At 32.6% G+C, this 72,089-nt stretch overlaps 2 protein-coding genes across 2 annotated transcripts; both read left to right on the forward strand.

Moving 5' to 3' along the window:
* Window positions 1-3,421: 3,421 nt before the first annotated feature.
* LOC118194507 (flavin-containing monooxygenase 5-like) lies at window positions 3,422-22,188 on the forward strand. The gene is made up of 3 exons (XM_085820729.1): window positions 3,422-3,515; window positions 13,275-13,920; window positions 21,058-22,188. The coding sequence occupies exons 2-3, from the start codon at window positions 13,285-13,287 to the stop codon at window positions 21,970-21,972; spliced, it is 1,551 nt and encodes a 516-aa protein (XP_085676855.1). The 5' UTR covers window positions 3,422-3,515; window positions 13,275-13,284; the 3' UTR covers window positions 21,973-22,188.
* Window positions 22,189-37,248: 15,060 nt separating this feature from the next.
* On the forward strand, window positions 37,249-51,124 carry LOC118194512 (flavin-containing monooxygenase 5-like). The gene is made up of 3 exons (XM_035365654.2): window positions 37,249-37,394; window positions 45,720-46,362; window positions 49,768-51,124. The coding sequence occupies exons 2-3, from the start codon at window positions 45,727-45,729 to the stop codon at window positions 50,665-50,667; spliced, it is 1,536 nt and encodes a 511-aa protein (XP_035221545.1). The 5' UTR covers window positions 37,249-37,394; window positions 45,720-45,726; the 3' UTR covers window positions 50,668-51,124.
* Window positions 51,125-72,089: the final 20,965 nt, after the last annotated feature.

The following is a 72,089-nucleotide window of genomic DNA, read 5'->3' on the forward strand; positions in this document are numbered from 1 at the left end:
TTTTAATATATGAATTACTTTTTTTTTCCATTTTAATAGTCTACTTGTGTACAAGAAACGGGGCTTACATAATAAGCAGAGTAGGACTTGATGGAGACCTTAACTATGTGCTTATGATACATTAAACTTCTGTAATTTAATAGACATCTTACCAAAAGTTTTATATAGCTAAAAAACTGTACATCGATTCTCTGTTTTATCATAAACTCCAATGTACAATATACCTCCAAAATACCAGTCCTCCAGCGATCCGGTAGTTAACAACCAGGCCTGCTTTGAGCACTCTAATTTTTTCAAAGTAAACTTGCCAGTCACCCAAGACAACCGGTGAAGATCATCAAAGGAAACCGGCTGGCTGTTCAGAACAGGCAGTAACCACCGGTAGGCGGACCACCCGTCTGGAACTGAGATCCAACTACGAGCTTTTTAACCGCAACAACTTTAACATACGCTATTGGAGCTGGCACCAGACTTGCCCTCCAATTGATCCTCCTTAAAAGATTTAGAGTGTATTCATTCCAATTACGGGGTCTCAAAAGAGTCCCGTATTGTTATTTTTCGTCACTACCTCTCCGTTCTGGGAGTGGGTAATTTGCGCGCCTGCTGCCTTCCTTGGATGTGGTAGCCGTTTCTCAGGCTCCCTCTCCGGAATCGAACCCTGATTCCCCGTCACCCGTTACGACCATGGTAGGCGCGTAACCTACCGTCGACAGTTGATAAGGCAGACACTTGAAAGATACGTCGCCGGGTCGAGCCCGTGCGATCAGCCAAAAGTTATACAGAGTCACCACATGATACGGACACGAGGTCCGATTGGTTTTGGTCTAATAAAAGCGCTCGTCGTGGCAAAGCATTCGAGGAATATCTGCCTAAGGCGAGTGATGCCTTCGTGGAAGGCGTTCTAAAGAACACTGGCTAGTATTAATGTTACACATGGGGGGAAAACGACGAAAATACTTACGCAACCATCCCATTTTCAGTTTCAGATTCGAGCTCCAGGCCGAACTAAAAATTATAAGCTCTTATGTGGATCTGTAATTTATGAACAAAATATTTTTTGTTTCACAGAAATGAGTACCTACTTCGAAAGCAGTAGCAAAGAGATACCAATCAATTCTGTCATTATGATAAAGGGATTAAATATAGAAATTGTCATTTCTGGAAGATGGAATACTTACAAGAAATGGACGAATCAGCTTGTTAAAAGAATCTCAACTTTAAGTAAATTATTAAAAGTATCTTATTTAAAGGAAACGTATCTCCCTCATCTGAAACATTTAAATCTTGCAATAATAAACTTATAATAATAATAATTAATATTAATATAATAATAGATTTATTGCTTCCTTTTGGAGCATTATTTGGAAAAATACAATATCGTTCGACTGCTTATATTTTTTCGGGAAAATGTGATTTGTTTTCAGAGAAAGAGATATTAAAAGACATCGAAAATATTCACAGTAAAACAGAAAAGATTCTCTTGATAAAATGCTCTTACGGGTTGACTGTACACAGTACACAAATAATATCGCAAGGAAATATGGGATAAAACCCAGTTTTCTTAAACTGTTTTTTTTAAAGATATTAATTGTTTGAGCTATACTGGTGGTTGTGTGTTTCGTATCGATATCGACTTCACGGACCCACAAAAAAGCCAAGCTGGAGCCGTAGTAATGACGCGTAACGAAAGAATACAATTTCCTTTACCGCGAGATGCTATTAACCAAAAAAAAAAATAATGATTGAGTTGCGTGTGTAAAATTTTATGTTGTTTTCATTCTAGTTTAAATCCTTTGGAGATGTTTTTGAATCCAAAAAAGCATATCTACTTTTTCCATGGACCACAAGAATAGAAAATTATTACATAATCCTGATCAAATGATAAAAAAATCATGTTTTTATAATGTGCAAATGTTTAAAATTTTGTTTGCTGTAATGTAAGAGAATTCAATGAGCCTGATATGAAAGTCTCAGTAACGTTGTAAGGATTGTAAATTGCAAAGCATTTCTTCAAATCTGATTTATTTTGCAGTTGATCTTTCAAACCCTTAATCTGTACTCATAACTTATGCAATATATAATGTTTACACATATATTTAATATATGATGTATAATATATATGTTTACATGCGTGAATTTACTATTTATAATGTCATTTATTATATGCGTTTCGTTATTACTAGAACAGCATAAATTTTATGTAACTTGAATGCTTAGTGGTATTCTTAGATACTAAAGTTATTATCGCTATCTATTTTTTTAATGCTATCAAGATTAACAATTCCATAATATCAATGCTATGCATTCTAATTAATTTCAAAATTTTACAAGAAGTAATGGACAGACAATTGTAAAAAATTATAACAATGTTTGATAAATTATCAAAACTCCCTTAATTAAGCTAGGGATATAACCCTAGCTTATATCTTAGCTAGATTATAATCCCTTAATTAAGCTAGGGATTAGAAATAAAACTTATTTAATATGTGTTTTCTCTCTGTCTAATAAATAAAGTCTAGAAATGTCGCTGTCCTTAATTTGCTCGTTATACGAAGATTCGTTTGTCACACACATTGATACAACATTTGATAGGCAAGTAAGGTCATATCGGAAAATAAAAGCTCTATTCGCGTAAAGTAAACGATTTTCTGAGAGGGAGTGGCTCGTATTCATATTATCATATGAAAATCTAAGAAAACCAACCCCTAGCCTAGGATCAAAACTGGATAGAAACCTCAGAATTCAGCAATCTTAATTATACGGCCGCTGAATGCCAATACATAATAGAATACTTTTTATTATGAATGAAATTTTTAAACACATTTCCACTGATTTTTAGCATTTTTCGTTTTTTAATTCACCAGATTTCGCCATTTGCATCATAATGTAATGATTACTTTATTGTAACTTGCATTTGTATGTATATATTCAGCAAAAAAAATCTTTCGAAGTTTGAACATTTTTCTTTGCATTCTCTTGCATTGTTTTCGTCTAAAGATTATACATGAATACAGGTATAAAATAATAATTAAAAATGTGTATTAAAATATGCTAATATATTACACAATATATATAAACTATTTTCTAAATTATGTTAAATATGACTACTTTTAACATTCAGATTTCGTATTTTAAATAATACAGAAAACCTTTTAGTCACTACGAATTAACAAAACTTCACTGTATGGTTTTCATTAAATAATAATCTATCCACAAAACAATTTTTTAAGGTTTAAGATATTATTGTCATTTTTTTATAATTAGATTATGTTAAAATTGTTTGCGAATGGCTCTTGTGGAGAAACAGATAATTTTTCGCAAAACCTTTGCCCACAAAGAAGATTTTGTGAAGACACACATATTCTATATCTTGTTCATATTACGAAATATGTTTCAATTTTCTTATCAAACACTTTGCAAACCTAATCAGACTTATAAATTGTTCTTATCTAAAATACAGTTAAATACAACGCTGATATGAAGAAAATGTTTGAAGAATTCTCATGAGGAAGAACGTAAGTACAACTTTATTTCTCGCAAATGTGTTCATAATTTTGCATTAGGTTCCGGTGTATTTTACTGTTGCCATCTCTTAAAATAAGCATCGGTAGTTTCTCTCGCTTTAAACTGCATGAACGTGAACTTTTATTAGTTTAAGATTTTATTTTATTTTAAAAAACTTAATGGCGAAAGTATCTGATTCAGAATTATCAGAAACTACACACTAAGGGCTAGAATCAAACTTTCATAAAAAGAAAGTTCAATACAATTTGTGCGTTATCTTTAATAAGATTTTAAAATGTATTCTTATTATAGCCATAATTTTTAGTTAAATCTCCAATCAAAAGAAGATTAAAAAAGTATAAAATTAGTAATTTTTATGAGCAGATTTAAAATTTCAAATTAATCTATAAGAGCTTTCGAATGCACAAAATATTTAAGTGTTAAAATATTACTTTGATTAAATGTAACAATTATTTCAAAGAATTGACGCTGACGCTTTCATTTCTTGACGCTTAAGAATAAATAAGAATAATTGTAATAACAAAGCCAAATTATCAATTTTGTATTTGATAATTTGGCTTTGTTATTACAATTATATAAGTACATTTACCTATTACCAACAATTTATTCATTAGGATTATATTTTTTCTAAAGTACACTTTCATGAATTAGTTGTGCAATTAATAAAAACTGGTTTTTACTCGTACTATAGCAATATATTACTGAAAATCACTTTTTTATGTAAAACAATTGAAATTAAATGTTCTAATCTGTATATACTAAATTTTAATTCTAAAGCATATCTCAAAACAATGCAATTAAAATACTTCAGGAAAAATATTTGAGGAAAGTAGTAAAAAATTTACTTGTCAACCAGCTTTGTGATTTATAAAGGGGCAGTATTCTAAAAAGCGAAAGCATTTGATGCTAAAAAATATATAAGTCGTCGGAATAATTTATCTTCATTGAAAAGAATAGATGTATTTTAAATCTTTAAATCAAACTAACTTTCTCTGACTCTTCCAGTTTAATTGGAAAATTAATTTCATTTAAATTTAATTAAAATTAAATATTATTAAATAAAGTATTAATAAATGGAGAAACAATTAACATAAATTAATTTCTAGTGTAGAGAATATTTCAAGTTTTTTCGAAAATAATATTAAAAAATGTAATACCCTTTTCTTGTTGATGAGTATTGCCAAAGGACAAGGCACAAGAAAACAAATTTTAACGACCGAACAGCAATCGAATTTCTTGGTTCAGAATACAGGATGCCAGAGACCAAAGATATTACACACAATTACCGTTCATTATTTATAAAAGTCACAAACAGGTAATTTATAGTACAACAAGAGCAAACTATTACTGAAATCTCTGGAATTTCAGCAACAACCATCATATTATAAATAGCAAGATGCAAATAAAATAATATAAAAATAATTAAAAATGTAAATTAAAAGTAATTAAATTACATTAGATTACTTGATTGTTGCAAAGGACGCGATGGCTATCTGCCTACGAGAAGAAGTACCTTTAAGTGGAAGACGTTTTAAGATAAACAGGCTCATATTTATATGATACAGGTGAAAAACTACGAAAAATACGAAACTACGAAAACTCTCACACAGCCGGCTCATTTCTGAGATACTGAACTGTATTTGACATCTGCTCGGCCGTTGGTGGGTCCTCTGTCTTACAATATCTGCATTTAGTGAAATTATACATTTTCACATAATGTACCAACAACAGAGATTCATTATAAGGGATGAGAGTTTCCTTTTTTAGAATGACAGCTTATCGTAGAAAGTCGTTCGTGTTTCATAATATGAAAGAATTGTGAAATATGTGTTTCGGATCCAACCACCGCAGCATTCTGATATGGTAGTGACAGCTCAAGAATAAGAACTGTCCTGTGGAAGTACAAGAGCAACACTTTTGTAACGAAACGGTGGAGAATACCTCTCTCCACTTCGAACGAGACGGGGTCTTTGCATTTTGCTCATAGCTCACAAAAATAAACCAATCGCATTGGACTTCAAATTAATATTCCATAGCCAAACATTCAGGAGTTTTTGCTACCTCGATTGCAACTGAAAATATACCATTTGCAAATTTTCCAACATTTAAAGCCGGATAATAATATAAAGTAGTATGAATTTAGTAATAGCATAGGAAGCAATGCAAGACGGCAATTTTGCTAACCGTTAAATTTCAGGGACGAACGAAGTTTCATTTGCAGATAATGATAATCCTCACAATGTCCAATGATTTCTTTTGCCTTGTAGGTACATTAAAGACGCTGCTTTTGTGGCACTACTACAAACAGCATTAAAAGATCTCTGAGACCGCATGCTAGCTGGTTTGGTAATCATTAACGGGGAAATGGTGTAACGCATGTCGGAATAAAAAGTATCACTTCTTGGATATGTGCCATGTAAGAGGACATCTGCCCAACATTTATAGCAAAATGACTTAAAAATATGTATTTCATTTCCTGTACTATTATTGGAAAGAAATATAGCCTACTAAAATCTATTTGTAATAATCATCTAATTGTTTACAAATGAAATGTGAAGTAATTCGCTTTTTCGTTATAAGAAGTGTACCTCATACTGTCAGCTGCAGTGCCTTTTTTCCAATTAACTCAGCGAACAAATATTAAGTGTTCAGTAATGGTTTGCGTTATGGGATATGGACGTACAGTCAATTCTCAGTTAACCAGGAAGGCATATTAACTGGGTAGCTAATTACCCAGCGGTTAAACTAGGGTCAAGTTTGCTTATTTTGGAACTATAGGAAAATTCTGTCATACTTCGTCAGAATAAAGGAAAAGTTGTTCAGAAAATTCAAAGAGGAGAAGAAAATACTTGCAGTAAACGGCAGTGGTAGCAGATGATGTCATAAGAACTGCTTTTAACCCAGAACAGCATGTAATTTGATCGTATACAACCTGCAGTATATAATTTGTTGAATCATGCATTAAACATAAATTGCTGAATCACAAAAATAAATTAAATATATTCTTATTAAACTTCTGTTTCTCGTCGATTCATATCGAAATACAAGATACATCTATAAACAATGGCATAGATGTTTTTGTTTGAAAGTGCCTTATTGTTTAGAATACTGACTTAATTTGCATAACTAAGTGAACTTTCTCCCAAATTAAACTGCTTAAAATAAAGTTAAAATTTTAACAACAGATTATTTTAATTATGATACCGGTTATTCATCTTTTTTGTGCTTTGTTTAGTTGTTGTCGGATTAACTGTGACTTTGGATCAAACTTCGAAGTTGTTTTCAGCATTAGCCCGATTAATCGTCTGTCTCTCTGGTCTCTGTAGTCTTTCTCAGTCTATATATACGTATATATGACAGTACTATATATATATGATAACACTTGACAAAGATTAGATTTTGCAGCATTTTTGCTTTTGCAATAATTTGTATTCCAACTACGAGTTTCAAAATATGGTACGAGTATTTCCAAAGATACACAAGTGACTCTCAGGGATATCCAAACACTCCCTTAAAGGGGAAATTCGCAGAATAAAGTAAGATTAAAACAGGAAGTTTTCTTGATACTTGAAAATAATTATGTCTTTGGTTTACGTGCTAATCATACTTATACAGTCAAGTATATATATTATATGTTTATTTGTACATATTTAAAATTTAGAGTAGCATTAAATGTAAGCTGCTGCAGATCTGTTAAAGCCTAACAAAAAAATAATAAAGCTGCTGAAATTTTTTGGGGTTTCTCTGACGGCATTAGCTAAAAACAGAAAGGTCAAATAATTTATAAAGAACACTTTTAGTCAAAACGTGGGAATAAATGAAAGAAATACTACTATTACTAATAGCGCCATATTATTACATGTTAGTTTGCTTAAGTAAAAAGATAACTTCGATAATACTAGTAGTTTTGATAATTTAATTTAAGTTTGTTTCATAAAATTTAGTTTAATTTAATTTGTATAGCCTTAGGTGTTGCAATATTAAGCAGCAGTGTTATTCTGCACCAAAAAGCAACTTTAATTGTATTATGCAGTTTCATATGGATTTTCCATGAGTTAATACCATCCCAAAAATAGTTTTATAATTGAGGTCTAGGACATGTTCCCTTAATATTTTTTAATAATTAATGGAGTGTAACAGTTTACTTTTTTCTGAATTTCATTACATTTCTTCTAGTGCTCTTTTAATTTAAAAAAATTAACAACACTTTTATCTCCTCCAAATATGGTATACAATCAAAATTCAAAAAGAGATAGAACTGCTAAAGGCTTAGAAAGCTATCAAATGTTTTAAGATAGTTAGAGGTTTCTGAAAAAGTGCAACCAAATTTTCTTTGAGATATTGTAAAATGATAGATTAATACGCAAGGATTATTAATAAAAGAAGTAAATATTAACTTACATGAACAGTTAATACAAATTCGTTCATACAGAAATAAAATCTTACAACACACTCTGCAAGCTATAATTTTCATCTCCTCCTAATTTGTTGATTATGCCACTGAATAAAAAAGGTTTTTAATCTGTTTCAGATGATTAAGTTCTTGATGCTAAGATAGATCGGTAGTTTTCATTCACGTTGGCAACGACAAAACAAGTTGTTTCAAGAATGGTGATTTACTATATCCATACTGCGTACAATCTACAAATGTTCTTTATTTTATTTCTGCAAAGAAAATTTTTTTATTTTAGGAAATTTGGAATTTTAGTCTTCTGAATTGAAGACAGTTTATTACAGTTTCATTAATTTATGGCAATGTAATGGTATAGTGGATGTAGTTTCAATATTATTTTTATCTCTTTTACCATTATATTCTTTTTCCGAATTATTACAGCTTCACTACTGACTATAAAGTAATTCAAATTATTCAAAACTAATAAACGCTCCGTATTTAATCGTGGAACATATTATTACACTCATTCGTTTACTGGTACGTTGTACGCTCTAAATTCTCAAAATTTCGAGCATTTCTTTTATGCGTGAATTTCTGCTCTTCTTTATTTATTGTTAAAGCTTATACCGCAATAAATCTTAATTTATAATTTGATTCCGGATAAGAGAGATAAAATTCTTAAAAATGTGCACCAATAAATATTTCTACAGATAAATAAAATTTTAAAATGGTTATTTCAATCTGCCATGTTGTGTTGTCAATATCTTAAACGAACACATGATTTTCTGCCAATAATTATACAAGTAATTTATTTTTTTTAATTTTGTAATTTTATCCCCAATCTATCTGATTAGAGTTTATATTAAACTACGTGAAGGATTTGTATTGAAGTCTAACATTTGAGACTATAAGATTTTAATAATACATATTATTCAAATCCTATGTTTAATATATATATATATATATATATATATATATGTATATGTATTATTCAAATCCTACATGTAGCTCAATTCTTTCATTCTTTGCAGCATACGTAACAATATTATTTCGAATAATTAAAAGAACTCCAGTTAGGCGTTTTTAAGCCTTTGCAAAAGAAAAAGCAATTTTTTCATACCTCTCCAAAACACATGTTCCTTGTAAAAGTTCCCTTAAGTAGGTTCGTTTCAATTTAATTTGAGCCGTAGATAAGCGGAAAAAATAAGATAATATTATCAAGGCTCTTAAGGAGCGATAAGTCTAATGTTCGCCATTGGAATACAATTTTCGGAGAAGCCCATCGAGCAGAAGCGGGGGAAATCGGCCTAAAAAAAACAAAAAACACAAAACACTTACTCTTTTCAGTGTAAAACAAACAGACAAAAATTTTGCGAAATTTTTAAACAGGAGCATGACAGGAGAGGGTAGTGATAAGCGAATTTATCAGTATTTGCTTTACCCTCAATGGACTGCGAAACATTATATAACTAGCTTGAGTTTTCAATGCACTTAAAAAATGATGTTTTGTAAATTATAAATACAAATACTTAAAAAATGTTTTGAGCATGAGTTTTTAAAATATAACTATACAAAATATAACTCAATTATAATTTTAAAAAATTAAGATTATATTTTGTGTCACTATGTATTATGCGCGCTTTGAAACAAAATACAAAGCACTCAAAAATGCATTTTTACTACAAAATACTTAAGAACTCGGGATTTCCAGAGAAACTAGAAATGTAAGACGGTAGAGAAATTAGTCAAGAGGACACTAAGACTTTAATTATTAATGCACCATGTAGTCTAACGTACATGGTGCATTAATGATTCATGTACTCATTAATCATTAATGAGTACATGACTCATTAATTAATTATCATTAATGAGTCATGTACGATAACGTACTGTATACAAATACTCCGATTCACAGTGGGAAAGGAAACGTAAATAGGACTGATTTTCGAGAAATGCCTGACTGTTATCTGCGGAAGTTATTGAAAACAGAAATTTGAGTTACTAGATGAGTGGCAATATCTTTTCTCATTCGGTCAATAAATACTATTATTACAGACCGCGATGTCAATTGGATTATTTTTTCATAAAGATAACTATATACTGCAACTACAGATAGCTTATGTTTCGTTTTATTATATTTTATTAAAATTATATTAAATAATTAAAATATTCTTATATAAAAACGAGTATTAGTTCTATATATTATATATATTCTTTTCCTTTAAATTTTTGGCGATATATCTGACAGACATATTATAGGGAAATTCGTATGCTCTCTCTCTCTCTCTGTATATATATATATAAGATATAAGAAAATTAGGTAGCTGATTTAAAAAGAATTGGCGACCTCAAAATTAAAATTCTAGATTTGGTGATCTCCCCTCAAATTCATCTGCTCTCCTAAATTCGAGAATCTTCTATATTATGTAACAACATCAAATTAACCAATCACAGATTAGCTCTACTTATACCTGAGACAGTATAAATACAGATGGTCTGTTAATTGCGTTATTATTCTCTTCTCTAACTTCTGCTCTGTCAACACTTCGCTTTACCCTTGCTTAAATGTCGTTTCTTTAAAAGCCAATGTACATAGAAATTTATCATATTTAATTAGAACTTAATTAGAACTGAATAAGTGTCTGCGAACTTAATTGGATATGTGTAAAAATAAAGATTGGTGATTAGTTATCTCCAAGTCGTTATCTCCATCTGTATGATTTAACCACATGCTAAGTCGGTTATCGAAAGGTATTAAGAGTTCCAGGATTCGACTTCACATTCAAAATCATTATTTATTTATTTAAAAAAATAGTAAAAGAAGTTTTTAAAAAATACCTTCGTTACTGTGTATTCTATTTAAATTATTAAAATCTGTGAAAGAAATAAATACGTGTAAAACTTACCAGCGAATTTAATGTTATCTCTTCTCCAAGGAAGAGTAAGAAAACAAGAATTAAAATTCCAAATGTCTAAATGTAACAGGGCTGGGTTATTTAGATTATCAGAAAGTATTGAGAGGACTACCTATAGGAAGCTAGGGTTATATTAGGCTATACTATCTGAATATGGCGAATCAAAAGAGGGCCATAAAGTAGAAATGACTTCTAGAGGATTTTGTAAGAAACATTAGCTTGCATTCAACTTACACAAGAAGGTAACAACTAAAACCAACCATGTAGCTAACTCATTCATCTGAGTTTGAGCCCAGATCAAACTGTTTGTATTCAGCGAGCTTACTTTCTCTGCCAGTCGTAAGGCTAGGAAGAGAGGGAAGAACGCCTTAAAGGAAACTTTTTAAAGTAAAACAGCTTCATGGTTTCTTTAGCCATGGAAAAAATGCCTGAAAAATCCTACGTAGTCTGCCCATTTGCCAATTTTTTAATCCGAAACGAACTACACTGTTCAGGACCACGCTCAAGCGTTGTTAATCCCGAATATTTAAATTTCTTTAAAATATTAATTTGTATATTGAGAGGAAAAAGAAAAAAATAATTTCTTCTGATTGATATATTTCCTAATGTATTGTTATTTTGCTTGTAGTTCATATTTTGAAGTTAGAATGCAAAAGTAAAACGCTTGCTTCATGCTGAAAATTTGGACATTTCGTTTAAATTACGTAAACTGCGGGAAAAAAATGAGACAGTTACATATCTCCTATTCTACTGGACGGATTGACGAAACTCAAATTGCGTTTTTCATGACTCGAAAGCGCACTTAAAATAAGTATTAGATTTATATATAGCACTGTTCTAATATAGGTATTTTGACACAAAATTGGACTTTTTCTGCATTAATATAAAAATGTTTTCCATATTTCGATTGTACGACCCAGATTACACCTAGATATTACATTTTGTAGAATTTGGTGCGAAATTTATGGACACATTCAAAAATTTATCTTCGCGTATTTTTTAAGAATAATTTACTTGGCGCAATTCTTAATTTATAGCAAACTAATTTTTCTTTTCTTTTCTCCTTTTCCTTTTACTTTTAATTTTCCTTACTTGCATTGCATACGAGCAAAAAAAAAAAAAAAAAATATACTTAATATTTTTAAATAACTTTAACAAAGTGCGTAAATCCCATTTCATTTTATTATCGCTCAAAAAGCGCCAATATGTAATTTCATGTATATCTTAAGAAAATTGAATAAAAAAACACTAATTTTTTAAAGGTGTGCCTAGCAATACATCTTCTTTAAGAGAATGTTAAAAATTTTATAGGTTATAATACAAATATGTTTACGAAAAATTTATAAAAATTATTTAAAAACGTAAATTTTAAAAATAAATCATAAAAAATGTGGGAATTATATTTGGATTATGCCTCAATTTCGAATTCTGGAAGAAGGAATCTAGTGAGTTTAAGAAAAAAATATTAACAAATATGTATCTAATTCAATTAACATTGAGGAGCTAAAATTTTGAGAGTTAATTTTTTAAAAACTACTCGTGTGATTTTTTCAAAACCTGGCAGTTCGGCATATACGGAAAAAAGCTGGCATGTCATAATAGAAAAAAGGATCCGATTTTGTGTCAAAATACCTATGTTAAAATAAAGCTATATATGAATGTAATATATAAGCTAAGTCGCGCTTTCGAGACATGAAAAACGAAATTTGAATTTCGTCAATTGGCCCAGTAGAACGGGAGATATAGAACTGCCCCATCGTTTTTGCACAGTGTACATCCAATAAAGGGCACTGGAAGCAATTTATGCATTTAATGCATCTGATAACTTTATGAAACATTACGGCAGGTGCAATAAAAATATATCTTTCACTGGCTTCGTTTCATAGTAAAAATATTTTTAAGTCTCATCGAATGTATGCTGTATTAATTATCCAGCACTAGAAAATATTTCTCAGTTTGATCAAAACGTAATATTAATTATGAATTTAGTCTTCTCGTAAGAGCTAGCAGAAAGCGTTGTGTATGATATCACATTGCTATAAATCAAATTATAAACTCTCTTTGACATCTAAACAATTATATTGTACTTTTCGAACAGAAACAAATGTGTAGATTCATTCACCTAGAAGGACTCTTCTTTTGTCTAGCTATACTCATGTCACTTTTACAATGATCAGTGTCATTTTTACCCTTTGCTTAAAGAAAAATTGCTACTTGTGGCATGTTTTCTATGATTCTTTTTTTTTCTCGAAAACAGACAGTTCACTAATATTAGAAAACTTTCAGTTTAAGACAATTTGCACTCATATGCAATAAATACTGCTGGCTACAGAAGAAATAATAGCAGATTTATCAAATTAAAATAAAGACAAAGTAATTCCACAATAATATGTTATATAAGTTTTATAAATTATTAACTGGGTATTTTTTTTTAATTTCAGATTTATAAACATGGAATCTAACACAAAACGGATTGCTGTCATTGGGAGCGGAGTTTCAGGAATTTTGTCAATGGCCATGCTTAAGGAAGAAGGCATGGAACCAGTTTGTTTTGAGCAAACAGATAAACCAGGTGGAACATGGAATTACAGAGAAGAAGCCATAAGTGGTATTGGATCTACAATGCCAACAACTATTATCAATCACAGCAAGGAAATGGGCGCAATTAGCAACTTCCCACCCAGTAAAGAATATAATAACTACATGAGACACCACGAAGTGTATCGGTATTTTATTGAGTATTTGACCAAGCATGATTGCTTCAAGCATATACAGTTTAACATGATGGTCACAAGCGTTAAACGTTCTGAGGATTATGATGAAACTGGAAGATGGGTAGTAACTGCAAGAAATATGATCACAGATGAAGAAGTGACTGATGTTTTCGACGGTGTTATGGTTTGTGTCGGACACATCAATCAACCTATAGTTTCCCAATTACCAGGACAGGATATTTTTAAAGGGAAAATCATGCACACACATAGTTTGAAGGATGTAAATGAATTCAAAGGTCAAAATGTTGTAGTTGTTGGAATGGGTTGTTCTGCTCTAGATGCTGCTGTGGCAATAAGTGATGTTGCTAAGCAAGTAAGAATCTTAAAAACATTTGCACATTTTTTTATATTTTATTCTTGGTTTGGTTTGGTTTATTTAATTATGGCAAAGCACACTAGGGCTATCTGCCTAAGGGGAGGGATGCCTTCGTGGAGGACTTTCTTAGGGAAACTGGCTCGTATACACGTTACACATGGGGAAAACCACGAAAACACCCATGCAGCCAGCCCGTTCGCGGGATTCGAACCTCGGACCGAACTACCAGTGTTCAGCGACTTTACCGCTCGGCCGCTGGTGAGCTTATATTTTATTCTTATAAGTAGAATAATAATTTTATTGCATCCGAATTTATTTCCCTGTACTTTCATACATTTACAGTAATTTCACAAATATCAAATAAATCTACACTCATCATTTCCTCGTTATGTTTTAATATCTTGGGACATATGTTAGTTTTACCCAAATAAATAATATAATAACTGCAAAATGCCAATACATCATTTGATGAATTTCGAAGTGTAATAACAAGGCAATAGACAATAAGGAGGAAAATATCTACACTTAAGCTACGTATATATTAAAATATCATTCAAGTTAAGAGGAAATCTGGATTTTGCGTAACAGTACTGATTATATTCCTTTAATTTAATTGATTTATGAGTATAATAATAATTTAAGTAATATGCGTAATATAATGCTTATTTTTTATATTCTAGTCTGCTTTTTGTCTGGTATGAAATTTAAGTTTTGCTGAAGATCTTCAAATATAGGTTGCAAACTTTTCATGAAATTTTACGATTTACTATCGAGTATTAACTAATTTATTCATTGTTTTGATATAAAGTTACTGTTCTGTTAATGAATCTTTTGAATATTCCTAACCTCTTCTGAAAGCTTTAAACATAAATGAAATACAAAATTTCAGAAGGATACTACCTAGAAGGTACTATTTTTACTAGACATCTTATTCTGAACAATAAGTAATTTGTCTTACATTAAAATCATTTCGAGTTTCATAAAAATAATTAAATGCAGCCATACAATGTTTAGGTATTATATGTTTAATAAGACATATGAAAACTTCTCCACTTTAATAAAAATAGTTGATATTTTTTTAAAAGAATATAGTTTCCACTCACATTTCTTTTTTGCTTTCAGTATTAAGAGTAATTTCCTTGGTGCACAAAGAACTGTAATAACCACAGTATACATTCTAAATTCTGTTCTTTATTCAGGATAACATATTTTCCAAATATACGAATTCTTTTTTGGCTGTATCTCTAATTCTAGAGAAAAACTGTAAACTAAAGTAGAGAACATTCGAATTAAAATTAAATAAATGTTTTATTTACTACTTTAAAGAAACTTATAAAACTTTAAATTTTAATTCACAAATACTGAACTTCTATTTTGAAGATTCGGATTTCAAATGAATATGATATAATTATTTTATTTACAAATGAATATTATATAATTATTTGTTTTTATATTTTCTTAGGTTCATTAAACTGACTCTTTAAGCATAATTAAATTTCATGCGGATTTATCTAGAACAGATGACAATAGTGTCTTTTTAGTATTTTACTTTCTTAGAATATTCTGGAATTAAATTAGTAAAATTCGATTGAAATGCTTGAGATTAAAATCACATGCACCGAATCTTTTAGACAATAACAACTTAGCAACCATTTATAATTTTCTTTCATTTAGCAGTTACTAATATTACGTTAACTCCATAATCTTAAATTAAACGCCAGTTTTCTTAAATTAATTCACGCTAAGATATTCTACAACATACTAGGCGAAATACGCGTGTGATTTGAATGTGCTACACCACACGGTAGTAGTGAATTATCAAACCGTAACATTTGTATAAAGATGTAATAATTCGAGTATTTGCGATTACTTACGTAATGAGATTTGTACATTATAACGCTTTTTAAACTTTCTATAAGTAACTGACATTGTATTTTTATTCAGCAATAGAGATTTCACTCCTGGCTTCGCATTATAAATTAGTGGAATAATATATTATTTTGATGACTTGAATTATGAAGGACAATATTTCCAATTCGGTGTAAATTAACCCCTTAACTGCCGCGGGCGTATATATACGCCTTGCTCAGCCGATGCGTTAACTGCCCCAGGCGTATATATACGTCCTTCCAAACTGCTATCATTTGCTTTGCGCTGCTACACCTAAAATTATTCGCAAAGTTAACGCATCGGCTGCGCATCTGGGGCAGTTAACGCATCGGCTGAGCAAGGCGTATATATACGCCCGCGGCAGTTAAGGGGTTAACTCACAAGATGTTCGGTATATATAATGGTTAATTTGCATAAATGCTTCAAGGGATATATTCAACTTAAAAGTCTGTTTTTACTTGCTTGTACGAAGTAAAGGAAGTATTGTAATCGCGAAACATTTCTATATTTCAACGAAAATATCCATTTTGACGTCTCTCTAATCCATCTGAATGTTATTTTCGCGTGACACCCGTACGTACGGACAGAACAAATGTCTCTTTTTCTCAAGACGGATTAAAAAACGGGTTTAAAATGATTCAGAAGGCAGTTTTTTTCGTGAAGTGTATACGTATGTACACTGCGCATAAAAAAAAAATGAGACAGTTCTATAGCTCCCGTTCTACTGGGGCGATTGACGAAATTCAAATTGCGTTCTTCATGTCTCGAAAGCGCGACTTACGATATATATTAGATTTATGCCTATGTTAGAATAGTGCGCACTATTCTAACATAGGCATTTTGACACAAAATCGGACTTTTTTCAAATAACATACAAATGATTTTACATATTTCGATTCTGCGACTCAATTTTTGCCAGGCTGCCAAGTTTTGTAAAATTCGCGCGAGTAGTTTTTAAAATATTAGCTCTCAAAATTTTAGCTCCTCAATGTTAATTGAATTTGATATATATTTATTAAACTTTTTTTATTCTTCCTTTCACATTTCGAAATTTAGGTTCATTCCAAAAAATATTCACCCATTTTTCATGATTTATTTTTTAAATTTGTATTTTAAAATAATTTTTATAAATTTTTCAAAAAAAATTTTTCGAAAAAGATTTTAATTATAACCTATAGAATTTTTACCATCATCTTAAGGTAAGTGTAGTTCTAAGCATACCTACAAAAAATTAGAGTTTTTTATTCAAAATGTTCTAAGATGTACACGAATTTACGTATTTTCGCGTTTTTAAATTTGTCATCTTTTTTTTTCAGCGATAATAACGCCAAATCTTGTTTATGGATTTTTGTTACAGTGAATGGCCACAGCTATTTTTAACCTTTAATTTCAAATAAATTTTTACGGAGAATTAATTATGTGAATTTTTTCCCTCAATGGAAATAATAAAGTGTAATAAATATTTATTAATACTATATGAAAAGCTATTTTTTTTAAATTATTGATGATCATATTTTAATTTTTAACTTTTTTTAATCTAAAGGGGCTTTGTCCCTGAAGGACTATTGTTTTCATTTTGCGATTTTGCGTTGAATCCCTCTAAATCTCGATTTCACTTTTCAAACTGTTGCCACCAAATGTTAGAGTCCTGCATTATGTTTGAAGAAGTTAAATAATGAAATATCTTCATAAATGTATGTACATTTCTCGCATTGTGATAATACAACGGTACATAGAGGTACATCTTTTCTGAACGGAAGACTGAAAGACGTTTTAACTGTGGTTACTGTATTTTCTCTTTTAATATATGTAGTTTTCAAATGCATCGTAGTCACAAAGTATTCTTCCGAAAGAAATGCAATTCAAATAAAAAAATCAAATTCTGGAAAATTAATATTAATAAATATATTTAAAATGCTCAGTTCAAATGAATAAATAGAAAATTTTAAAACTATTATCTGAAGAGACAATGCAACACAAACAATTAAAATAAAAGTTTAAAGATTTAAAAATTAACTAAAATAATAACTATGACTGAAAAATATAGTGTAAAGAAAACTATTTGAAGAAAAAAAATAAATAAACGATGCAACTTGTATTTAAACTACTCAGTTCCAATGAGTAAATAGAAATTTTTAAAGCAGTTATTCGAAAGAAACCACGCAACTTAAACAATTAAAATGAAATTCGAAAAATTAAGAATTACTCCAAATAATATCAACAATTATAATTAAAAATATAATATAAAAATCATTATTTGAATGAAGTAACGATTGTTACATTTTTCCGGTCACGCACGATGTAAAAAGGGAAATGGAAATAGGTTGCCACATATTAAACAGTTCGCCAAGTGAACTATTCTTGGCGCAACTGAAAAAAAAGCATCAACATAAATTGTTGAATTCTCCGTAAATTTCTCACCAGATTTTACAAAATTTAATATTTAGGTATAATTTGAGTAGAATCGAATTATGTAAAAAAATCGTATGTTATTTCAGAAAAAATTGTATTTTGTATCAAAATACTTATGTTAGAATAGTACTATATATAAATCTAATATATATCCTAATTCGCGCTTTCGAGACATGAAGAACGCAATTATTTTCGTCAATCTGCCCAGTAGAACGGGAGATATAGAACTGTCCTATTTTTTTTTCGCAGTGTACATATGTATCTCGCATAACTTAAAAACTTCCTCTCGTTTTGGTTACAATCGGGAGTGCCAAAAAGCATACATATATATATATACTCTGTTATTTGGCTTGTGAGCTCAGTTTTTTTTTTTTGTTGTTCATAAATGTTGGTAAATTGTGCCTTTTTGCTTTAAAAATGATTGAATTATGTTATTCTTATTTTCCGATTAGGTTTTAATGCCTTTAGTTAATCTGCATGCAATAGTTGTAGAATTATCAACGAATGAAAAGTTATTTAAGAGCCACTAAGATTAACGGAGGAGTCATTTGTTTACATTTGAAAATTATCGGAATAGTGAATTAAGTCAGTTTCAGCAGCTTCCGTGTCTTTTTGCCTAATAGGACCGAAATTAAACTTTCCGTTTTTTTGCACCGAAAAATATGTCTTCTTGCTCCATTAGCCGAATCGCTGGTTTTGAGATAGAAACTCTAATTTTAAATTGTAAAAATTACTTTTTTAACTGTTTTTAACTGTAATTTTTATGTTTTCCTATATTTTTCAAATTTAATGAAGATATTTTGACTTTTTATGTATTTTTGCCTTGCTACGAAGTGAGAATTGAATTAATTGAATGAGAAAAATATCTCTAATGAAATTCGAGGAAATAAGTTTAAATGGATTGCAGCAAAAAATGTTTATAATTCAACAGATCGCACTAGGAAGTCATGTAGTGTCCACATCCGATTTTTTTAAATTCCATAATAAATTGCATAAAATTGCATTAATATATTCCGCTTTGAAACTCAAAATTTAATTAATTTGCTTTCAAACTTCTAAAAATATATTCATTGATAAAGGTTGAAATGCTTATCTTTATGCTTTCTTGTTTGAAATATACTCCGTTTGCGTAAATATCTTATTTACCAGCTTTTGCTTTCTCTACCGTTAATTTTAGATCTATACTTGCCCCTACAAAAATGTTTTAAATGACCCAAACATTCATGCGATTGCATTTTTAAATTTAAGAAAAATCAGATTTTTACGCATTATGAAATCTAATTTTTTATACGTTCTCCCGTTCTCTAAGTTTATACCTACATAAGAGAGTATGTATATTCAGTGCGCTTTAATTTTTCAGGTTTTAATGTTTTGAATTATTACCGCTTGAGAAACCGATTTGGAGTATTAAAATATGGATAATTAAATTATAAATAGTTATAATATTAATTGTATTTGATTTTTCACTTTAAAAAACTTAATAAAAAATGTTTTAACAAATCATTTATTAAAACATTTACGAAATTTTTATAAAAAATTATCTTGACAAATTGCATTTTTACTTTGTTATAAAATTTAAGGTACTTTTAGTACGTTTTATAGTTTTTTTCCAAGATAGTATTATATATTACTTCTACTTCATAACTTTTCCGTATTGATACATACACACGCACATATCTGCAGCAGTTTTACACAGATTATAGGAAAAAAAAAAAAAATGCAAAAGATATGACTCTCGTACGATACAAACTGACCTAGCTATTTCAATTAAATTTAGGGATCATATTTATGAACCGTAAAAAAATCGAAGAGCGAAATATTTCATTTGCAATTAAAAATTAAATCTCTTTTTCAGAAAGGCTTCTAATGTTGATTGAATATTATTATATCGATATAATTAAGTAATAGAATTTCGTCGGAGTATTAATAACGCCTTTGAAAACTTATAAGCTAATTAAGGGAAAATCCTCTTGGCATATCAGTTGTAATAAAATTATAAAGAATATTACTTAATATATATTACAATAGTAAATTAAAAAAAAATTATGTAAATTAAAATATTACATGAGTAAACCCCGAAACGAAGCCAAAGAAAAGAAAAAAAGCCCTTTGACATTTATAATAAAAAGGAATTATCTTAATTTATGTACCAACTGATCCATCAAAGCAAGTTGAAAATGACATTAAATATATCAAATCTTGAAATTAAAGAGATCAGATCAGTCAAATATTCTCACACGAGAGTCATATTTTATCTTTTATTTTTCATAATGAGTATGAAAGTCTTCTAAATGTAGATAATAATAGGATAAGGAATCTATGAAAAATTAGATTTTGCAGTTTTTTATAAATTCAATTTTTTTAAATTTAAAACTTTTAAAGCATGAACATTTACATCATTAAATTATATTTTATTTGGAAGTATACGTCTTCAACCTACGGTTTCGAAAATAAAAGACAAGTGCAGACGTGTTTGTGAACATGACGTACATTTCGAATTTTTTCTTTGGAATATCAGAAATGATATTCTAAAGAACGGTAATGATAACAATATAAAAATCCGATACTGCAATATTCTTGAAGAAAAAGATGCATACAAAGAATCATCATTTTAAATTAGTGTAGCTTTGAGCATAACATAATCATTTTATACAACAAGATTTTTTTTCGACTTCTTCAAATTGTATATTCTTTATATATTTGGCAAAGACTCCTTAACAAAAAAGTGTCAAATATAATATTTTCTTTAAAAAAAAGGTTAATTACTTTTCTTAATTCTTTCCCTTTATTTCATTAGAATATCTTATGAATATTTCTTCTTTATTTCCAAAGGTCTATTTGAGCACGAGGACTGGAGCTTACGTAATTCATAGGCTGGGGCCTGGAGGTTATCCAATAGACTACAAACTTTTTCGACGTTACCTTGTTACTTGGTTGGATAAAATGCCTATACAAATATGCAACTGGTACTTCGAAAAATTCTATATTGAACCGAGATTTAATCATAAGCTCTACAATGTACCTCCAAAGTACCATGTTTTAAGCAAAGATCCAGTAGTGAGTGATCACATTTGTTCTAAACTGCTATCTGGATCTGTAGTCCAAAAGAAAAGAATTGAACGGCTTACAGAGAATGGCGTCATTTTTGAAGGAAGCAATGAAGAAACGGAAATCGACTCTATAATTATGGCCACAGGCTACACATGGAATTTCCCATTCCTAGAGGATGGAATAGTCAAACAAGAAAAAAATGGAAGAATTAACTTATATAAGGTAATGTATCCTCCCCAATTAAAACATCCCACTCTGGCAATAATTGGATTCCTGTTGCCTTATGGAGCTTTGTTTCCACTCGCTGAAATACAATGCCGATGGGCAGCTCATATCTTTGCCGGAAAAGGACATTTACCATCTTCAAGAAAGATGTTAAAAGATATTAAAAAACAGTTTGAAGCGAATGAGAAAAGATTTTGCTCTAGTGACAAAATGACTTTAAGAGTTGATTATTTGCAGTATTTGGATGACATAGCATCGCAGTTTGGTGTAAATCCTAATTTTGCTAAATTATTTTTTACTGACATCAAATTGTTTTGGAAGCTTATTTGGGGACCAAGCGTTCCATACCAATACCGACTACGAGGGCCACATAAATGGAATGGAGCTCGAGATGCCATACTAACTTGCAAAAAACGATTAAAGGCTCCTTTAATTCCAGATAAATATGAAAAGAAAAATTCTCAGCAGTAGTAGAATTTAAGGAAACAGGTTTTACATTCCTCCTTTAATAATATGATGATGTTTAAAACAGAACCTTTGTAAGACTCCATGTTTCTTTTATGAGATTTTTATGAATATGGCTAATCTGCTGAAAAATATTGTGCCAACAATTGAGTAAATTTCCTTTAAAATATGTTGTTTTTAAAAAAGTTTAGTATTATCTATTAAATTGTTCAATTGCTTTTATATAGTCTGTTTCATTATCTGTTTAAGTTTCATTTTTAATATAGTATTTGTAAATATCTTCATCTTTCTGTAAGTTCACTGTAAAAGCGCTAAAATCTGCTTACCATTATTAAATCTGTGATTTTTCAAAATCTCTCTTTCCATAACCCAAATTAAATCAATTCTAACCACTTTCTATTCTTTTAAATACTTTAATTATTAACCCATTAACCGCCAAAACTACAAGGAATGTTTCTTTTCTCATTAAAATTATAACAAATATTAAATTAAGCATTTATAACATAAATTTACATTGAAAATGAAAAAAAAATGCTCTTACTTGTGGAAAAAGTGAGTGTTACGTTCGCGCAACGTCAGCGGAATAAGACTACGGATGTTTAGTGAGTAGGATTGTATGTACGAGGTTTTTGATTGTACTCGTGTGATGTTTCTTTTGAGTGGAGCGCAGGATTACTTTTTAGCTATATAACGTTTTATAAATCTACAAATCACTTTACTTGTAATTAATTTAATATTAAAATATACATTGTATTTCTTTTACAAATGCAGATTATTTCATTTTAAAGATTCAAGCATGAAAAGCTTGATTACGATCATGATGTAAAGCTACATTACATACTTTGCATCTATAAATAGTCTGGCTATGGTACGATTTACAACAAAGTCTTTTGTTATCAACGGACTTTACGATAAAATGTCTACCATCTCCATGCAATGGTTTTTGAATGCTGAATTTACTAGTTGTTGATATATTTCTGGCTAATTCTACACTCTCAATAGGAGTTTGCAAAGGAAATAATGCATTCTCGCGTCTGAAATCTAAAAGTCTGAAATCTCAACTCATATAATTTATCAGTATTGTCAATTTGACTATTGTCAAATGCAAATTCTGCTTCATATTCCTGTACTGCAAACGTGATATCAATTCTCGTACAACAGGAACAGAAATGTCCTTATCAAAAGACCAATACATTTTTTCTTGAGGTAAAGAATAAAGAATGATATCCTGTAAGCAATAATATTCCAATAAATCTTCTCATATAGGCTTCAGACGCAATAAATTCTGGGCTTTTTTTTTTATTTCTTCTTTCTTTCTCTTTTTTTTTTTTTCTTCTTCTTCTGAGCTTATATATTTGTCTATTCAACGAGAAGAGAGTAAATATCTAAACCAAAAAGAAAATCAAAAATCTGTGCACTAGTTTTACCTTGTGTTTTGTCTTTTATAATTTCTCTTCTATCTCTTTCTTCATGTTTTTCCTAAGACATAACTAACAGTTCCTTTTTTATCCACTTCAAGATTTCAGTCTTCTGCTTTGACTATAACTGCTTTTAGAAGGCTGAAACTTACTTCTTACGTGAATTTCAACTTCCCCACCAGTATCATTTGGTAAAACATCATTATCATTATTTAAAAAATTGCTATTCCTTTCTTCTTTGTCACTAGCCTCTGCAATTTCTGGGGGAACAACAATAATATCAGTTTTTATCTAATCATTATTAACATTATCATCATCCGTTTCTTCATCGAAAAATCTTTGAAGGGCTACTTCTAATGTAAGATACCTCGTTCTAGGCATTTTTAAACAACCAGAACATGAATCAGAACATCGAAAGGAATGAGTGAAAAAGGAGATTGACTACCCGTTTCCTGCTGACGTTGCGTCAACGCAACACCTGCTTTCCCTCCCTTCCCAACACAAATATAGACACGTGACTGATGTAATGTTCTGATAAACGGTGACCTTGACTAATAATAGATCACTTATAAAGACGGCAATTATTTCGTTTATTATTTTCAGAAAAATACAAGGTCGAAAATTTTGCTTAAATTTTGCGTAAAGTATGAGATTAATTATTATAAACAAAATGATTGTTGAAGGCAAATATTGTTTTACGGAAATAATCTCCATAATATTCCCTACACAAAACCATCTGCTAGTATAAAATATCTTAGGTAGTTATATTTATATACGCATTTATTTTGACCGTTGCGTCAAAATAATATTTATATACCATGAAAATATGCAGCGTTAGAATAGCTGGGAAGATCCGTGAAGAAAATGGCTGCCTGTCCAAGTAGTATCACATAAAATCCACCTCCGGAGTTTTGCCGGAAAACTACAGGATCTGCTGGAAACCTGGACGAAACTTAATAGCATCAAGGAAGAAGGCACAGTAAAATCGGACGGCTACGTTGCTACTGCAGGATGATTAAGGAGAACTGTAAAAGCGGCATCTATGCGACTTCGGCAGGTAGAAGAAGGACGGGCCTCTCGCTCCTTAGAGAAGTGGCATACTGGCATCTTTTATCACAGGTCAGCTGACAGCTTTTTAATGAAGTGGTCTGCTGGCATCTTTTAATGAAGTGGTCTGATAAATTTCAAAAACTCAGTGTCTGTAATCCATAATTACAGTGTAAATAATTAAGCTTCGTACGTTTCTCCCGTGACAGATCGCTTCTTACATGAAAACTTATTTTCAGTTAGATTGTAAACAATTTGCTTTAAAATACAGCGTACCTCGATACAGGTCCGCTTTGAAACCCGTACAACTTGATATACGTTCTTTTTTAATGAAAGAATTTTCGTTTGGTATACGAAAGATGTTTGAAATACAATTCAGGTTCGATGCGTCCTGACTGAGCGAATTACACTTTACACTTGTTTATCTCTTTCGAGACAATGCTACGACTGCCAGTGAGTGTCAGTACGTCTAATTCTGTTATTCAGTAATAAACCCACATTGAAACCCTGAATACAAGTACTTTTGTGTTGGTTTTTTCTGGTAAATCTTTTGTAAAACTATTAACGATGAGCTCCAAGAAAGTTAAAGAGAAAATTCAAGCAATAAAGAAAATTATTAGGCTCACCAAGTGAAAAAAATGGAATAATGCAAAGTACGAACACGGCACGCGTATCCAGAACATAGGTATTGCATACCGTATCGCGAGTACGATGATGTCGACAAATGAAAAAAAAAAAAAAAAAAAAAAAAAAAAAAAAAACATTATTAAATCGGCTGAAGTTACAATGGGGTTGAAATAGATTTGCCAAATAAAGGCCAGAGCCGTTAGAACATGTTAAAAAAATTGCTTTTGATTTAGACAGCAGGAACACTTTTATGTCCACTGCACAGTCACAAAAAAAGGGGGACAGTTTCTTTACCTCCCGTTCTACTGGGCCGATTAACAAAATTCAAATTCCGTTTTTCATGTCTCGAAAGCGCAACTTAGGATATATATTAGATTTATATATAGCATAAATCTAACCTAGGTATTTTGACATGAAATCGGACGTTTTCTGAAATAACATACCAATTTTGTTTTTTGCATATTTCAATTTTACCATCAAATAATGCTTAGATATTAAATTTTGTAATTTTTGGTGAGACATTTACGGAGAAATTTAAAAATTGGTCTTGGCGCATTTTTTCAGTTTGCGCCAAGAATAATTTACTTGGCGAACTTCTTAATTTATAGCAACCTATTTTCCTTTTCGTTTTTTCATTGTACACGAGCAGAAAAGATGGTCATCGTTCATAACTTTCAAATAGTTTTAACAAAGTGCGCAAACCGCATTTGACGTTATTATTGCTTATAACGAATATGCTAAATTTCAAAACGCGCTAAAATGTAAATTCACGTATATCTTAGGAAATACTGAATAAAAAACTCTATTTGTTTGCAGTTATGCTTAGAAATACATTTACTTTATGATGACGGAAAAAAGATTTATAGTTTTCAAAAAATTATTAGCATTATTTACAGATACAAATTTTAAAAGTAAATCATAAACAAATGGGCGAATTTTATTTGGAATGAACCTAAATTTCGGAATTTGAAAGGAAGAATCAAATAAGTTTAATAAAAGCAGAATTATTAATAAATCTATACCAAATTCAATTATCATTAAGGAGGTAAAATTTTGAGAGCTAATTGTTTAAACAATAGTTGGACGCTTTATTATAAAACTTGGGAGTTTGGCATAATTTAAATCGTAGAATCGAAATATGGGAAAAAGTGGCAAGTTACTTCAGAAAAGTCAGATTCAGTGTCAAAATACCTGTATTAGATCATTGCTATATATAAATCTAATATTTATCCTAGTCGCGCTTTCGAGAATGAAAAACGCAATTTGAAATTTGTCAATCGGCCCAGTAGAACGGGAGGTATAAAACTCTCCCCCCCACACTTTTTTTTTTTTTAGTGCAGTGTACATCACCATGTGCAATGCTTCGTTTATGTACAGTATATGTTTCACCTGCTGTATTTGTAACGCAGCATTAAATAGTGTTATAATAATAATAGCATTTTTGATAGGAAAAGATTAATTATTTTCCCTCCATTTCTTGCTGGGGAACATCATTTGTTATACAGCAGAGAATCCTGAACGGATTAAGGTCGTATCACTGTATATATAAATAGATATTTTAGATCTACATATCTACCTTTATATATATATATATTGATGCAAATAATTATATATATAAATGCAAATATATCTATATATCTATATACATATCTATATCTATCTATCTATCTATCTATCTATCTATCTATATATATATATATATATATATTAATGCAAATCTCTGTTTGTATATATACATATTAAGGCAAATTTTACCAGAATTGCACAGCAATTGTTTAGAAAAACAGTTTGGGCATGCTGGAAGGAGGGAGAAAATGCCCTATAATTCATACTGAAAAACCTGCTAGAGCGCAGTTTCACCACGAATCATAATTATCAGTTAAACTTATAAATTTCTTTCATGTTTAAATATTAAACTAAATCTGCATATCACCGCAGTGCAAATCACTCTCAAATACATTTCAGTTCTAATGGAAAATCACGCATTAAATGAAGGCATAGTACGTGCGCAGAGGTAAACAAATCTATTCTAAACAAAACGAACTGATATTTTTGTTTTGGCATTGTTTAAGAATCAGTTGCCAAAATGTAGACCCACTGCCAAAAAATTTCTTCTTGAAGGTTCAGGAGTGATTACTATTTTGTGAATAGCGTTCCTTATGTTTTTAGATTTATATGAGGAAATATTTCGTAAATAGTTTATGAAATGGCCTACGTCTACGAACTACGAATTGTTCTAGGAAGTAATTTAAATACTTCTTATAATTATTTATTCAGCAACAAAATCTAGCATAATGAGCAGTACTTACAACAGTTAAAACATTAGCAAACAAATAAAAATAATCAAAACATATAATTTAACACCAAATCAAACATTTAATTTATTGACTTTGGAAGCTATTCATTACGTTTTATTAATTATATATTCTACTTGCATATGAAATGCATAATTTAAATAATATTGTACCTTAATAACAGAATAGACTATAAAAAATTATTCTCCAGAAAGACACATTTATTTCTTTTTTCTACCATTCAGAAATAAAAAAATAAAATAATAACAAATAAATGAACAATACTATTCTATATAGATATTAGGTTATTTTTATGCATGAGACTTGGAAACTGAGCAGTACCCTCTCCGGGACTCGAACCTGGACCTCTCGATATGCCGAGTGTGCTAACCATTACACCACAAAGGCATGCTGGAAATAGGGAGAAAATGCCTTATAATTCATACTGCAAAACCTGCTAGAACGCAGTTTCACCACGAATCATAATTATCAGTTAAACATATAAATTTATTTTATGTTTAAATATTAAACTAAATCTGCATATCACCGCAGTGCAAATCACTCTCAAATACATTTCAGTTCTAATGGAAAATCACGTACTAAATAAAGGCATAGTACATTGCTCCCTCATAATATGAAACAGCCTTCTCACATAAGCAATTTTCCTTGACATGTTACTGATTTATTTTATTTATTTGTTGGTCACCTTATTCACAATATTGCGCAAAATGCATGCCGTTCTGCTCTAACACATGTGTGAAAGAACAAAAAAATAAATTAAGTACTTTAATAATTTCATCTTTGTACAGTGGAACCTCAAGATACGAGCACCTCTATATAAGAGAAATTTGAGATACGAGGAAAGTATAAGCGAAATATTTGTTTCTAATTACGAGCATTGAATCGAGTAACAAGCAATGAGCCAGGCTTTTGTATGCGTGGCGGCATTTTCGGTTCCGGCTCGAGTCGGTGTATCCCTTCGCCAGATCACTCAGTGTTCTTTGATCTACGTGTTTGTGCGCTTGTGAGTTAATTGTGTATTACATTTAACGTGAGAATAGTTGTTTCATGACGCCTTTGAAGAAGATTGTTAAATCAGATAGTGCTGCAAAGGAAAATAAAGAAGCCATGGACGTTGAAATTAAGAAAGAAACCATAGATAAATATAAGCGTGGTGTAAAAGTGACGGAATTGACGAAGACTTATGGCCTTTCGACATCGACGAGCTACGCTATTCTGAAGAAGCAGGCAGAAATTAAGAAACTTAATGTGGCAAAAGGAGTTACCGTTACTTCCATGCACTGTCCAAAACTCCTAGAACATGTTGCAAAGCTGTTGTTGGTATGGATTAACGACAGGCAGTTAAGAGGTAAATGTCGGAAGCTATCATAAAGGTAAACTACGGTTATATTACTTACCAGTGTTATTTCCTGGAAAAATTTATTTTTGTGTTGATATTTTTGGGGTGCGGAACGGATTAATTGGATTTCCATTATTTTCAATGGTGAAGTTTGCTTTAGATACGAGAAATTCGGTATATGAGCTCAATGCTGTAACGAATTAAACTCGTATCTCGAGGTTCCACTGTATTATGAAAATTATTTTAACAATAAAAAAATTTCGAAATTTCTATTAAAAGCATTGTACATAAAATCAGTTAAAAAGTAAAACCTCCATCAACAAAAAGCACGGCAATTTTCCACGGCAGTGACAGGTACATCCTTCTCCGCATTACGCGAGACTGGCTACTGTTCAAAGAAATCAATGGTTAAGAAAATCCAAAAATGTTATCTCCAAAGCTGAAGCATCTTCTGGTTTGACGCGATCCGCTTCAATTATTTCTTTACCCTTTGCCAGTTCTGCTCGTGCGCCGTACGGATGCCTCCTTTGGACCTTACGGGCAATATTCTTTCTCCGTTGCTTTTACAATTTTCTTCGTGTCTTTTCTATTTTTAATACAAAATTAGCCGTATATATAGCACTTGATATCCGCTAAGTAGTAGTGTGTAAACTCTACTCTTTTCTATTCCGAAATGATACATAAGAGCGTGTTATTTACATGACTCGGCGAATTTTTATCTTTCGGTGCTTAACTTATTTTACTGTTGATTTTAAAAGATCATTTCACATATACAAGAAGATATACAAACTACAGATATACAAGTGGTTCAAAATGTTTTTGACTATAAAATAATGGCTGACTCACAATGCATGCAGCTAATTTCTTGCGATTCATACTATGATTCGGAATCAGAATCTAAAATGTCTGCATGTGACTCTGGAAGCAGTGAAAGTTCTTTAGACGTCTTCGATAATAGTACAGAAGAATGGCAATAAAGATACAAATTTACAGTTTTGATTGGATATTATCGTTTGACTGACTGAAAGCTACTCCTGTGTGTTTTTACCAGCTCCACTAAGGCTAATAGAAAGACATGTTTGGAGGTGATTTTACCTTCGGGAAGCTGTTCTAAAAATAGTGTGATGTGTCTTCATTGAAGTTAAGTGACAAGAAAGGAATTAGAGAAAAGACTCTATGTTTATCTGGATTGTGCCTTTGGACTTGTTTTAAGATATATCACATTAAATTAGATCTTTGGGAAGGAATAAATTAAGTAAATGTAATTGTATTATCTGTAATTGAACATAATTACAAAGCAATCGCATTTTTCATGCCTACAACCTTTAAATATAGCTTCTGAATCTGAATGTGAATTAACATTTAGCTATATTACTGGAAAACCCTTATATATTATATATTATTTGGAAACATTTTATAACATATATTCACTGAAAATAGAGAGAATGAACCTTATCATCTGCGAATAGTTTTCAGTGTTTAATGCCCTTATTAATCAAAATGTCTGCCTTATCAGACTTTCTCTTATTTTGAATAATTAGTGCTTTGTGCGTTATACGCAAGTGACATCAGTTGCTCCTACGTTTGTGAAAGTGCATAGTTGTTTCTATAGCGTTTCTAACCTTCAGATATTCTGAAGTTTAGAACATATTTCTAGTTTGTTTGCTTTTAGCATGATATTATAATAATCTGCATATTTTTACTACAGTTTACCTTTTGATAAAAGTTTTTAAAATTTGCTTTAAACTAACTCCTAATAAAAAATTTCCAAAGTTATTTTACTCAAAAGAATGATCACAACTAAACTCGCCGTGATAGAACTTCATATTATCAATCACAAATCAAATTTAACTAAACGATTTGTTGCGACATCTCGTACACTTTACAAGACATGAAAATAAACCAACACGAAGCATCCTTATTTTCAGGTAAGAAAGTAAAACCAAATATTTAAGTTACTGAACACATAGCTGAACTTATTTATCTCGAAACCGGTTGACTCTCACGAACTTAAACAAACTAACAAATCAATCAAAAAGTACAAAATTTTTGCGATTGCAGGTTAACTAAATGTTAGATACAAATATTTTTAAACTCTCCGTATAACTGAATTGCCTTTTTCTTTCTGATAAAGGGCGACGAAAAATAAAAAGATAAAAAAAGAATTAACATAAAATAACTGGTTATTTAAACAACATCTCACGAAATTTCAGAATAATGCAGGTTTTTTTTTTTTTTTTTTTTTTTTTTTTTTTTTTTTTTTTTACTGAAATATAACGTAATTAACTGTTTCGTTATATTGAGTAATACAATAATATGCGTTCACTTTTTTTATTTCTACTCCATTTAATATTTTACATTACCATTAAACTTAGGTTGTAAATATCTTAAATGCAATTAAAACTATCATTAAAACTAATTAAAATATAATCTCAAAATTTATTTTTATTATATCTGTACTCAAGTTATGTAACTATGTAATTCAAAACTATGTAGCTTATATTAAAACCCTGCATTAATATTTGCATATTGCTAAATTTACATCATTTATAATTAGTGAGAAGTTCTCAGGACTTTTCTGCCTAAGTCAAAGCAGTATAATCCGGAAATTTTGTGATAATATAATTCGTCAGGTAATGGAACTTTTAATTGAACTAAAATTCGAAATTTTTTTAGGAGGAGCAGAAACTGAATTAAATCATGTTTCTAAACATCAAATTGTGTTTAATTGTAAACTGTATTTTTAAATATGTAAAATCAGTAAAATTAATTAAAGCATTTCGTAAGCTGTAACATAATGGGTACTTATCTTCTACAGCGGCCTTGGCGAGAATGTTGATTTAGCACGTCTCTGCATTATTTAGAAACAAACGTTTATGGTTGCCGATCTGCGTATAAAGCGTTTCTTCTAATATCGCTTTTAAAATATAACGATTTTTCGTTCGTGCTCGTAGATTATGTTTCTTCGGCTAATGACTATTTTTGCTTAGAGGATTTTATTTCATATTTTTATGTTGCTTACTGCTTTCAGCCATCTTAAAAAGAAAGCTACAGCTTTTTACAAAGAAAATGGTGTTTGCAAAAATTGTAAAAATGAACAGAGTATGTATTTATATGTTGGAAAGGAAACAATTTGATGATACAGTGCCCACAGCTAGAAACAAAAGAAGTATCTTCGTACTGGAATTTGTTTTAGTTGATCCCAAATATTCTTTCGTGCGGCACTGCGAGGACAACTAAAAAGAAAAACAAAAACACAGAGGTACGTCACCGCCATCACCTGGAATCCTTATTTTAGCAGGGTTCATGTTCAGGCACTAATTCGGCCGTGATACTGCGTATGAGGCAGAATTAGCAGCAATTGCTGAACAGTGGCTACCAGGAAGAGTTTGTAAAATATGAATTTTTCAAAGTGCCCGATATTTTTTAATGAATTACTAACAAAATTGTATACTATAGAAAATAAATTACCATAAAATTTATGATTCCTTTCGAAAATATTAAGCATAATGAGGATTTTGCAATAAAAACCACTATATTGATAGAGTGCAATTACACTGCGGGCCTTTAAAATTGCAAAACCAGGAAGGAGTGATCCTGACGAACGTTAAAAATCACAGTCGCCCAGTTGGTATGGTGGTCAGAGAAGCTGAATGCGATGCCGAAAAGCGTGGGTTCGAATCCCGGAGAAGGCATGGTTGTAACTGTCCGTCCCTTCATAGGAAAGGCGATGGTGGCCCACCTATTAGGTGCCTTCATAATAAAGAGACCACCACATCCGGCGTTGTATAGATTAATAAACTGGGTTACATTTGTAATTGTTCACAATATGCCATTGAAAAAAAAACGTTAAAATCACATAAAAAAAGAAGAAGTTGGTATATGGAAATAATTAATGTTTCAGTGCATTTAGACGACGCAAGAGGGAGAAAAGATATCCGAAGCACTTCATAAAAGAAAGTTGTGTAGTGGATTTCTCATTCGGAAAGTGCTTTGTAAGGTTAGAGTTTGCTTAGAATATCGTGTGATGCCTCGAATAAGAAGAGAAAATGCTTACCAGCAAGTTTCGAAATTCGATAGAGGCAGGATCGTTGCCTATCGAGAATGCAGATTATCATTCCGTGATATCGCCGATCGCACTGGTCGACATATAACCACTATCATGCGAATATGAAATCAATGGATTCCTGAGGGTCATACTGAACGGCAGGCAGGATATCAACGCTCTCCTATGACTAACGCCCGAGAGTACAATCTTATTATGAGGTCAGCCCTCCAAACGACCACATCACGACCATTAGTCAGGAAATGATCATGTTTGCAGCACGCCCAGTATCAACTCGTAAGGTGCGTCGACGTTTGCAGCACTATCAGCAGAGTGACGATTACTTCGGCTTTCCTTGACAATGCAGCATAGAGAGAGACAGTGACTCTCGTGCACCAAACGAGAAAGCTCGGTACAGGAGTGGCACTATGTCGCCTTTTCAAACGAGTCCCGGTTCTACGTGCAGTATTCTGATGCCCTTTTACGCGTCTGGAGTGTCCGAGGAGACCGCACGACGCCTACTTACATTCGATATTAGCTTAGGAGCCCAGCACCTGGTGTAATGGTTTGAGCACCCATTGAGTTCACGACTTGCACATCTCTAGTTCGGACCAACGGTAATTTGAACGCAGAAGGGTACATTTCTGACATCTTACATTCAGTGGTTATGCCCTATCTTCGAGGCCTCCAAACGCCATTCCAATAATATAATGCAAGATTACAAGGTTGCATGTCGTGTTCTGACCTTCCTCGAAACACAGGGTATTCGATTGCTGCCCTGGCCTACACGATCTCTGGATCTGTCATCCATTGTAAACAATCTGGTCATAGGTTGCTGAGAGACTGGCCCGCTAACCCTCTCCAGCTGATACAGTTCATGAAGTGTGGCATAGATTTGAAGCAGCATTGAATGAGTTGCCTGTTTCTGTCATCTAAGCCCAGTTTGAGTCTATGCCTAATGGGATAAGGGCCGTTTTAGCTGCCAGGAGTGGCAGCTGTTTTACTAATTCTGCACCCCTGTAAACCTAGAAAATGCTTACAAATTTAGTCATTTTGTCTTCATGCCGCACTGTTTACGTACAATAAAAATCTTATTTGTATTTCCTTCCTTCATGGTGTCCAGCAGAGGGGTGGCCAGCAGCGGGCATTTGTTTCCTGTAAATGTGCAAATTGGTAACCGTTTGTTTCTCGACAATGATGAAATGCGCCATATCAACATTCTCGCCTGACTTGGTCAGAAGACCAGTACCACATAACACACCATATGAGCACAAAAAATATTCATCAAATCAGTTAAAAGTTTCAGCAATTTAGAACCTCTTGATTTGCAAAACTGTGGATCTAGGACCTAATCAAGAACGTTATAAATTTTAATATATTAAACGTTGCACCTTTAAACATTTGTCATTATAAGACGATTATTTTCCTGAATATATATTGCTAGTAAAAAGAAAGTAAATTTCAGAGTCATTTAAAAATTATTTATATGTCCTGTGACAAAAACTACCTTCCATCTTAATATTTACGAAAAAATACTTTTTATTCTATTACGGAAGCTTTTTGAGGATTCACGTTAATTTTATACTGCGTTCCCCCACTGAGGCCTTGAACAATGCTTAAAATTTAAAAATACGCAAGTGAAATAGTTAATGATTTGTTATTTTTAAATTTGAATGTCCTTGAAACATAGCATTTCGTGAAACAAGAAGACCACAGCAAACCTTGACCTTGAGACATAAGTATTGTTTTTATCTTACTCCAATAGTGAACAATAACTTGTTTTCTTTGTTCGAGATGTTTCGTAATTTGTTCATGAACAGAGTACTGAAAGAAATGATTAATCAAAAGAGGTTTATAAAAAAATCCTTTAGCCTAACAGTCAAGTAAAAGCATATTTTTATTTCATTTCAGCTTTCGAAAAATACATTGTAGCACAGTCTAGAAATTGTGTTTCACCTGCTTCAAAATCTTTACATTAAGAAAGAAAATATAGCAATAGCTAAAACTAGCATACATTATCAAGACCTGATTCCGGATTACTCCATTTACTCACAAGGTATGACCCTAAAGTCTAACAGTTTAGAGGACTACTAATATTTTTCATAATCCTACAATACTAATGTAATATTTCACAATGATATGCTATTATAGTCATATTTTTTATTTAATGTAAAATTTGCTACTGTTCTGTTATCGGGACCGAATTCAAATATCGGCAAAAGTTGGCAACGAAACAAAAAGGCAACTAGGTAAAAAATTCGAAGAATAAAAATAATCCCCAAAATATTTACGATACGGTTAAGTTAAAAAAAATTAAAAGGGAAAAATAACTTAACAGGCTGTCGGCGGAGCCACTGTGTAACGCCGATTGTACTGTACCAAGTGGGACAGTCTCCGACGTAATCTTTCTCTGATGAAGCGTGAACATACAAATACCTTGGTCTCTACTGCTGGTTTCACAGCCATTTATCAACTTTGCATAAATGCTAACAACGTCAGATCGTGAAAAGCTTACCAGTCGTGCAATTTGAGAGATACTCGTTCCGAGTCTTCGGCCATTATATCTTCCCTCTATCAAATTGGCTTAGATCAGCAGACTTTCCCATCACTCGCTAAAGTCAGTACAAGGTTCTTCAAGCAGCAGTTAAATACCATTCTTGTATAATCACGTGCCTTCTATGTCATCTAGAGGAGCTCACTGAAAAACGTGGGAATGCTCATAATGTTTTTTCTTGTCAGTGTATATTTTAAAAATAATCTAAAATTTGAACACTATTTTGGAGCTTTCCAGCTTTGAACATAGATCTGACCTTCGAGCTCTTCAGTAACTGGGACTCTTAATCTCAAAATCCTACTGCTCCAATAATATAGTGATTCAGATCATGAATAAAAGACTAATTTCGTTGATTCATCGATGGATCAACGAAATGTCAAGGTACACCATGTCTGTAAAAGTCAATACGTGGTATATTTTCGTAACAATCGTTCTTAAATTTATACATCCAATTACAATTTTTACTTCCTTGTAACAAGTAAATTAAGTATTATATCACAAAACATTTCGGATATCAAATTCAACGAAAATATCCGTTTGCCCGCTCTCCAAGCCGTTTGAACGATGGGTTTTACTTGATAGCTGTACGTACGGACAAAAAAAAGGATTCATTTTTCCAAAGCGGATTGTAAAATGGAATGGATGCAGAAGAGATTCTTTTCCTTGCCGTTTATACTTATATACGTACATACGTATAAACGATAATACGCACTAATATGTATCTTGAATATTTCAAAAACAAGTAGACTCAGAACGTTAAAATTTGGTTTATGGGGCTGCTATAACGTGTAAATGATCATCTCTCGTTTCATTTACTCAGCTCGGTGAACTCAGGTTTTTTATTCTTATATGTTGGTATACTGCTTTGGTATACTGCGTTGGTATTTTTTGCTTTAAAAGAGATATAATTAGTTTGTTCTTGTGTTACGAATAACGTTTGTTTGCCTTTAGTTAATCTGTATGTGATAACTGTATAGTTATCAACAATGTAAAAATGGTTAAAGTGCTACTAAGCCTAGTGGGTGCGAATCCCGGAGAAGGCGTAGTTGTAATTGGTCATCCTTTCATAGAAGGCAAACGTGGCCTGCTTATTAGGTGCCACCATAACAAAGTGACCACCACTTCTGGCCTTAGTTGTCGCCAAGCCGAAGTCAGCTGAGGGCCCACCATTAGAGAAAAAAAGTGTTCATAAAAATTAATGAGGTTTTTGAGTAGTATTATTGAATAGAGTTAAGTATTGCAGTGTTTCAGGATACAGATTACGCACTCTACACTTTAACACATTCTACATTCATAACATCTGTTATTCTATTCTGTTCCACGTGGAATACAGAAAATATGGCAAACCAAAAATTTTCGCATGCAATATTAATAAAATATATCGTGTTAATGCTTCATGATTCTACTATTTTGTTGCACTTGAAAATGAAAAGGCGACCCTAAATTACATTAGGAGATGAAACTTAGCATAGTTTATAGTATATTGTAGTTCATGTTTATTTGCAGTTTATAAAATTAATAAGACAAAACAATTGAATACAATGATGCGTATATTATATAGAAATGATTTTAAATGCCGATTTATACTCATCTTCCGTAATTAGTCTTTAAAACTTTCTGAGCACACTAAATCATAAATTGATTAGTAACCACAAAACAGTAGTTCATTAATTATTTAATAGTTTTTCAAACTTTTTAACATCAGGGTAAGGATCTGAATCGATGATGCTGATAAAATGATAAAATTCTTCAGAAAACTGTAAGATTATTTTCAATTCACTACTTAAAGCTGTCTTATATTAATTAGATCCTATTCTTTCTCCAATTATTACTGACGCGCTTTTTTTGAAGTTGCGAAATTTTGAACTGCACTATGGACTGTTTAGATATGAAGTTTTAAAAATACTCGTATATTTTGCAAATATCTAATCAGATGCGTTATCACGTATTCTTCGGCGGAAAAGCCAGAATATCTTCAATTTATTTATCAGTAACCTACCCCATCAGATAAATTTAAATACTTAGCTGGCGGATCAAACTAGCAGTTAAGACGTTTGTCGAGGAGTTCAAGTCTACAAAGCAGGTAAGATGATTTGACGTAGTTTATAGTATGAATTTCGTAGTTTTTATTTCGAAATGAACGCTTAAACATTTTGTATAAACTGCTTTCGCTTGGTTTTAATGTTTAAAAAGTGCTTATTTACACTTTTTAAACACATTTTTACACTTTAAAATTTTAAATGCTTACTTTCATATTTAGAAAAAAAAAAAAAAAAAAAGAAAACATTGCTTCAGTAGATTTCCTTCGTTGGCGAAGACTTTCTTCAATAATTTGATATTATGTTTACAAATCTTTGCTAAAACCTTAGTTATTGAATTACTGAAAAGGAAAATTTTGGTTACGTCTTCTATTTTATTTCATTAAACCTCTTCTAGAAACAGACACTTGTTTTTAGTTTGATAAAATACTACATCATTATTTGCTTTAACCACTCATTTTGACAAAATGGTAAATACCTGCTGCATGAAACCAAACGACTGTAGTAATACATATTTTAAATTTCACGTGAGAATGAAAAAATAATATAAAGGAATCCATTTAACGAAAAAGGTCATTTTCAACGTGAGAATTTACCACACAGATCATCACTTACAAAAATGTAATATTCAAAAACAAAAACGAATCATACAATGTCGGTATTTTACTCAGTTATTTCAAATAACTGCCGGTATATTGAAACTACTGGTATAAAAAAATTTCGGAAATTAGCACTGTTAACTATTATTAAATTATTGATATCATGAAATATCCTTTCAATGAACTAAAGAGTACTTTCCTTTTAGAAACTGTTTATTTATAAGCAGTGTTTTCATTTCTAAATATGAATTTTATATTATAATGTGTTTCATCCATACAGAAGAATTGTGAAATCTGTTTAAAAAGTAACATTCTTTGTAAAATGTTTTATATTTTTAATACGGGAATCCTGCCAAATTTTCTGTCGATTCTGACATTTGTTTTCGATTTGACCAGAGAGCTAGATATTTATTTCTTTTGTTTTTATTTCCTTTCGTTCTCCTCCTTCCACATTTTTCATTGGAGATAGTAACTACATTAGAAGCTAGTAATACTTTGTACCGCTCAATGAGAGAGCGATCAAGAAATTATATTTTTATATCATCATGTGTATTTTCTTGAGAAAAATTATTTATTTCAATATTCTTCTTTTTCTTATCGTTATCAGTTAGGCATTAAGACCACAAATGTTAAAAGAATTACCCATGATATTTACTGACTGTGCCACTCTGAAGTAATCTTTAAAGTGTAAAAGCAACTATTTGGTAATCAGAAATCGTATCCTGAAGCATATGAAAATATAAATCTTTCATAAAAAATATGGCCAGATCATTTCAGCATTATTTTGAAGCATGAAAATGAGATGGCACATTAGGTATAAAATTTACAGGGCATTCAGTAGTGAAACTTGTAATATATTCTCTTCAAGCATCTAATATTGCAACATTAAGTTTCCTTAGCTGGTTGTGTCAAACGAAGCTCCATTTCGAATAGGACAATGAACAACTAGATGCCATTACAAGAATATCAGTAGTAAGTAAAAATTAAAATTAAACATTTTGGCCATTATAAAATTAAATTGTTACATCCGACAATTTTAAAACTGTTAAAGCATATTAAACTTTAAATTTTTATATTTTAATTTTTTATAATTTTATGTTTGCTTTTTATGTTAGTCTTAACTGCTAGTTTAAGTTAAGTGCATTTTCCATATACACACATTTTTAGTTTATATGATCTTCCTACTTGCTTTTAAAATTAATTTTTCTCTTTATTTTAACCAGTAATCCGCTATCTTCTAAGTTTCTTTCGTCTTACTGTGGATCAAGTCGGATTCGTGCATTTAAAATGAATTAACTTCAATTCAAAAATCTTATACTTCTTTACATTTTATCGTTATTTGAAGGGAATTTCATTAAATTATACGAAAAAGAATAATTCATTACCTACTATTGGTGACTTTCTGGAAAATGATTAATGCCCTTTGAAACGTCAGCATTCTTCCATTGGAATCACCAATAACTTAGCCTTTATTTGGTGTTTATTGCTATTCTGTGTTTTTAATATTCATTCAGATGCAATTTAATACATCTCCTAAGTTTTATTTTCGTAGTTTAACCTCAGTTTTCTGAGGAATTAACTTTTAATAAGAATAAGTTTTATTCTTTATTTCTAAGTAATCTACGTTATTTTTTGCGTATGGGCTAAGTTTTAATGTATAAATGATCGTTTTTCTTTTTGAAAATGTAAGTTTCTGAAACATACCAATAAAAATGTTAATTTTTTTATGTTTATTATAGAGACATATAATTTTTTTAAGTTCTTGAAACATTTTCTGCAAATAGTACAAAAGTGGACCTGAATTTGGAGTAATAATATTTTTTTCACGAAATAATTGCGAAACGTTTGGAGTTCTTCAAATATCCCTGGAATTGGCATAATAAATGTGTCTCTTTTCCTAGATGTCAGATATAAAACATGAACAAAATTACTAACAAAATTACAAACTTTAGCAATAGTCATTTCATTTCTGATTTCATTTGCTTAAGTTCCCCTCTTAAGACTGGATTACTGGCATCATAAGTTCTGCAGTAATCCATAATGCTGCAAGCTCTTACTCAGTCGCTGCTGAGGATTGAAACAAAGAAGATGAGGTTATAAATACTCCCACTGTTTTATACACAGTATCTTCCTATGCTTATTCTAGCCTGAGTTCTATGCTTCGTGCCTGAGTCCTGTCCTTCCTATGCTTATTCCTACCACGTCTCTTTGCTTAGCTTTATCTTACATTACTTAAAATATGATATGCGTGTATAGAACTATGGGTGCAAACTGCACTCATTCTGCTGAGTGATTTCTACAGAATGTGCATCTAAAAGATTGTTTATGTTCAGAAATAAAACGGGTTTAATCGTCATGCTACTTCTGATTATAAATACGTGGTTATAACTTGTAATGCCATCACATCCTACCGTAATAATTTGGTAGTACGAAACCAAGAGCTGACTAGAGAAGGCATGAGTTACTTTTATCTAGTTTAATATTATCAGGACTTGTATTCCTCTTTATTTGCTTTGGAAACATGAACTGTCCTGACTCGGAACAGGGAGCTTACTCAAGCTATGTTCAATAAATTGTGAAGTAGACAATACACACAGGAAGGGTATACGAAACCCTTTATTTTCTATCTTTACAGCGATTTCCGGAACTTCGGAATACGGAGACCAACCACTTGTGGTCTGAACGTAAGAATATAAAAATACTAACTAAAAACTCTAACTAAAACTAACTTTGGATTAATATACAAGTGTCTAACTTCAAGATTGACCGTTATTTAACAAAATCCGTATGTAGTACAGAGAGCTGCTAAAACTACGATACGTTTGAACTTATCAAGAGGACTAAACCTCTGGACTTGAAGGCAACCAGCAACCGAGTAAAACTACTATGGCAAGCGGCTTGCTTCCAATAACTCCTTCCTCTCTCTTGCTTGGCAAAAAGCCACAACTTAAGTACTTGGCGTTAGCAAGACAAATTTGCATAAATAAGTTAAAGCTTTTAATTCTGGCCGGAAGTAGAAAATAAGAAGTGATAGTAAAGATTTAAAATAAAATAAACGTTAGTAAAACTTAGGATCCTTACAATATTAGTTACTTTTATCAAACTTATCGAGTGCACGTGAACCTTTCGACTGTTATCTATTGATACTGTTGGTAGTCTAAATTATTATAATTCTCTAAATTATATTCATATTAATATAGGCTTTGTTACTCATAATACGTACAGGCATTTGCTTCTATACGCGTATCTACAAATAATTACATAAATTGCTTAAGACAAAATTTTCACCTTGAGGTCCCAAAGAAAATTTTAGGTGACAGGAATGCTGCTTTTATTTACTTAAAATTTTAGCATTTTTCAATAAACAATCATGTTACACAATTATTAACTACTAATAGACCACAAACTAATAGTAAAGTAGAAAGAATTAATCAAACTATTATAACTAAATTAAAATGTAACTTAAATTCTTATCTAAGAAACTTGCTACCACACGTTACTGAAGAGTACAGCAACAGACCGCATTCTATCACAAAATTCCCACTATTTGATCAAATGTATGGATAATTACCTTATGATCCCTTAATTGAAAATCAAGATTTGTACCCACCAAATGAAGTAGCTAGAATAATTGCTCAGAAAAGGCCTAATGATTATAGTAATGTAAAAAAAAATAGATATGACTCCCATTTTAAAGCGAGTAATTTCAAACCTGGTGGTTTGGTAATGTATGAGGAAGTTCAACAGCCTAATACAAGAAAACTTTCCCTCCTTTTTAAGGTCCTCATAAAATTTTAAAACAATATTCCGAATTTACTTCTGAAATACCTAAACCAAATTCCATAATAAAAAGTAATCACAAATTGTCCATTCTACTAGGTTTAGAACATATAACCCAGCAAGCGAATATAAATTAACTGTCAGATATAGTAGGATACTTGTTGCTATCGAAAATTAATTAATTTTTATTTTCCAAATTATTCATTGAAATTTCTTCAAACCTTTAAAAATATTTGTAACCTGATTATCACTTAGTCAAGTGTCCAAGACCTATTTGTGAAAATTTGGTCTAGGATTTGATTTTTTCTGAATCTCGCATCGTTTTAGCTAAAAGTTTTTTCTTTAAATTATTAAAATAAGGAAATGATAAATTCTGTTTACTAAATTTGTAGGATTTAACTTAAGTATATAAAGTATATAGATTATTCGTTTTAATTTTAATTTTAATTTTTGTATATTTATTTATTGGTTTATTTATTTTTATTTCAAGTATGCAACATAAAGAATTTTATGGCCATAAATAGTAAACAGAAACTTTGATTTTTTGATACAATGCTAAAAGCCAGTTACCTAGTATAAGGAACAGAAGTTTTTGTGTGTAATTGCATTTAAGCATATCACAGCCATCATCAAGTAATTACGCTGATTCGCTCATAAAAGTTTACTTTAGCATATTTAATTTTATTTTGTTCTAATGGCGGGCTCTAGCCGTTTATAGGCATTGACCACTACTAAAGCCGGAAGCGGTGGTCTCTTTGTTATGGGGGCACCTAACAGTTGGGCCACCGTTTCGTTTTATAAAGAGATGGAAAAATTTCACCCATGCTTTCTCTGAGATTTTAACCTAGGACACTTTTTTGCGGCTGCCAGAGTCAAGAACCTCTTTCCCGTCTGGGCGGTACTTTATTATTATATTGTATTGTGTTTTGTTCATTTCTGTGTATTAATTATTATACTACTGTACAATAAGAAAACCTGATTTTCCTTTATTTTGCGTAAGTAAGTATTAAGTTTAAAATAATTTCATGAACACGTAAAAGAAATATTTTGATTTGTTGTAATATTATTATGTTGATATTTTGATTTGTTGTAGTGTTATTATGTTGTTATATTATTATGTTTGTAATATTATTATGTTGATTACACCACTTAGTTTTTACCAAAGAATTTAAAAAAAAAAAAAAAAAAAAAAACAAGAAATGTCAAAGCTATCGTATGATATTCAAACCACATTTCAAGAACAATGCATATTTTCAGTTATTGCGCGAAAACATTCGGACTCCAAAATTTAGATAATTTTTATATTATTTGGAAAAACCGTTTCAAGAAGTTTAAAATCTTATATTTTAGAAACTTTCAGATTGGACTCTATATTTGATCTATTATAGATTATATAATATTTTGTTACATTTTTATGCATTTTTATATATTCAGATATGAAAACGTTTAAGAACCAATTGAGACCTAAAGTGCAGTGAGACCTAAAGAATGTGTCCTTGAAACAATTCATTTGCTTTGTCATGCACATTATACAAAATTTCGTTTCCTTTGTTAACTATGAATTTTTCTCAAAAGGCTATTCTATCGCCAAGACGTTTCTCCTTAAAGGAGGGGAATATGTAAAACATAAAATATGAAAGAAAATTACCAATAAATTACTAATTTAATTGGCAACAGCTCATTTAAAATTTCTGATTTTATTTGCCTGCGTCTCCTTTCAATGAATCTACACTGCGTCCTGACGTCATTATTTCTTCTGCAATGTAAAAACTCTACATTAAATGCAAATATACATCTATAAAAAAGAATTTTCAAATGATACAATCTTTATTTCAAGTTTAACTTCTTTACATATAATTCTCTCCAGACAGAAAGAGCACGATGAGCAAATCAATAAATAAAATTAGCATTAGAGAAATCTGTAAGGAAGAAAATGGCCTGGCGTATAATAATATCCTATATTCAAATCAGATTTTTCAGTACAGATTACATGATGCCCAACCAAGTCAGGAAGATCGAGAATTCCATCCTCTATTTAAAGTCATATTGCAGCACATTTAAAAAATTTCTAGAAAAATCGTCTAATTACTATTATTTCACAATTCCTATTTTAAAAGAACTTGAGGCGATCATTTTATAATTTTTAAACTTTAAACAGAAAAAATTAAACTGATAAATATTTGGATATTGAGATTTAAATGTAATGCGTGTGAAACACCTTTAAAAAGTGCGAGTTTAAAAAAAAATTGCCAAATTCTGTAAAGTTTCGGTGTAAGCTACTTTGATAAGATTTTATTTTGTTTTATTCGATAGCACAAGCATTAAAATTTTGAGATTTTAAGTTTATTCTTTAAACTATCATATGAGAAAAAATTCAAGTGCAAATCGTAACATTGTTAAATAAATGAATCAAATTTTGAAAAAAATGGCCTCGAGGTGTACACTTTCATTGTCCTGAAAATATTTGTTGAAAATTTCATAGCTCTGTTGCAAGGAGGTACGCATATGCGCGAGCGTTCGAGAGGTCGTTTTCTTATGACAGATTAAATATGACATCCAAACGTTCACTTTTCGTTTAAATGGTCTTACAGTACTTACATTTCATAAGAATTTAATTATTGATATAATTTAAATTTAAAAACCGTTTCCTAATCAACATTTAGTTATTCTACATTACAACTGTGCTGGTATCCGTAGCCCGTCAAGCCATAAACATCGAACACGATTTCTCCTTTATTTTAGCTGCCATCTAAATTATATAAGTAATATTTCACATCCTGCAGTTTATTACATCAAATTTGTTCGGTTATTATATTATTTAATTTGTTAGGTTATATACGAGTATTAAGGTTATTATATTATTGTAGACTTCTTCAGCTGTTTAAAACACGTACCGTGAATTCCAACTATTATAACGTAGTGATATATTATAGCATAAGTGTAAGGTTTTACGCTTGATCTGTGTAGTCAATTATCGCGATCAGAATAGATAACTATCAAGCAATTCGACGCAGAAAAAAAATTAAACTTATTCCATCTCTCTACGTGTAAGCGCTTTAATTAAAATATACAAATACAAATTTGCCAACCAACTTGTACATGGTTGAAGCCTCCTTTCACAAATGATACTAATTCAACAATTCTAATATAACCTAGGGAGAGGGTAATCCTTTTAAAACCACGATACAATTTTGTACGCACATGAGACAGATCTAATTTCAATCTAATGTATTTCCAGCAAGACTATCTTTAGAGATGTCTATGGTTTCATTTCATCGAACGAGATGACAGCGGAAGCAGTCCAAACTTTTTAACCCCTAATAGTAAAATTGTACACTCCTAAACTACTTACCACTCAAAATATACATAAATTCTGGAATGAGCGAGCTTCGAGGCGAAAGGGGAAGAAAAGTGTGTGTGTGTGTGAATATGGCAAAGCCTCGAGGGCTATCTGCCTAACAGGAGGGATGCCTTCGTGGAGGACTTTCTAAGGGAAACTGGCTCGTATACACGTTACAAATGGGGAAAACCACGAAAACGCCCATGCAGCCAGCCCGTTCGCGGGATTCGAACCTCGGACCGAACTACCAGTGTTCAGCGACTTTCCGCTCGGCCGCTGGTGGGCCGAAAGGGGAAGAAAAGAAAGAATGTCATTAAACAATTTTTCGTTATTAAACATCAACATAAAAGCCACATATAGAAAACTGATCAATATATTCATTATATTCATTACTACGTTAAAAAATTAAAATGGCGAATTTTCATTTTACGTAGTGGTATGAATTAATGTTTCATTCCTTCATATGACTGAAAAAAATCTGAATCTTTAAAATTCAATGAAATGACTCTGAATTGTTTCTTAATATTCTAAATTAGGTAGTCGCTTTAACTAACAGTTAACGAATAATAAAATTATAGGAAAAGAGGAGTTTAAGTATAAACCTTATTGTAACTTACACATGACTAAATGAATTTTGTATTTACTTTCAGATTAATTATGGCATCTACGAAGAAAATTGCAGTCATTGGTGGTGGATTTGCGGGAATTGGTTCTATCGTTATGCTGAAAGAAGAGGGACTAGAACCTATATGCTTTGAGCAAACAGATAAACCTGGAGGCACTTGGAACTACAGAGAAGTGTCTAATATGGAAGGAGTTGCATCCATAATGCCCACTACTATCATTAATCATAGTAAGGAAATGGGAGCCCTCAGCAATTTTCCACCGAAGAAAGAATATAACAATTATATGAGACACAACGAGATGTATCAGTACGTGGAAGAATTTGCCAGCGAGCACGATTGCTTTAAACACATTAAATTTAATATGATGGTCACCTGTGTTAAGCGTTCTAAAGATTATGATGAAACAGGCCGCTGGGTGGTGACTGCAAAGAATACGATTACAGGTGAAGAACTTACTGACATCTATGATGGCGTGATGGTTTGTGTAGGTCACGTTAATCGGCCGATAATGCCGAAATATCCTAATGAGGAGAGCTTCAAAGGAAAAATTATACACACCCATAGTTTGAAAGAGGTTGACGAATATAAAAATCAAAATGTCTTAGTTGTTGGAATGGGCTGTTCTGCTTTAGATGCTGCAGTTGGAATAAGCAATGTTGCCAAACAAGTAAAAATTTAGATATCTTTTTTTTTAGAGTTAAAGCCTTATTTCGTGTTTCTGAATTTCAGACACACAAGTTAGAACTCCAACATATTTTACATCTGAAATCTGCCTAAAAGCACCAAACAATTTATATATAATTTTATTATCTTTATGCTTCCTAATTTTTTTAAAATTTGTTTTTAAGTTTCTGAAGTTTGGATTGTAAGCTATTTGAAGCCCCGTTCTTTTCAATAGTCTTATTAATGTACTTTGTGCTTGCGGCGATGCTGTGGAAGATATCTAATATATTTTATTGCATTGTGGGTTGCATGCGAGTGCCAGAAGTGCAATTAAAGTGAGTTTAGGACAGCTCTCTAGTTATTGGCCTTTATTTTCTGTTTTCTATGATTTTGTTAGAAGATCCGAAGTCTTTGCACTCTTGCGCAACTTTATTTTTTCTCTGAACGTTTAATATTATAATTAACATGGTTGGATTTTTATTCTTTTATGTGTCTTTGTATTATTTTGCGTATTATTCATGTATGATTACGTTATATATTGATGTACTGTGCTAATGATGTATCATTTTCCCTTTTTATCAGTATTATTTTTAAGTATTATTTCATTTTCATTATTATTGTATTATTATTAAGTTGGTTTACTTACTTTTATAAGAGTATTAATAGAGTTTAATTATTCATGGTGTATTTTAGTATTTTTTATAATAGTATTTGTATTTTATACGTTTTCTTTGCTCTCTCCAGACATAGATATTACGTTTTTATTGCATAATTTTATCTTCTTATACTATGAGTTATTTACTAAGTCTCGTAGAATACTTAGTGGAACACGAGGAGTTTTGTATTTATTTTCTTATTTATAAAAAATTATATTCTGAAGTTCTTGAGTAAATCTTGCTTCCCTGATAGTGACTAGGTGTAAATTATGGCATTTTCACTAAATCTTTGCTTTCTTATCCAAACCGATGCTTTTGCAAATTCATATTTTTTCAGCAAAAAACCAAGTTACTTCAAGGGTATTTTTCTGTGCAAAGATATATAAAACATAATTTATAAAAAACTACGCGCTTAGTTAATAACAAGTAATATGTGAATTAGGTAATACAAATCATACAAATCTTTAAAATTAAGTCTTCATAGGAAAGAATATAAAAGTTTCTTTGAAGCACGTGAGAATTTTACGCGTGTACTGTGCATTAATTTTATGTACTATATCCTGAATGGAATTTATCCTTCTTTTAATTTTCTGTGGCATTTGGGAATTATTTTCACCTCGGGATCTTCTCTGCTTCAGGTTAGATGAACAATTTCTTCTGAGGATACTTTACTAAATAGGTCTTCAAGCTGTCTGGAAATAATCGACTCCTTATTCACATCTCAGACCAATTGGTTCATGAAGTGAAATATAGAAAGTAGCCAGCAACACCTTTCAGAAGTTCAGCAGGGATTTCCGCCTAAGTTTGCCAATCTCGTTAGATAACAGAAAATTTTGTAGCTTACCTTTATTAGCGATGCAAGTGGCATTCCTTGTTATCCCGGTGTTCTCATGTTCAGCAAGATCACCAACAGGTTTACAGATAAAGGTCTTGCGTGTAGTAAACGTTTTATCAATTGACTTCAATAAAATTGTTTTTCTGTGTGGGGAGGGGAAGGTTTTTTCCCTCGATAAATTTGCCTCCGGCGGCGTAGCAATGTGCGCATGGCAGATCAACGCTCCCGGACATCTGCAGTCTCGAAATTACATTTCCTGGCAAGAAAATTTCCACTTTTGTCTTATATGCTGCTCGTAAGGAGAAGGCGAATGATCAAGATATATGGTAGATCATGCATTAATAACAAGTGAAACATTTTTTTTTTCAATTGCAAATGAAAGATTACTCCCAGTGTTACTATTACAGCGATTATTACAGTGCTAATGTAAAGAGTTATTTCAGCTCGCAAAATGATAAAAGACTGGCCTCACATGGCATTTCTAGCAAATTTAGGTATGCAAAGCTTCACAACATCAGCGAAACTCAATGTAATGTGTTATTGTTTTACTAATTTATTTATATTTTTATTGCATTTTCGAACAATATTCAATATTTCATTCTTACAACGGTCCTTATTATAACTATGATAATCATAAACCTGTCATTTATTTCAAGTTTTGTATAATGAAAGAATATAATGAGAAGAAAATACAGAATTTAGTTTTGCGTATTTTATGTGTACAAATTGCTACTACGGGAAGAAAAAATATCGGTTTGTTTAAATAACTCACTAATGGCCTCAGTATTTAAAATCTTGAAATAGTAGCAGTCAACTCTGACATCCATTCCTGGCTATTCACCGGTTATCTTCTTCGGGTTCCGTGCATTTGTTCATGTGTAATGTAAAAAATGAGCTGTACGCTTTTAAAGAGAATATCAATGCTAGCATCTCTCCCTATAGGTAAATAACCATATTGCTGTAGGCAGTAATTTGATAGTTTAAACAGCATAAATAAAATAACGTATTTTAATAAACTTTAGTAAATCAGTTGAAATCCAAGCAGCAGTAGCTGGCTACCAGAAAGAAGCTGGCACCCATTGCTTATCAATATAAAAGCCATGTATGATATAAAAAATAATAATTATCTCTTTGGCTTAAATAAATTTAAAGACAAAACACGTTATTATCCTACAATAAGCGCTTGAAACTGCGGAAATTATTCTCTGGCTAGATTAAATTATTTAAATACGGCAAAGCATATAAGAGATATCCGCCTAAAGATTTGGTTTGATTTAGTATTTGATTATGAGACAGCACTCGAGGGCTATGTACCTATGGGGAGGTATAACTTCGGGGAGGACTTTCTAAGGAAAATTGGCTTGTAAACACATTACACATAGGGAAATCCACAAAAAACGCCTATACTGCCAGTCCATTTGCCGTGACCCATGACCGAACTACTAGTATTCAACGACCTCAGCTCTCACCTTCTGTTAAAAGGAGCCTTTGTACAGGCATTTATAACGCAAGTGGCTCGTTTCTGCGTTATCCAAGGGAGCGGGAACGCAAAATCCATTCTTGCAGCCAGACAGTTCGTATGGATTCGATACGAGTCAGACTCCCAGTATTCAGAGTTCTTAGCCACTATACTGCTAGTCTAGCTTTGCCTAGCCAGTATTAAGGTCTGACTTTGTAAGCAATCTAAGCTTTAAAAAAATCAATTACACAAATGTTATTTACAATTCCTCAAAATAGGATTGCTTCTGTTTGACAGTGCTTATAAAAACTGAAAACGTTATTGAGATACATTTCTAAGAGCACTACAAAAGTTGTAATAGCATGATGCATTACTTTCGTAATATGTTATCTAAATTCAGTAAATTTTACACTAAAATTACATTTACTGCATATACTACTAATAAATTCTTTTTAATAGGTCTATTTAAGCACAAGGACTGGATCATATATTCTACACAGAGTTGGACCACACGGATATCCCATAGATTACGTTTTTATGCGAAGGTACTTCTACAAAATGATGGATATTTTCCCATTACAAGTATGCAATTGGTATATGGAGAAATTCTATATTGATAACAGGTTCCATCATAAACTATATAATGTACCTCCAAAATATCACTTCTTTAACAAGGATCCTGTCATTAATGATCATTTTGGCTCAAAGTTGCTGTCTGGATCTATAATTCAAAAGAGAGATATTGAACGTTTTACAGAGAAGGGTGTCTATTTCGAAGAAAGCAGTGAGGAGACAGAAATAGATGCTGTCATTATGGCCACTGGATACACATGGAAATTTCCATTCTTAGAAGAGGGAATAGTAACTCAAGAAAAGAACGGACGAATCAATTTATACAAAGGAATATATCCTCCTCAACTCAAACATCCAACTCTTGCAATAATTGGTTTCCTCTTGACATTCGGACCTGGGTTTCCAACTGGCGAGTTACAGTGTCGATGGGCAGCTCATATGCTTGCAGGAAAAGGACACTTACCATCCTCAAGAAAAATGCTAAAAGATATCGAAAGAACGCATCATGCAAACGCGAAGAGATATTCCCCAAGTGATAAAATGACTTTGAGGGTTGACTGTTTGCAATACATGGACGACATTGCATCAAAGTTTGGGGTAAAGCCAAACTTGCCTAAGTTATTTTTTACTGACATCCGGCTATTTTGGAAGATATATTGGGGCCCTTTCGTCTCTTATCAGTATCGACTTCAAGGACCACATAAATGGGAAGGAGCAAGAGAAGCCATTATGACATCGAAGAAGCGAATGTTATATCCATTAAGAAGGGAAAGAATAAATCGTTGAAATTGTATTATAACGAATATTCATTAGATACAATATAAAAATTATATGGAAGTAATATATGTACTATATTCATACCTATATATATGTAAATATTTAAGAAGAACCAAGAAATATTTAAAGAAAGACAGATTTTATTACTAAAAATTCGTTTTATTATTGTCCAATCAAAAAAAGGTGTTGCAAAGAATCTGCCTAAAACAGTTTTTATACTGCGATATGACATGGGCGTAATTTCCAATCTCTGTTACTGAAACTTTCTGCCAAAGTTTATCTATGTACTTAAATGTTCCTTTATTTTTTAATACGTATCAAAATAAGACCCTTATACAAACTCATTTAAACTTATTTAAAAACTCAAATATCAGATAATTTTGTAAAATAATTCTACAGAAAATAAGAGGAAAAATGTCATTTCTTGCATTCAAAATGCTTTTTTATTAAATATGCATAGTTAACATGAAGTCATTATTATTACCCAAAAAAGTATTTCATATTTTCAAGCATTTAGTTTTCTGTTAAGAGAAAAAACATGATAATTAACTCTAGTCTTATGTAGTGTTTTATATAATTTTAATTAATGCTCGCTCATAAATTGAATTGTTTTACATTTCAACTCTGCAATATTCAATTATAAATTACAACTTTTAACTTGAACATGAGTTATCATTTTCAAATATTTCGCCAACTATGCCAATTTGCAAAACTGGAAATTCAGTACTGAATGAAAATAAAATTATTTTTATTTTTCCATGTTTTGTTCTTGTTGTTGCTAATGCTCACTTGTCTGAGCTGTAGTCAGCCCAAGCCCACGAAATTCTTCGTGGTAAGGAGCGCAAGATACGCCTGTCGTTGGCAACAGCCTTGAGCACCATACAGGTGGCAGTGAGATTTAGCTCAGTTTCGCCCCTATGTTGATGAATAGCACCCAGAGGGACTGTTCCGAGGGTCTCCCATCCCTCTTCCCCTACCATCAACCTCTCAAGAGGATTTTAGGCTTGCCTCTTATTTAGATTGCCCCCACGTACTCTATACATTTACAAATATGCATGCTTTCTCTGGGATTCAAACCCGGGCCCTTCAACACGGCATTCAGTGGCTCTAACCTTTATGCCGATTGGGTGGCTCATGTTTTGTATTTTTACAAAGGAATTTTCTATATTATTTTATAAACATCTTTAATAAACATCTATTTACTTCTTTACATGTCCCAGAGATAATAGGTTATAATTTGCAGAATATACGTGTATCAAAGAACAAGGAATAGTGTACATATATTACGTTTGAACTAGCAGAACAATTACAAGGAACATTTTATATTATCAATGAGGTTTAATTTAAAAACGAGGTCATAATTACAGAAACAGCCGAAACTAAATCTTTTCCCTTGGCTTTTTCCACAGCAATAACACAGGGACTCATTTAGCAGAAACCATAACAAAGAATGTGGACTAGAAATAAAGTTGATTGTGTTTCCCATTTTTTATGTAACCCAAATCTAAACCTGTAAGAATTTTCATTTTTAATTTTTGGGAGGAGAATGATTGATATATTGTAAGGATCTTAAGTTTTACTAACGTTTATTTTATTTTAAATCTTTACTATCACTTCTTATTTTCTACTTCTGGCCAGAATTATAAGCGTTAAGGTTTTTATGCAAAGTTTGTCTGGCGAACGCCAAGTATTTAAGTTGTGGCTTTTTGCCAAGCGAGAGAGAGGAAGCAGTGAGTCGAAGCAGGCCGCTTACCTTAGAAGTTACGCAGTTGCTGGTTGCCTTCCAGGCCAGAGGTTCTAATCCTCTTGATAAATTTTGAACGTATTGTAGTGTTCACAGTTCTCTGTACTACATACGCTTCCTGTTAATATAAGGCCAATCTTACACGTTTATTATTTTAAAGTTAAATTAGAGTTTAGTTCTATTTTTATATTTTTACGTTAGACCCCGAGTAGCGGGTCTGTGTATTCCGAAGTACGGAAGTTTTGTAAATAGAGAAAAATAAAGGGTTTTGTATACGCTTCTTGTGTATCATGTTTACTTCCCACAGTTTTGAACATAGCTTTAGTAAGCTCTCTGTTCCGAGTCAGGTCCTTGCATGTTCCCGAAGAAGACAAGAAGGAACATTGAACCTGATAGTGGCGCCCAACGAAGAAGAATAACCATGGCCGAGTTTCAAGAAGAACCTGTGCTGCCTGCAGAAACGGCTCAGAATCCAGAAATGCCAGCTGCCGCCCTGGAAGGATATGGTTACATCGTCCAGACCATGCGCGCTTCGATGAAACCAGAAGCAACATTTAATGGAAACTCACCGGTAACCAGTTTTTTGGAAAAATTGGATGACCACTTCATGCTCTACCCCGTGCACGAGTTTCAAAAAGTTACCTTAGCTACCAGCGCTTTGAGGGGCCAAGCGCTTAACTGGTTCAAATGTATAGGCAGAAGTCTCTTGGGTCAAGCAGGAAGTCCCACCTATACTTACGAGAATTTCAAGACTGCCCTACTAAAAGCCTTCCCTGTTGTAAGGGATCGTGCGAAATTAGAAACGGAACTTTTCAGTATATATCAAAAAAGAATCGAAAACCTCTCAAGCTTTATTTTAAGAAAAATTCACGTCTTCAAACTCTTGTATGGAAACCGTCCGGATCCTGAATTAATTCAAGTGATTTTGCCGAGGTTACTGCCCCAAGTGCAAGACTTTATTGAATTAAGAAATCCGACTACACTGGAAAAGTTATTTGAGCTAGCAATCCAGTTTGAAAGTAGAAGAACGGCGGACGTTGAAAGAAGACGCCAATATCAACAGCGAAACCAATTTGGCACGCCAAGACTACAGCAAACTCAAGCACACGGCTACGGAGGCAAAGCGAATCAGTGGGCAAGGAAACCCGAGCATTCAAAAACAGCCGGCGAACGTCGACAGTTCAATAGCAACGCAGGAAAAAAGTCTCAAGGCCAGTGGAAAAAGAAGGAAAGCATGGAAACAAAAAAGGATTTAAACTAAAACGGATTTCTGCTGACGGGAGGGTGCGGAAATCCAAAGGCCACGAAAACTCCTCTTCCTTCAAGTTAAATACAGTAATGGTGAAAAATTTGAATCTTCCGAAGATTGAAGTGTTGGTGAATAATATCCCAGCCACCGCACTCCTGGATACAGGCGCGCAGTGTTCCTGTGTGGCAGAAGATTTTTTTAGGAAGTATTTTCGGAAATACCGCATATATAATTCGGATAATACGACAGTGGTAGCGGCGCAAGGAGAACTATGTAAGTGTATCGGTAAAGTACCGCTATATGTCCGTATCAAGGACGAACAAGTAAAGGTGATGTTTTTTATAGTAAAGAATCTGCAAGCATATATAATCTTGGGAATAGATTTTCCTTCAGACGCACAAGCAACGCTGGATTTTAATGAAGCGTCCCTTAAGCTGACAATGAAACCAGTTCGTGCAGAAAAGGCTGAACCGCCGATGTTAAATCTTGACCACCTACCTAATGACGAGCAAGGAAGAATCCGACAAGTGGTAAGTGAATTTGCTTCGTTATTTAGTGATATTCCAGGATTTACTCAGGTTACTAACCATAGTATTGCCACCGGAGATTCAATGCCAGTTCGTCAAAAACCATACCGGTATGATAAGAATAAGGAAAAAATTATAGAATGGCATATCACCGATATGCTACGTAAAAAGATCATAACGCCCATCTCAAGTAGTTATGCTAGCCCGGTGGTTTTATGTAAGAAAAATAATGACTATCCTTTGACACATCCGAAAAGGTGGAGATTCGCTATTGATTACCATAAATTAAACTCCATAACTAAATATCCGGTATATCCGTTACCGATCATTGAAGAAATTCTAAGGAACATAAAATCAACCAAATTTATGACGACTTTAGACTTAACGACTGGTTATTTTCAAATAGGGGTTAGGCCTGAGGACGTGCCTAAGAATGCTTTTATAACCAAGTCTGGCACTTATGCATTTTTGCGTATGCCGTTTGGCCTTTCAGGGGCCCCGGCAACATTTCAGCGATGCATGGACATTGTGTTAAGACCTGTTCTTGGAAAGTCCACATTTATCTATTTAGACGATATCATTATTACTAGTGACAATCTCGACCAACATGTACAGGATTTAAGACAGGTGTTTTCTTTATTAAATGAGGCCGGTCTAAAAGTTAATGTCGAAAAGTGCAAATTTGCAGCCCCTGAATTAAAATATTTAGGTTACAAGATATCTCAGAAAGGAATAGAGACAGACGAATCAAAAATAATCGCTGTACAAAAGTATCCGACTCCAAACACGGCAAAGAAGCTCTCTTCTTTTCTAGCACTTTGTTCATATTATAGGTCCTATATAAAAGATTTTGCAGCTATCGCTGAGCAATAGTTAAAATTAAAAAGGAAAAAGGCAAGATTCTCGTGGACGGCCGAAGCCAATAGTGCTTTCGAAAAATTAAAACAAGCATTAACGCAACCCCTGTGTTGAAATTTCCTGAAAAGGATGAGAATTTAGAAATTTCAGCGGATGCTTCGGATTTTGCGGTAGGAGCGGTACTTTCGCAAAATCAGCAGCCCGTGGCATTTTTTAGCCGAACTTTAAATCAAACACAAAGAAACTATTTCGCGACCGAGAGAGAGGCACTTGCAGTTCTGTTAGCAGTGCAAAAGTTCCGAGTCTATTTTGGAAAGGCGCCAATAACAGTGTACTCTGATCATGCGGCGGTAACTAGATTGTACTCAGGGAAAAATTTATCCCCAAGGTTAATAAGATGGGCACTCAAGCTGCAAGAATATAATCTGGTAATCAAGCATACCCCCGGAAAGGAAAATATCGTAGCAGATGCCCTATCAAGAATTAAAATAGATGAACAAGGTAATACCGTAAAGGTGGCAGTGCTCACAGCATGTACAATAAATTCCCGAGAAACTGTAATAACCGAACTGGGTAAGGATCCTGAGTTTGGAAGCATTTATGAGTATTTAAAGGATCCTAAAAATTTTAGCCACCAAGATATTGTGGCGATAAGAAATAGGGCGGCCCATTACGAACTAATAGATGGTCTATTATTTTATACAAAAACTACGAATTCCAACAACGAATTTCGACCTGTTATCCCAGCTAGTCTTAGATTAAATATCCTGCAAGAGCTCCATGACAGCCCTTTAGCTTCTCATGCTGGTATTCGAAAAACTACTCAACGCGTACGCGAGGCAGTCTACTTTCCTGAACTGCAAAAGTTAACAAGGGCGTATGTCCAGTCCTGCCCAACATGTCAAGCCGTTAATTATATTAATTTCCGCCCGGCCGGGTTTCTAAATATTATTAAATCCGAATTTCCAAATGAAATAATCGGCATCGATTTATTGGGCCCTTTCCCAAAAAGTCAGTTAAATAAAAGTCGCTATCTCCTTGTTATAGTTGATCATTTTAGTAAATGGACCGAAATTGTTCCCTTAAAACGAGCCTCCGCGAAATTAGTTACCGATTCTATTTTAAATAAATATATTTTAAAATACGGGGCGCCCCTAAAAGTTATATCGGATAATGGTCCTCAATTTGTAAGTAATATATTTGAAGACATGTGCCAAAAACTGGGCATACGTCATTTAAAAATGGTCCCGTATCGGCCGCAATCAAATATAGCGGAACGGGTCAACAGAAATATAGTGAAAATTATCCGTAGTTATGTTAAAAATTTTCATAAAAGCTGGGATAACTATGTCAATGAATTTGCTTTCGCCCTTAGGACCGCAAAACATGATACAACGGGCAAAACTCCTGCTGAGTTATTTCTAGGCAGAAAGGTTATAACACCGTTAGATAAACTATTTTATGTGCAACAAAGAGCCCCAGAATTTAAAATGGGTGATATAGAAAAACTAATAAAAGAAGCAAAAAAGAATACGGAAGTAGCACAAAGAAAACAAAAATTGTATTATGACTTGAAACGACGGGGAGTAACTTATAAAGTAGGGGATGAAGTGTTAAAAATTAAGCATTCACTTTCTTCAGCACCAGAGGATAAAACTGCCAAATTTTTTCCACGATTTGAAGGACCATATGTCATAGAAAAAATAACTGACGCTGTAGTGGTGTTAAAAGCCAGAAATGGTGAAACCTGCTCCGCAAACATTGATCAAATAAAACCCTACTATGATCGTACTAAAATGCAAATTTTCAAAGATCTTTTGCAGGATCCGGCACGGCAGACACGGCAGGCACAAGCTCCAGAGGTGGAACAACGTCAAGCACAAGGACAAGCCATTAGGAGGCAGGAGCAATTGAAAAGAAAGTTTCCCCGTTGGAAAATTGAAGGTAACAAGAAAAAGAAGCCGTTCCACAGTTCCTCCTCCAGAAAAGAGAGCTCACGAACACCCCCAGAATGAAGAAGGGAGAAGTACAACGAATGTAAAGAAGGCCAGGAGAAATAACGGCAACTACAACCCGGCTCCCAAACGGAAGATCAACTCATCGGACAGAACTCTCCGCAGCAAATGTCGCCGAACTGCGGAAGGGCCATCAACGGCGGAGGAAAAGTTACAAGGAAAATTTGAACGGCCAGCAACGAGGTCCAAGCAGGAACACAAAAGAAGTTTCCCGGTTCCGCCAAGACCAGCTGCCATCAAACGACCAAGACCACAAGCAGAGGAGAAAAAGAAGGTATTCAAGGTTGACCGTACTGGTGAAAAAAGGAAGCTTCCAGATGAAGGCACTGAAGGGCGAGCCCGTACAAGAAGGAGGATAAATCAAACAACTATCTGCAATACCTTTAAGGACTGGGCCCAGAAAAGGATGTCCGAATATCACAAAGATAAGTAAAATTTTATGTTACTTTGCAAACTTAAGTTAATCTTTCATTCTTACTGCAAGTGGCAGATTTCAAGAAGTTTTACCTCATGCGAGGTCTACCTTTATCGCCAAAAGGGCGAGAAATGAGTTGTTACCGATTTTGGTATTATGTTTTTCAATTACTCGCGCGTAAAACTAAAGTTGATGTATAATAGCGTTGTGTAAAGACTTAAAAATTGTAAAAAGTTATTGTATAAATTTTGTTTAAAACATTCTAGCAAGAAAGAAGTTTTAGTCTGAAAGACTTTTTGAAATGTAGTATTTCAATGTATAAAGAATTGGCACTTGCTTTGAAAAGAATAGAAGTTAACAATGTACTACTAATGTATGTTTTCAAATGTGTAAAATTAACGGCATGTTGATATGTTTTTATATACATGTGAACTGTTATTTTAAATGTTAAGAAATACCGTGATATGGTAAAAAGTGAATGTTAAAATTTTTTTTTATTCGTGTGACTGTAAAAAGACTAAATCATGGTGAATATGTGTTAAAGGTTGAATGATGTAGTTAGGCTCTCTGACGCTAACACTTTAGAGTTAGCCACTTTCAGAATAGTACCTCAGGGTTTAGAATTGAAATTAGGGTGTGTTACGAGGTCTTGGCATGTTGAATTTTAACACGTTAGTGTTTTGATTGTAGGAGGAAGTGTGGAACACGTAGACAGAAACACATTCGTGTTTGGTGTTCTTTTACAACACATGTCAGAGAGCACGGGGAGAGATAATTAAAATAGTCATGAATGAAATAAGAATGTTAAGAGAAATATATACATGTTACTTGCCATTTCATTGTGTAACATTTCATTAAACTAGTTTTCCTTCCAGATCTCTGGAAGGAACCAGACTTGAATAAAAGCTCCTGTTTAGATGCAGTACAGATGAAAAAAAAATTGTGTATCCTGGGAGCTGCGATTGTAAAAACAAATTTCTTTCTTTTAAATTTCTAGTTTCTAGCGAAGTATGTTTGTAAAAGATTGGCCTCGCGTTAGATTCTAGAGCTAAAAGTTTTCAACAAGGTCGTTTTAGACCTCAGTTTCAAACTAATTAACTCTGGCGGGAAGTATGTAAGGATCTTAAGTTTTACTAACGTTTATTTTATTTTAAATCTTTACTATCACTTCTTATTTTCTACTTCCGGCCAGAATTATAAGCGTTAAGGTTTTTATGCAAAGTTTGTCTGGCGAACGCCAAGTATTTAAGTTGTGGCTTTTTGCCAAGCGAGAGAGAGGAAGCAGTGAGTCGAAGCAGGCCGCTTACCTTAGAAGTTACGCAGTTGCTGGTTGCCTTCCAGGCCAGAGGTTCTAATCTTCTTGATAAATTTTAAACGTATTGTAGTGTTCACAGTTCTCTGTACTACATACGCTTCCTGTTAATATAAGGCCAATCTTACACGTTTATTATTTTAAAGTTAAATTAGAGTTTAGTTCTATTTTTATATTTTTACGTTAGACCCCGAGTAGCGGGTCTGTGTATTCCGAAGTACGGAAGTTTTGTAAATAGAGAAAAATAAAGGGTTTTGTATACCCTTCTTGTGTATCCTGTTTACTTCTCACAGTTTTGAACATAGCTTTAGTAAGCTCTCTGTTCCGAGTCAGGTCCTTGCATGTTCCCGAAGAAGACAAGAAGGAACATTGAACCTGATAATATAAGTTATATTTACAAGGAAGAAGCATCTTTAATTCTTTACTTCTGAACCATGCCTAGGATTTCTTTAAAGATATACCCAAAAGCAGGTTTATTATTATTATTTGCGTGCTCCGCCCTAAGGCACTACACGGAAGGAAGGGATGCTTCGTGAAGGAGTTACTAAGAGAAAGTGGCTTATATGAATACGTCACACAAGGGGAAAACCACGAAAATGCCAATGCGGTCAGATCGTTCGCGGGATTCAAACCTCGAACTGAACTACCAGTGTTCAGGAACTTCACCTTCAGCCGCTGGTGGGCCTCCAGAAAGCATGTTGCAACACATATTATTAAGATTTTGTGATTACTTTGAAGAATTAGTTCTTGAAAAGATCGATAGTAAAATTTACTGTAGGGAAAAGAAATCAGACTCTTTTTATTAAATATAACACGCGTATGGTTTATGTTTTGCTGCTTAATAGAATTTGGTTTTAAAAAATTAAAAATTTTTCTTTTGCGCAAGAGGAGACATTAACTTTAAAATTTAAAAGATCTTGGTGAGACTATTATTAAAAACTAATCTTGTTAATTTTTAACTTATTAATTTCCTTCAAAAATAGACCTTTTTTATTTTAATAGAAATTTTTTAAATCGAGCCTACTTTTTATTCCTTGGATAACCGCTCTTCTCCTAGGTTGAACTTCAAAGTCAGATATGTAATCCACAAATGAAGAGGCCACATCTTAAATGAACACTAAATATATTAAACATAACATTAATGACAAGTTACAAAATAAGTCTTAACACTGAAAACATAACTGTCCGCCCACTGTTTTAAACTACGTTTTTTTTTTCTCTTTTTCTCCACGTGTCTTTCGAAATATCCTAAATTTAAACCGAAACTGCTACCTGAAGTAGTTATACTAAACTGAAGTTGAAGTATAGCGTGCTTCTCGCACACAATAACACTGATGTAAGTTTTTAAGACTCTGTTTTCAACAATGATATTATATCAAATATACTATTACTTCTGTGATATTATAAAGTGCCAAATATCTTTAAGTATATTTTTACCGCAGTTAAAAGAATTATAGTTACATTATTACCATTACTTGCAATTTCTATAAGTCCTGGTAATAAATATAACAGTGGTTAGAGTGGTCGAGAATACTAGACGATTTATTGTAATTTTTGAGGATTTTCAAAAAGGCTAAATTACTCTTTTTTTTTATTAAAGATTGCAAAAATTCGGCATCTCATAGAAATTTGGCAATGCTAACACTTTTGTTCTCCCTGTAAGTACACCAATAGGTTTACTCTTATAAATCAGAAAATTGCATAAATTCGGCATCACTTCCATAATTCCTATACTTCAAAGAACTGCACTTCATTTGTTTCTTTGATTAACTATTTAACACTAAAATGTTGGGCCAAACTTGACATTCAAAATATCATAATGACGAAAATTAAGGGTTTGATACAACAATATACTTTTAGGTTTCAGCTTCCCATTAAATCAAGAAAGATATGAGACTTTTAAATAGCTTTGTCATTCGTTTTCATTAACAACTGAAGAATTAGTTTTCACTTTTTAATCCCTATGGATACTGAGGAAATGTTGCACATTTGTGAACGGATGTTACACACAGGCAATGCTGTCAATAGGAAAATCCCGAAATTACATCCAATTACTAAACAAGTATACTTTACGAAGAGAGGACACAAAAGCCCGTTTGTTATTTATTTGCAGGTGATGAATGTGATTTCCGGAGAAATTAAAATTTTCGGTATAGGAGGTTTTGAGTTTCCGCATAGAAAATGAGTATAGCAGAGTAATAGGAAAGGCAAAACATTTCTCTAACTTTTAATAAAATACATTTTGAAATAAAATTGCATTTTTAGTGTGTATAAGTGCATCTCCCTGCACCCCGATGTCTACGTCTATGTATATGACCACTCCGAACATTCCTACAGACTTTAGACGATTATCCATGCTTTCACTTCAGAGACCAGCTACTAAAAATACTGACGGTTACAGCCGAAAACATCGCGGCAAAAACATCGCGGACGAAAACGTCGCGGAGAAAACAACGCAAGGCGAAAACGTCGTGCTACAAAACATCGTGGGAGACATCATCGCAGTTCTAAAACATCGTGGTACAAAACATTGTCGACGAAAATAAAGCGGTTCAAAAACTTCGCAGTTTAAGAACATCGTCGTCGAAAATATCGCAGTAAAAAATAAAGTATCTACAAATCATCGCATTACGATAACATCGCAGACATGTTTTTTCAGGTTTTAATAATTGTAAATGGATATTCCCATAATGATTTGTGAGCGCAAGATGTAAAGAAGGATAAGTTTTACTTTCATATTATTTTATTAACTAATAAATTTTTGCTGAGAGAATAAGAAGGAAACGTAAGCATATAAAATTAATGCAATTTATAGCACTTAATAGAATTTTAAACAGACATAGTTAACTAAAAAAGGCCATTAATAAATCATTTTTATAAAGATTTTACTGGTAATTTTTCATGAAAAGTATAATCTATAAGTTGCATTTAATTTTCTATGCTTAAGTTTCCTTTTTACTTTTTCAGCAAAAATTTATTAGTTAATAAAAAATGTGACTGTAAAAATTATCCTTCTTTACATCTTGCGTTCACAAATCATTATGGGAATATCCATTTATAATTATTAAAACCTGAAAAAAACATGTCTGCGATGTTATCTTCATGCAATGATTTGTAGATACTTTATTTTTTACCACGATATTTTCGACGACTATGTTTTTAAACTACGAAGTTTTTGAACCGCTTTATTTTCGACGACGATGTTTTGTACCACGATATTTTAGAACTGCGATGTTTTCTCCCACGATGTTTTGTAGCACGACGTTTTCGCCTTGCGTTGTTTTCTCCGCGACGTTTTCGTCCGCGATGTTTTTGCCGCGATGTTTTCGGCTGTAACCGTCAGTATTTTTAGTAGCTGGTCTCTGAAATGAAAGCATGGGTAATCATCTAAAGTCTGTGGGAATGTTCGGAGTGGTCATATACATAGACGTAGATATTGGGGTGCAGGGAGATGCACTTATACACACTAAAACACTTATACACACTTTTCGTCCGCGACGTTTTCGTCCGCGATATTTTTGCCGCGATGTTATCGGCGGACACCGCTACTAAAAATACTGACAATGGCATTCGTCCATTAGGGCATTATATCCTAAAGCTTTTCAATGGGATTAAGGCAGAAGGAACTCTACAGACGCTCCATACGAGAAATATCCTCACTCTCTAAACATTAGTTAACGATGCTGCCTGGATGGGGGTGAGAATTATTAACCATAAGAAGGAAAGCAAGACCAATTACTGCAGCGTAGAATCTCACGGTGGGGTTTAGATCGTCATCTCAATATCAGGCAACCATCACAAAAGCATCTCCAAAGATGTTCAGACGGGTGCATATTCCACTGAAACTCCAACATACCCCTTAATGATGCCACCACAAAATGTGCGATGTTTGTTGATGTTGTGAGTGAGATTCCATGTGCTTATTCGCTCTACATTCCTACACCCTTATAATGGGATTAAAGGGCAAATGTGGACTCGTTCGTGAACATGGTACCTTGTGTCAATCTGAGACAGTTCAATTAAAATGCTAATGATATCAGTTTAATCTTATCGCTCAGGATGCGATGATTAGCGGAACACAAAAACTTGGTAAAAGGGCGTACAATCCTTTCATATAAAGAAAATAAGGCGCATAGTGAGCAGATATTGTCTTAACACATTACGCTGTAACCATGGGTATAACAGTTCTGAAGGCAGTTCTTCGATTCTGCTTAGCTATTATAGCAATGTACCGATCTTAATAAAGGGCAGTAATCCTTAGTCTACCTGCCAAAAGTGTCGGTCGTTTGTAACAGCTTGACATGAGTGGAATTGTTTCCACTCATGTCAAGATTACCAACTGACTAATGTCAAAGGAAACAGCGATATCTTTGCTTGACTATCAATGTGTTTTTCAGTATACTGACACTCACTATCTGCCAGTCGTCTTCTTTCAGCAATATACACAAGAATATTATCAAATTTTATCCTACAAAAATTATAAACACTTCTATCAACATTTAAATGAAGCTTCTTAATACCTTCAGAGTGCTGGTGTGTTTAATGACTGAATAATTAGCATTTGCTCGCTTAGTCGCTCTTCGCTGTCTTTAACATACGAAAATTTCATACTGCCATCTGCATCCGCAGCTATTTTCTAGTTCAAATTCAATTACACTTTCAAATATTGCTAATTTGTATTTTCTTTAACATCTGGAAGCCGGTGTATATTCTATTATTACCTGACAAGATGCTTGGAGCATTTGAGACCGAAGTTTCTAATTACATGAAGATAAGCTGTAGGATCGTGGTCTCTTTGGCCTTATAAACTCTACCAAATCCTATTAAACAAGCTGGTGATTTATCCCAGAGGCGTAAAGGAAACCGACACAGAATAAGGGTTAAAATATTCCTTTATTATTATTCAACTCGGAAGGCATGTGCTTCTCGCTTACAATAACACCGAGAACTTACGGGGAACTTAAGAATCATTACACAATAAATTCAAGGCTAAAGAATAGTGCGGGACTAGCACTTTAAGTTAAAGCTAACTAGGTTGACTTGACAACCTACCCGACGTGATGATTATTTAAATGGCCAAAAAGGAGTAACAGCAAGGACAGACTCGTAACGTGCTCTGGTGTGAGAACACAGAATTCTCACAGTGAACAACATGCCATCATCGATTCTTGTATTGTTATCGCGCGCTGCCACGTGCGTCGAAGTGTATAAAAACTGGAAGGACTGGTTTGTCTCTCTCTTTCCCTTCTTCTGTCTGACGTCAGGTTAACGAGTGTGTGGGCCTTCGGGGCACACACACTCAGCAGTCGCCATCGTTCCTGCATATTTTGCACGTGGAATGTCGTCGTATTTTTGCATGGAAAGAAGCAGAATTAAGAGATCTATTATCTAGAGGAAAATGCGTGTTTTGAGACTCACTACGTCCTGCTGGCGTGAATAACATAAAAAAACAGCTCCAGCAGATTAGCAATAGGTGTTCGACTCCAAGATGTGCTTGACCAGCGATGTGTCACCACGGGATGCTAAATGTGTTAAAAAATGTGAATGTGAAAAAAGAAGAGCTTACACATGTGTAATAATACCGCGCGACAATACGAAAATGAATATGAGAAAATTTCGACTGCATATAATTTTGATGAGACAGGATTGCAGTGTATCTACGAGTAGGCACGTTTCGGTAGTCCCGAACATTCCATTTTAATTTATCACGTTTTGTGTATCTAAGTTCTGATATTTTGATATTTTATATGTGTGTGATAAATGTTCCTTATTTAATCCAGAAAATGTGTTTGATAAAATAAATGTGAAATTGGAAGAAGAGAGTTATCGACTCATGCATGCATTATTGGGTAAGTCATTTTATTATATTTAGTAAAGATCATGCAATGTACTAACCACTAAATTTTAGTTTTAACTATTTACGCGGAATTAATTTTTATTTGATATTCTTAGTATCGTTATTTTTAGGCGGTCACGCCAACAACACCACATTAATGGTGCAGTAACACAACATCTGTCTAGCGGAAACGCCCTCTGAATGAACTCCAAGATTCACCCGTTTAAATACTCACTTAACTTTAAGTTTGAATCCTGGCGAGGAAATGAGAGGGAAAGTTAAGAAGTTCAGAAAAGATAACAAAAGTTTGAACAATTGGTTAATTGAACTAAGGAAAACCCTACAAAACTTTCAGCATTAAAGTCAAATGCTACGGATTAGTAAAACAAAATATAATTACGTAGGCTATAGAGTACAGAAATTATCTGATATTCCTTCCTTAGCAATACATTTTATTCAAGATATTTGTTACTGCTCTCTTTACAAGGGAATCATTTCTAACAGTTATGTAATTTTCTAAAGACTCTTATAGCTATCAAAGATAAGTCATTTTTGGTGGTGTCCTTAATGATCGCCTCTTTGTAATTCAAAAATGTTTGACGGACTAAGACTGCTTGAAATTGCGACTGTGATGTCGAGAGTAAAGAAAATAAATGTCTCACGACCGTATGAGGTCTCGTTTAGTTTTAAACCAGTTGCTTTGTATTAATTAGTTTTCCTATCTCCCTCGTTTATCATTTCTGGCCAGAAAGTAAATGTCTAGCTCGCGTGATATTCAAATGAGATAGAGAGAAAATAGTATTTAAAGGTAAGTTTTTAGAGGGTAAAATCAGAGCGTCTTCTGCCTCCTGAAGGCGAATTTCGATTCTCTTGAGAGGAGTATTTTACGGCGTAGCTTTATTCTACCCATTAGATTTGTCACGCCTACCTTTAGGTCAAAGCCCGCTTGCGCGTTACCTTCATTGTATAGCCCGTAGGCTACCTTATTTTACTTAGTTAAATCAATTCAATATCTTTGACGTAAGCCATAACTACTGATTATATCTTTTGTAAACACGAGTGGTGCATTCTGTTAACTTTCATTTAAGTTAAATAAAATGTCTTTTACATCCTTCTCAGTCTTAGTGATACCTTACAAAACTTAGTGATAATTCACGTTAAGTTTTCGGACGTTTCCAAAGCATAACAAATGTCATAACCTTTTACCTGAAGATAAATGAACACAGTCTTCACTTTAATTGCTCTGAAATCTCGCTTTTATGATTTTTCAGTGAAACAGTACCAAATAATCAAATAAATCATGTTTATAATCATGCTTATAAATACATAATATAATCCTTTCTTTTTTAACAGGCTTCAGCCTTTGTACGCCGAAACAGTAGACAGCCTTTGCACTAGACGATTTTATGAAGCAAGGAAGCTTTGGGTACTTTTAACAAGAAATATAGTCAATTACACTATTTTTATATTTATTTACAATCTATTTTGGGATAAAAGAAGTTGAAAATGCTCGTAAAGAGCGTTCTTCTTGGGCATTTGTTTCTCATAAATTAAATATGCCGACTGCTGACGAACGCAAAGCGCAAAGAGACTAGAAAATGGAAAAACGAGGACTACAGATGCAGAGTTAAGGTCGCTTACCTCGAGAGAATATTTATGAAACGGCTGAGGAAACAGGAATAAAGTTTACCTTTCTCTTCTAGTTCTAGTCAAAGTTTACCTTGTCACCCAAGATATAGAGAAAAATTGCATAACTCGTAAAATGCATCATTTAGAATATATTACTAAGACTAATGAGGGCGCAAGAACATATTTTTGATGTCAAACATGTATTTGAAAAAAAAATATTGCATTTTAGCCTGTATGCTTAATATTATACAAAATTTGCTTAGTAAGCGCGCTGACACAGAACAGAAGTAAAAGCAGAAAATATTGTTTTACTACTTTTTTAAATTTACATATTTTTATCATAAGCCATTTGATCATTTAGGTCAAACAATATAGAATGGACAATGTTTAGAGAGTGTGGAACTGGCAACGATCACAATTATTATTAATGACAGCAAATTGAGCTATTATAATACAATTATTATTAATGACAGCAAATCAAGCAATTATAATAGCTATAAAAATATATATATTTTTGCTTTTTAAAAAATTACATTCTCGAATCTGGAAAATTTTCATTTGCAAAATACAACTTAAAAAAATATAATTAAATAAATTTTATTTAAGTCGTGCGTTGGATTTTATTTCTCAACATTCCACTTCTAAATTCCCAGCTATGCAGTTTTCAACTTAGAATGAACTAATAGACATACTGAATGAAATCGATTTTTCTGAATTCTCAAAATTATAATTGGGAAAATAAATACCGCAGAGTTTTTAGTGCTTGAAAAGGCTGGCAGGCAAAAGTCCGTGAATGTATTAATTTATATGTTTTTACAATTCGCCATAATTTCAGTTTATTTTCATACATTGCCGTTTTATGACTTTCTTTCTTTGCTGCTCTGGGCCTTAAATCTCTGTGTTAATTTAATTTAGAATATACTTATATGCATTAAAAATCAGTATTTAGCTCTTGTTTTAAAATGCTTCGTCGCAAGCGCTCACGTTTTCTTTCAATTTTCAGTTACTCTGATTATCCACTTCAACGAAACGAATCGCATACATTATAAAAGAAGAATATCTAATTTTGAAAGTGCCTAGTTTTGAAAATTGTGGTATAGAGAAACCCAGCAGCTGAAACGTGAAGTCCTTCAAACTGGAAGGAAAATTATGCATTCGAAAAAAATTGGCGATCTGTTATTCTACGTCACTTGCATGCAAATGAACGATTTCCTTTTACTTTAAGGAAGGGAGTTTCACATATAGTATATATTTATATATGTATAAAATATATACATATATAAATATATACTATATGTGATATTTTGGCTGTCTGGCACATGAGTGGAACTCGGTAATCAGGTGGTCACATCAGAATTGCATTGTGGCCGAGTGTTAAGGCGGCATCCAATAACGACTCAGTAGGATTTAAGTGTATAGCTCCATGCTTTATTTCAATTCAAGAAGCAGATCCATATTCATCACTAAATAAGATTACTTTAAATTTACTGCGTCATACTTTGAACAATGAAAGGCAGAAGAGCAGCAGCACAGATTTTAGCAGCATAGGGAGGAGAGGAGCTTCTGTTCGCAAAATGGCGTGCATTCTTTATTTATACTAGCTGTTAGGTAATAGGCTGGAATGTTCTCGAAGGTACTGGTCTTGGGGGAAGATCCTAAATTGCGGAAAGTTAATTAGAGGTTGCCTGTTCCCGTAGAGCAAAGCCGTCGTATTTTTTATATTTTACATGTATATATAAATAATTATATATATAAAATTATATATTAATTTTTACTTATGATTATCTCTTAGGAAATGAACTGTTCAACTCTTGCAAACTAAAATTACGAAATGTTATTTGAACTATTAAAAACTTGTAATAAACTTAAAAGAAGGTTAAGATTTGTATTAGTATGCTTAAAAAAGTACTTTTAAATTAGAATAAAAAGGAAAAGGAATAGCATATACAAAAAGGTAGAACAGTACTTTACATAAAAAAAGTAAGTAAATTATTGCTGGTTTTTCCGGAAGAGGTGTCACTTGTCAATGGGAATTATCCCATTCCTCAAAATCCGCAATAATTTGGGCATGATCGCGTTTCGTGTCATTTGTATGTGTGAAAGTATTCATTTACTTGCAGAAAAGCTATTCTATAAATTTTGGAATTAAATTAATAATTTCAAATATGACTGTATTTCTCGAAGAATTTAGAAGTATGAATTATAACTTGGCATTCCAAATAAAATCAATGCAAAAATATTATGCAATTTAAATTAGTGTCAATTACGTGCATATATTAATATATACCAAAAAATATAATTTTAATCCTAACTTAAATTTCCATGGCTGTAACTGTGAATGTTTTAATCGAAAATGATATTCATTGGAGCTGACGCTTAAAGGAAACCTTGGTTTAGTATAAAAGATGTGGGAGGCATTGTTAAAAACTGTATACGTAGATAGGAATGAAAAGAAATTAGTTCAAAAGAATCCCATGATTGGCTGTAACCCAAGAAAATCTAAATGATAAGTATCAAATTGTTAGGCGAGCGCTATCATCGCCTTATGGTCATTATGTAAATAAATGGCATTGGATTTAAACTTAATAAATCAAATTTAAAGCATTATAATATTCTCTTGGTAAATAAGAAAATAGAATAATAAGGAAATAGAAAATAGTAAGGATAACAATCAAAGGTCTTCATTCAGAATCAACTATGTTTGGGTCTTTAGGAACAAAATGGCTTTTTGTTAATAAAAGGAAAGTAGCCAGACCTATTTACATTGAAATAGTTTATAATTAGACACAAAATATAAATATCTCCAAATCAATCAAAATATCCGGTCTCATTCTCCGTGGAATGTTTAAGCAAGCCCATCATAGCTTGTAAGTTTAAAGATAAAATTTTAAAATTAACGCCCGCTTTATTAAGTGAATAATTAAAAAAATGAGAAGAAATTTCATTGTCTATAAGAATTTGTGTGGGTAAAATTAGTAAGTAGTTGTGTATTATGTACAGATATTTTTAATTTATTAATTTAATTTATTATTGTGTTACTAGTAACTTTTCTTGATAAAATTTTTCTCCGCAATATGCTGCTAAAAAATTAATCAATTGTTAGCAAATACGTACGAAATTTAGAACCTAATTCACAAAGTCATAAAAGAAATAAATTCAAAACCTGTAAAATCCCAAAATTACTTGGGATAAATTACTTCATAATTGGGATTTTATTAGTTTTGATTTTTCTTTCATCTTTCTATGAATTAGGTTCTAAATTTCTTACATTTTCCTATAATTAAGTATATATATACTGGGTGCGGCAGCGTTCACAGCGCAATTTGACTTGCTTAGTACAATGACATACTGCATGAATGTGCGCCAGCTCGTACCGAATTCGTGTACTAACGAGCTGCCATTTCGAGTGTGACAGTGATATGGATCTGTGGTGTGCACAGCATCGTGCCTTTGCTGTTGAAAGTTATTTCAACAATAACTACTCTGTTATTGCTACCCAGCGTCTATTTCGGCAACATTTCAACTTGGGACGTCATGGGAAAGTTCCGGATGGACGGACCATTGTGAGGTGGGTAAGTTCATTTCGAACAACAGGTTCTGTTTGCAATGGCAAACCGGGAAGAAGTGAAGGAACTGTGCGGACACCAGAAGCCGTGGAAAATGTTATTGCTGTAATATTGCGTAGCCCAAAAAAGATCTACTTGTGGTCATTCGCAAACTTTGCATATGGTCCGATCGCTAAATCATGAGAATACTGCACGAAGATCTCCGTTTTCACATATGTTATATATTCAAGTTGTTCAGGAAATTGGGCCTCGCGACTGGGTTGCACGAGAAACATTTTGCTTAACCATGCGCGAACTCCTTCGCCTAAATCCACAAATGTTGCACACCATCCTGATGTCAGATGAAGCGCATTTCGAGTTATGTGGTTCGGTGAATAAACAAAATAAGCGTTATTGGAGTGCTGTAAACCCGCATGAACTGCACATCAAGTCCTTGCACAGTTCTCGTGTCGCATTGTCTTGCACAGTCCTCGCACAGTCCTCGCACAGTGTGGTGTGGAGCTGCTTCTTTCGGGATTATTGACCCTTACTTCTTTGAGGATGACTGCGGTGTGGCTGTAACTGTCACCAGTGAACGCTACCTAAAGATGCTGCAAGACTTTGTTCTTCCAAATTAGGTATGGTCGATGTGGCAGACGCATACAGCCAGAATTTGCATGGATTTCTTGCTACAGAGGTAGAGTAATTTCCCGTTCTGAAGATATTTCCTGGCCGCCTCGCTTACCTGATCTTTCATGTGCATACATTTTTCTTTGGGGCCACCTGAAGCAAGAAGTTTTCGAACACATTGTGCTACCATTCTTGAGTTCAAGGATCGCATCAGAACTGCCGTCGGCAATGTCTCAGAAAATACGTTACGCCAAGTTATGGCAAGCTTCCAACGCCGTCTAGATGAATGTGTTGTGCAGAGGGGGCATCATATTCATATTCAAAAAGTAATCCACGCAATGGACAATGACTTACACATTAGTAAATGGCATATCTTTAACTATTAATTGACATAAGAGGTAATAAATAAATTACAGTTACTGCCTTATGGTGTATTTTTAATATCCTACTATGAACGCAGCCTCACCCTTTATGTATATATATATGTAAAATATAAAATATCTATCTTTCAAATAATAAATTAATAACAGCCCTTTAACTCCCGTTTTCATTCTAAATAACAGAGCAATAAAGTTTCTAACCAAACACCTTGCAACTGTGATGTGCACTTACCGATAAAATCTGAATCCAACATCTGGACATTAAACTGTCGTGTGACATGAAATGGAATTCGGTATAAAAGACCAATTACGTCGCAACTCTCTCTCTCTCTCTCTTCGCTCTTCACCTCTGCTTCTTTTCGCTGGGTCACCTTGGCGCCAGTTTTACTTTTCTAATTTCGTCCATTGCTTAAGATGTAAGTGCTTAAGATGTAAGCTGCACAAAATTGGGGGTCCATAGCGCATCCGCAATGATAATGTGCATTATCAAGGAATAAAATTAAGTGTGGAATTTGCCGCCAAGTCATCTTTCTAACTACGCAGTTTTCAAGCAACGCATTAAAATCTCTTCAAGTTATAACGCAGAACACCAACGTCAATCCGTTGCAATTCTCTCACCAAGTCATCTTACCACAATAATGACACAGTCATATTACATATATATGTCATATTTTCTAAGCACAGTAGTGATGACTGAAACTCTCAACAGCTTTCGATGTCAGTCATGGCTGTGGTGAAGGCATACAGATGAAGACAATAAAACATGAACTTAAAAATCTCCAGTCTTTATTCTCACACATATCCAATTAATTTTGCAGACACTTATTCAATCATAATTAAACATGATACATTTCTACGTACATTGTTTAAAAGAAATTACGTACATTAGAATGTTAATTTGAGATCGCCAATTATTTATTAAAGCAACTATCGTATTTCGTTATATCTTACACGCACATATATATAGGTTCATTTGTAAGTTGTAGTTTAGTTTAGTGGAAAAGAAGAAAATCTTATAAAAGGGAATGAAATATAAATGACACTCGAAATTTGAAAGTAAATAAATTTGAATGCATTTCAGTTATACAAAAGGAAAGAAAGAGAAACAATATTTATTTAATTAACAGACATCTTTTAGAGCACATTTAACGTCTTTACAAACAATTATTCCTAACACAGAAAAAGTATACAAGAAATAAATAAAATCCGCATTAGAGAATTCTATAAGAAAGAAAATGGTGTTACGTATAATTATATCTTATACTCAAATCAGATTGTTCAGTGCAGATTA

Source organism: Stegodyphus dumicola, chromosome 7, assembly GCF_044657685.1.
Source record: "Stegodyphus dumicola isolate Sdum_Otavi_A_Nest chromosome 7, ASM4465768v1".
Lineage (NCBI taxonomy): Eukaryota > Metazoa > Arthropoda > Arachnida > Araneae > Eresidae > Stegodyphus > Stegodyphus dumicola.

What these genes read in the sequence shown, in the direction of transcription:
- LOC118194512 (XM_035365654.2), top strand. Translation starts at nt 45,727, where the DNA reads ATGGCATCTACGAAGAAAATTGCAGTCATTGGTGGTGGATTTGCGGGA. An exon ending in TAAGCAATGTTGCCAAACAA is followed by an intron (nt 46,363 to 49,767) that starts GTAAAAATTTAG and finishes TCTTTTTAATAG; the next exon opens with GTCTATTTAAGCACAAGGAC.
- LOC118194507 (XM_085820729.1), top strand. Translation starts at nt 13,285, where the DNA reads ATGGAATCTAACACAAAACGGATTGCTGTCATTGGGAGCGGAGTTTCA. An exon ending in TAAGTGATGTTGCTAAGCAA is followed by an intron (nt 13,921 to 21,057) that starts GTAAGAATCTTA and finishes TTATTTCCAAAG; the next exon opens with GTCTATTTGAGCACGAGGAC.